At 39.5% G+C, this 72,089-nt stretch overlaps 2 protein-coding genes across 4 annotated transcripts; both read left to right on the top strand.

Annotated features, from left to right (window-relative positions):
- The first annotated feature begins 15,655 nt into the window (after window positions 1–15,655).
- LOC143846923 (uncharacterized) lies at window positions 15,656–16,093 on the top strand. Its single transcript, XM_077355537.1, has one exon. It carries the CDS (start codon window positions 15,656–15,658, stop codon window positions 16,091–16,093), a length of 438 nt encoding a protein of 145 aa, XP_077211652.1.
- An 11,006-nt stretch (window positions 16,094–27,099) lies between these two features.
- LOC143846739 (uncharacterized) lies at window positions 27,100–65,054 on the top strand. Of its 3 annotated transcripts, none has more exons than XM_077355276.1 (9): window positions 27,100–27,404; window positions 28,529–28,829; window positions 29,162–29,491; window positions 29,614–29,672; window positions 29,836–29,913; window positions 30,036–30,126; window positions 30,230–30,301; window positions 30,401–30,511; window positions 64,411–65,054. In XM_077355276.1, the coding sequence occupies exons 2-9, from the start codon at window positions 28,587–28,589 to the stop codon at window positions 64,795–64,797; spliced, it is 1,371 nt and encodes a 456-aa protein (XP_077211391.1). In that variant the 5' UTR covers window positions 27,100–27,404; window positions 28,529–28,586; the 3' UTR covers window positions 64,798–65,054. The 3 variants fall into 3 exon arrangements, with proteins under 3 accessions (XP_077211391.1, XP_077211390.1, XP_077211389.1); XM_077355275.1 differs by having other exon boundaries at window positions 27,101–27,425; window positions 29,836–29,914; window positions 30,028–30,126; XM_077355274.1 differs by having other exon boundaries at window positions 27,102–27,404; window positions 29,836–29,914; window positions 30,028–30,126.
- Window positions 65,055–72,089: the final 7,035 nt, after the last annotated feature.

The raw sequence follows: 72,089 nt of genomic DNA, 5'->3' as shown, positions 1-72,089 counted from the left end.
TTCCCAGGAATCATCTACCTAAGCATGCATTTCCTGAGGATAAAGAAATAAGCATACAAAAAATGAAATAAAAGATGGTGTCACCTAAGCAAAGCTAGGTTACGAGTGACATGCCTAATGGGTGTCTAAATTCTGGTGGACATACACATGCAAGCTACAGCTAAAGGTATAGGTCTGTACAGGAAAGGAAATCTAAAATTAGCAGTTGATCATGAATAGTAAATGAAATAAGGAACAAACAAAAATGCCAAGCAAATAATAGAAGAATGAAATAAAACCTATGGCGTGCACATAGCGCCTATCTACAATGGGGCGAATACATAGCGCCTAATATAAAATCCTAACACATCTCATCTAGAAAGCAGTAAATGACAGATAGCAATTGCAGTAATAAAAACTTACGGCGTGCACATAGCGCCTATCTACAATGGGGCGAATACATAGCGCCTAATATAAAATCCTAACACATCCCATCTAGAAAGCAGTAAATGACAGATAGGAAATGCAGAAATAAAAACCTACGGCGTGCACATAGCGCCTATCTACAATGGGGCGAATACATAGCGCCTGATATAAAATCCTAACACATCTCATCTAGAAAGCTGTAAATGACAGATAGAAAATGCAGAAATACCATAAAGTGTTACAGCTAAGAAGATAAACCTGCGCAATGAGCAAACATCAGTAGATGATAGTAAAGGATAATAATCAGTAACCTAATAAAGATAGAGAATTACAGCTAAACATGCGAGAACTACAGCTAAGCAGGTAAGAACTATAACTAAACAACTAGGTAAAACACATAAACAGGTAAATGTTGCAGCTAAGTACGTAAGTAAGTAAGGAAATGCACACACGCTACCATGATCTTACGCTAAAATCATCAACAAAATGCAAACACAAACCCTAAAGTACTATCAACAAAACCTAAGACTCTAATGTTTCAGCCCGAGTCTTTAGATGATCTGATATTCATCCAAAGAAGCCTATGTATCCCCGCCTCCACGAGAATCAAGGCAACGTAGTTCTTCGCACATATTCTAAGCTAGGATGCCTAGGACACCTAAACCTCTATCCTATACTCGACCTAAAAGACCGGACTAGTTCTTAAAGCTTCTTGAACGATCATTTAGATTTAAATGAATTGTAGATTTTAGGACACCCTATATGCCCTAAATAAATGCATATTAGCCCTAAGCTAATGCAGGTAGTTCCTACAACCTAGGCTGTGTTTCCTAAGGAAAACAAAGGGTGGACTAGCGTATCTTATTCTAGTCATCAGTTGGCGATGTGGATCGCCAGCTGACCGGACGGAGGCGCTCCTATAACTCTAGGACAAACCCATAACTATAAAACCAACACATAACAAACAAACAACCAAACAACCTATCAAAAGAAACTCCTAACTCTAAAACTCTCTATCTAGGAGAAACTCCTAACTCTAGAGGAAGAGCTTTTCGAAAACATGTTGTATAAAAGATTTTTGTATTTTTTAAAAGGTTTGAATGATTTATTTTACAAAATTTGGCTGGACTTGGGATGTGAATCCCAAGCTGCACTACGTACCTCGTAAAAGAGGATCAAGCCAACGTATTTCAAAACAAACTCTCCTAATACGCTATAAAACTCAACACTTTAGCTGATTTAAGGTTTTTTAATGTTTTTTCAAATGTTTTTGATATTTTTAAAGATTTCAAATATTTTTGAGTTTCAAATTTCTAATGTTTTTGGATTTTAAAATATTCCAATGCTTTTGGATCTTTAGATGAATTCACTCTTACAGAGAACAAACAAGCATAACCATAAACTAGGGCAAAGCCCTAAAGCAAAAAGGGGAAACCCCAAACAAGCAACAAAGGTCTCAAAGAGACGATCCACAACAACCGAACAAGCGTCCCAAGAAGAGAGAAAATGATCCAAGATCCCAAGCAAGCAAAGATCTAATAAGACTGAGTTAGTCTCTAATCAAAGCGAAGTAATCAACAACTCTAAATGAGAAACTCCTAACTAATAACACTAAAGAAGGGTACAAATGAGTCAATGACTCTCTAATAACGCTACCAAGAATGGGATAAAAATGAGTCAAAGACTCGCTAGAAGAAAGGGTTATTCTAACATGAGACTGGGTAAACCTCGCAAAAGGAAAACTCCCTATATAAGACAAGGCTTGTCTCTGAGACACAAATGACGTAAACAAAGGTCCTGATGAGACTGGGCAAGTCTCCTATATACAAAGGAGGGCTCAAAGCATCCTGAAACTAAGGAAATAGACTATCCCTCAGTAGAACAGAAGAACTTATAACGAAATCAAGAAGTCGTGGATTGAGCAAAGATGGAGAGTGGCAACTTCTCTTCCTACACGTTTGTGTCTTGACTGTCTGCTGATGATTCACAAAGGGCTAATAATTTGTCCTGCCCAATTGCTTTAGTAATATCTAGTCAATCTTGACAGACGAGAAAAGATAATGAACAAAGTAGAAAGACATGAGAAAGTCGATGGTGCCAGTGGATAACATGATAGCAAGAGCCATGACTAATGAGTAGCCAAGGTATATAAGAGCTGACACAGGACCACTCAAACTGCGGAGGTCAAACACCAAGTAGTCAATAGAATATACGAATACGTAGAGGGCAACGGAACCAGAAGCAAAGAATGCTTCCCACCACCATCGCCAGTCCTCCACACAGAGCTGCATGTATATCAAGACCACAGACTCCTCGGCACAAACGATAACAAGCAGGAGCATGACGATAAGCAAGAAACCGAACACATAGTAAAACCTCCCAAACCAGAGGCTAGAAAGGATGAAGAAGAGTTCAATGAAGAGGGTTCCAAAGGCTATCTCTTCTTCAGGGGGTGATACCGAATCTTAATCGGACTAGAAGGTATTGTATGGGAGCTGAAAGATTGGCAAAGTTTGTATGGCACTGTCACTGATGAAACATTAGGTTGGTAACTTGCTCGCCCTCTGAAGCTACTTTTCAATCCTCAATAGTTGACAACCTGTCATTCAGGAAGCAAAGCATCTAAGTCTATTTGGACAGTCAAAACCTCAACATCCTTCAAGGAAAAATGTGATCCTTGAGCAACCACATCTCCATTTACAGCAATGCAAGAACATCCATCATTCGCAAGGCTCATCTTTGGTCGAATTATAAGTATCTTTCTGTTCAGACAGAAAGCCTGGCAATTGTAACGAACACCTCCTTGTGTGACAGGCATATCGATGCTGCATAATAGAATGGCCTCAGCCCTTGACAACTAAGACGGGAAGGTCAGTTCATTCTGAGAAGAGGTTTAAAAGACCAAACAAAATACTATATGAAGAATTTCTGAAAAGAAACAATGGAGGAGAAGAAATAGGCTGAAATCATGCGGCCATTGAAAGAATCCTTGATACAAGCAAAATAATGAGGAATTGACGATCTTTATAAAGGATTAGCTTACAAAATGGATCATAGCCGGATAGATTTACTTTACGATCAAGATCAAAATTAAACCTCAACCGAGTTCAGAAATTAATCCTACCGCTATCAGAAAGGAAAAATTAACCAAAAGAAATGCGATCACAACCACAAACAAAGAGACAAGTTAAAATTATCACCTGTATCTGCCTGATTCTCTTTTGCGAATGAAATGGAATTTGTAATTTCGGCAACCTTCCATTGACGAAGATCAGAGCCGCTGTTTTCCATTTCAACCTCTTTATAATTCTACAAATCCTTCAATTCTTCTCCTCTCATTTTCTAACCAACAGATCTATGCATTTCTCCTGTTCATCACTGATCTAAAATCTTGGAATTGTGGAAGATAGATCAACCGGAATTTAGCTGGATTCCGGTCGATTCTCACCGGAGAAGATGAAGCAAGTTATGGTTTCTAGGGCTCCAGATCTGAAATTTGAGATTCAGGTTAGGGCTTCATGAGGCTGAATTTTTATGTTGATTACATCTCCTTTCACAGAAAATTGCCTCAACAACAACAGATCAAACCGAAAAAAATGGAGGTTGACCGGAGAGAAGAGAAAAAAAAAACTAGGGTTTGGTAATGAAAAAGTTCAAATCCGAACTCAAGATCATGAAAGTAACTTGGATCTGAAACTTTAAGCTTCGATCTATGACTTCACGGCACGGATCTCATCATGAACGAGCCAACATACATCACAACTTGCTCAAATCTCAGGTTTCTCAGTTGAACTAGGGTTTAAGAGTATAAAAATTTGAGAAAGAAGGTGATGATGATGATGATGATGATGGAAAAACATAGAATCAATGGAGGTCCGGTTGGATTCCGGCGAGAATCCCACCGGAGAAGATGAAAAATGAGTTAGGCTTTTAGGCTTTTCTCCTTTTCTCTCTCTCGCCCTTCCTCTGTTTTTCCAACGAAAAAAAAGAAAATGAGAACCCTCCCCCCTTTTGCCTTGCCCGACCATCTCTTCTATAAAAGTGATAAAGTTGTACCCCCAATTGCTTATTGGACAACCCCTATTGCGATGAAGCACTCCCCTTTCCGGATAATCAAAAGAAATACCATTCAACCATTAGCTTACCTTTTCTGCCTTAGCTGATTTGTGAGATGGTATGGACCCTCCCTTTTTTATGTCATTTGACTACCTTTCAAACCATAAAGAGATGGTCTTAGGTGGAAATGAGCCCTAAAAAAAAAATCTATGCATTTGCTCTCCTCTCCCTTCTTTTGGACAGCCCAAATAGTCTATTTATGACTACCCTTTTCATTGTACAGGGGCTGAATAACAATGGACCTTAAGAATGTATATTCGGGCTCCTTTCCCTCATTGGACAACCACCTTACATTGGGAAATGATATGCTTTACCCCCAATCTTTCCTATGGACAGCCATCTTGCATTGTGCATGTATAGCCACTCTTTTTACTTTACAGGGTGAACTAGGTAAAAACAAAAGTAGACAAAAAGAAAGTAATACATTTGCCAACCCTCTTTCTTTCTAGGACAGCCACCACTAGCATTTATAACTATTCTTTTTGCACAAAAGGGGTTGTATAGATTGAAATGTATCCCTCTAACAAACATGAATGCTCTCTACTTTTTGCTCCCTAGTCAGCCACCTTCTTTTTTAGCTCTAATCGGTGGGCTTTATAAGAAGCCCCAAATTAGCACCTCCTAGTTTTATTCATTACACTCTTGTTTGTCCTTTTTCCAAATCAATGTGTACTCCCCACCCTGTTAATCTACCCCACTTTTATTTATAGCTGATTAGAGCCTTTTAAAGAAAAGAAAGGAGGATTACTAATATCAACGCATCCTTCTTTTGGTGATTGCACACCCTCCCTCTCTACTACTTTCTATACCTGCTTGCCCTCTTTTTTTTTTAGAAATTAAAGACTCCCCAACCGAGAGTCCCTTTTTATATATGGGAAATGATATAATTCGTACCCCTTTTTCCCCATTGGATAGCCCCGCTAAATATTTATGGACCCTTTAACTCTACAATGGGTAACTCAAGTAAGAAATGGAGTAACATTTGACTCTTGATTTAGCTGCACACAAGATTGATATTGACACACCCTTGTTTTAATAACCCATTCCCCTATTGACACTATACTACGCTACAACACTCGATTGATGAGTGAACCGCGACGGATTCTGGCAGGACTTCAGAGGGACCTACTTAAGACTCCAACCTACGTTAGGACTACTTTTGGGACTCTAGAGCACTACTTTGATAGGATTTTATTCGCACACACCTACTTAGGGTTCGGTCAAAATGGGGTGTCTACAAAGATATAATTATTAAGGTATGACAACCTCTTCCCTAAATCCTACGGGTAAATTATAAGAATTGAATTCAATGACTAGCTTCCTTATAAAGCTGCTGTAAATGAGAATAGATATTACAACTTAAATAAAGTACAAAGGAATCAAACAAATAAGTACAATGGCAGTCGTAATAACACACTAATTACAACACTTACATATAAAGGGTACCAGCTGGAAGGGATGAATATATACTTTTAAACTACTTATCAGAACCTGATCATATTATTTTCCAAAACAGATTTCAGCCTAAATGTATTCAATTGCATGGGATTTTTATTATGGAATGATCACATATAAATTTCCATTGATTTCATATTCTTTATATTCAAATACTCGATATATGACATATAACTCTTCTTCTTTTTACTCGGGAAGAAATTGATTCTATTAAATGATCTCCATATCAAAATATAAAAGAACAAGAAATATTTTTGGTGAATCAACCCCCCCCCCCCCCCCCCCCAACAGAGTATCTATCTTGAAACATTTATCATGATACAAAAATTAATTCCATAAATGGATTCAACCCATCTTTGTCCAAAGGAACTCTTTACAGATCATAAAGGGGTTTTCAAGATGACCATATGACCGGCTAAAGTAAAAACTATAAACTCATACTCAATCAATTAGCAGAACATAACACTACCCTGTTTTGATGACCATACTAATCTTGCTATGTGTGATCTAATGATAGAATCCCAAATGGACACCAGTCAAGATTAACCTAGTCTTATAAAGCAACTATAGCATTCAGACATTCATGGAAGAATTAAACCTAAGCCAACCTGCATCCAATGCCTTAGGATCATGTCTTAGAAATGGAGTAGAGTCATAAAGCACCCACTGAATAATGAACTAAACTCATAGATTCATAATACTTCCGCAGCAATTTCAACGCTAATTGAATAGATTCTAAATAGCTTCCTGATATCTCCGTGAATAAAGAAAATGAATACTAACTTACGAAAGAATCTGAAATCTGCTACTATAAATTAAGGTTACACTTATTTCAATTGACAGGTGTAAAGCTGAGATCATGTATCTCAAAGTCACTAAATTTTACTCATACTTAGCTCATCACATAAATCATGAATATGTCTAATTATTCATCTATTTGTCTCTAAATAAATTCAGAGGTAAACATCACCTTTTCAGAACATAAATCACTCTCTCAGCAAAACTCAAGAATCAAGTTATCACAAAATTGCAACCAATTTCCTTAAAAAAGATAAATAAGAAAAACAAGATTCCAAAACATAAAACCTTGAGAAAGGAAGAAGCACATGAAGATCATACCTGTATGAATGAATTCTAAGGATGTGACTTCTTGCAAGCACTAGAATGCAAGCTCAAATGTAAGCTTTCTCAAACAGATGTTCTTCTCGGAACATGGCCGGAACCTTGGCCTGAATCAAGGCTGAAGAATGTAGGAAATGGATTAGGGTTTTGAGATGAAATTGACAGAAGATGGGTTTAAAAAGTGGGTTTCTATGTGGGTTTTGAAGGTTAGTAGCAGATATGGGTTTCAAGGGAGAGTATGAATAAGGTTAGAGTGAAAGTAGCAGGGGAAGGAGATGATGCGATGGTTTTACCGGATTCCGGCAAATCCACCGGAGAGGATGCGGTGGTGGCTGAAGAAGAAGAAGAAGAAAAGAAGAAAAGGAATAAGAAGAAAAAGAAGAAGAAGAAGAATAGTGGTGGTGACTCCCCTTTTCTTCCTCTCTGCTCTCGCTCTCTTCCTCTCCAATTTTCCCTCTCTCTCTCTCTCTGCTACCTCTTTCTCTTCTCTGGATTTTTATGAAAATGAAAATGGGAACAACCGGAGAAGATGGTGGTAGGAAGAAGAAGAGGGTGGAGGTAATAGCAGATTTGGGGGTTTTGAGGAGTGGAGGTGTTTGGAGGATGGATGTTGTGGTAGAGATGGTGGTGGTACGACGGATTATGGTGGTGGTGGTGATTGGGGAAGCTTTGATGGAGGTTGCGGTGGCTGGGAGAAGAAGAAAAAGAAGTAAAAGAAGAAGAAGAAGGAAATAGTGATGCGGAATTGGCCGGATTCCGATGGGTTGCCGGAGAAGATGGGGTTGAACCGGAGATAAGGTTGGGGAAAATGAAATTGGGGTTTGATGGGTGGTGGCTGGATTGGTGGTGTTTGGTCAAGATGGTGGTGGAATGGTACGGGTCAGTAGCAAGGGAAGGGGTGATGGTAGCTGAACTTGAAGATGGCTGGGATGGTGAGAGGGTGGTCGGATTATGGTGGTGGTGGTGGTGATTGGGGAAGAAGAAGAAGAAGATGATGGAGATGGCAGCTCTCTCTCTGCAAGCTTCTCACTCTCTTTCTCTCTATATCTCTCTCTCTCTTTATCTTTCTCTGTCTCTATTTTCTCTCCCTCTTCTCTCTATAAATCTGGTTTTCTTCTCCCTAACATGAGGCTCCCATTCTTCTTCTTTTTAACCCTAATCGATTTGGGTATTTAAAAGGGGAAAACAAAAATTCACACCCCCCCCCCCACTCATTACTTGGACAGCCCCCTCTAGTAAAATTTTCGACAATTTTTATCCTGCAAGGGTTGGTCCAAGGTGAAAAGGGAAATGACATATTTGTACCCCCATTCCTTCCAGGACAGCCCCCTTGGCAAACTTATAACAACTATTATTCTATAAGAGGCGGCCCAAGTAGAAAACAGGGGGGAAAAATTTGTGAAAATATCGTCTTTTGAAAAAAGATCTCGACCCTCCAAATCCCCTTTATGATCAATGGTGAGGATTTTGAGCTTTCTAACCACCTAGGAAGCTTCTAGCTTCCTAAGATTCTCCCCTAACTAATTTTGTTACACACTAATCCGTATACCCCCTGTATCTCCCTGGACAACCCATTACGAAAAATTTGAACTGGTTTTCCAGGTTCCAGCGCACCCCATTTTCTGGCTAAATCGCCACCCTTAATCCTACACTACACTACACTACGGACTTCATCTGTTTGCTAGGCAAACCGCGACGGATTCGAATGAAATTTTACGGGGACCTCAATGAGACCCTAACCTATTATAGGAACAAAATTTGGACATTAAAACACTAGTTTGATAGGGTTTCTATCCTAACGACTCTATTAGGGTTCGGTCAAAATGGGGTGTCTACAAGATGGAGCTTCTCCAATGCATCGCGCAACTCTAGGAACCTATCAACACGTACCTAAGTGAGTAACAGTGGTTGAAATCTTATAGCAATAAAGTTTTTGGATGAATAAAAGTTTTTTGGGTGTTATTGGAGTGCAAATATCCCATATATATAACATCATTAGAATGAAATCAAAACTGACTGATCGAGAAGACAAAGGGAAAAAAACCATTCAATAAAGTATCATGTATCCTGATGGTAGAAATTTGATACATAAATACAGGAAGAAACCACAGAGAACTAAATAAAATTTATGATCAATCTTAAGAAATTAATTCAACTCACCTGTCTCAAAAAGGGACTGTTAGCAAATTGCCACTGTCAGACAATGAAATAATTGTAGTTGATCCTTGTAGTTAGACCGGAAGAGGAAAGAGTCCCACATTGAGCTTGGATAGGACCTACATACATTCATAAAAACAATCAGATATTCATCTATTCATTCATCTAAAGACATTCTAATGTATAGACATAAACTATGGTTTTGTATCTGGGGTAGCTCACAAACAATTGAACCGAACCTCTCCAAAAATCTAGACATTTAGCTATGGTTTTATTCTGCCTTAGATACTACTGATGCTTTCTTAATATATAATCTCTTCTTGTGGTCAATGCCACAGCTGCAAGCTCGAAGCCCAAATCCATCTTCAAAATACAGATATGAAAAAGGAACAGAAAAAAGCGAAGCACATAGATTACAGAGAAGTTCAAAAACCCCTCCCGAAAATCCTCTCTCCATGATCGAAGTCTAAAAATACAAACCTAAATCTCTAAAGTCAGTCAGAAACTAAATCTCTCAAAACCCTAAGTGTCTAGAACCTAAATCTCTAAAAATCATAGATCTTTAAAATTAAATCTCTGAGCATACCAAAGAAACTATAAAACCCAAAACCTATCTTTAATATAAAAACCCTATCTCAGGGCATGGACATACTACAGAAGAAGAAAACGGTGTGGTGGGTGGTGGAGGAGGGTCTTTCCGAAAATGAGGATGTTTCCGCCTCGTTATGGCACGCCTAGAAGGTTCTGGAATCGGAAGTTCGTGGCTTTACTAGTTTTCTAGGTCTAGGATTTTACCTTCTCTTATGTTCTGAGAGAGAGAAACCTAAAATCCTAGGACAGAGAGAAACCAAAAACCTAGAACAGAGAGAGAGAGAGAGAGACCTAAAACTCTAGAATAGAGAGACCTAAAACCCTAGAACAAAGAGAGACCTAAAACCTTAGTTCTAGGAGAGATAAAGAGAGAGGGCGAGAGGGAGAGAGTACCTTGTGCGTGTAGAGAGATCGGTTGGCTCGAGGGATCTTCCGACAATGGCTGCTGGTGGAGCCGTCATTTTGTTTAATTAGCGTTGGGTCTCCTCCTTCTGCAAGAGTGAACGAGGCGACGAGATGGGTTTAGTGGTTTACCTCATCTTGGGGTTATTCTCGTCATTTCATTTAATTAGAATGGGCATAACTGGAAAACGAAGTCGGAATTTTGGATTTTTCCACTCCCGACAACGCGCATTTAGCATATCCCTGCTGATTTTAAATCCCTACAGAATTACTTTAGTTAATGGTAGGAAAAATGTAAGATATCCCTACGGAAAAATATTGATATCCATAGCTAAATGAATACCGTGGGGATATAAGCCGGGCTTTACCTACATATTACTAAAAAAGCTGTAGGTAAAAATATATGCCTATAGAAAAAATAAACAATGGAGGGATATGGTTTATTTCCCTACAGATTTAAATTCAGTAGGGAAAAGGTAAACTTCTCCCTACAGACGTACTGAAATTCGGTAGGGAAAGCCTAGTTTTGTTGTAGTGATCAACTTGCAGATATTTCACTAAACCACTAAGTGAAGAAAGATTTTGTGATTTTAGAAGTGGTTTAAATATGTGGACACTTAATCAAGTGAAAGAATTTGACTGACATTGTGCTTATATGATTATTTATATCTACTATATATACTTGATTATGTGTTTGCTATTGGATGCATGACTAGATGTCAAACCTTAACATAAAATTCACTCAATTGGTGCCCTTAGCCTTCTTAGTTCCTAAGAGGGAGACGGTACTGTTAGAGCATATGCCGTGGAAAGCCAGTAGAATGACATATTCTAATCAATAAAGATTTATTTCATGACTTGAATGGGTATTTCCATTTATGAATGTGTGTGATGTGCTTATTTTATTGACACATGTTCGTCCTTAGGTAGCATAGTAGAAATGCCATGCTCAAAGGAATCACAGATCCAAGGGAGCAATGAGATATGGCATCTCGGTTCTATGCAAGCCTTAATAGTTCCTAGTTGGAAAGAGACTGGGCATCTCTTTCTGTATACAACTAGCACCAATCTTGCCTACATGCACGTGACGGGAGGTGACTTATCTCGGTCATATGGGTAGTGGACCCTAAGCAAGAAGAGTGGGTGATACGACTGGATCGCGTAACCGAACCGGATCAAATAAAGAACAACTTGTGGACAAGAAAGTATAAAGTTGTTCTTCCAGACAGGACCCTTCACAAGTCCTTAGACCTGAGGGATCTTATTGGTCTGCCGGTCCGTTCTAGGATCTTAGTCTATCTTATAGTGATTCTATTTTTAGAGTCACATTCGGATAGAGCTATATCCTAGAGCAAACCCTCGAGACCAATGATACTCGACAAGGGATTCTTCGTCCTAAAATTGAGGAATTGACATCTACAATTTTGTCAGAGCGGTAGGCCTATTAAATACCCTGGCCAGGCGGATTTGATAAAACGTTTATCGGAATGTTTTATGAAACATTGAATTGTTTTCAAAGGATTTTAAAAATGCATTTGGAGGCCGAACACCGCTTGATCAAAATGGTATACCAAGAGTAGCCTAAGGGGGTAAATGGTATCCCTCCCGTATGACTCAACTCAGTAGATGTGGTTACAAAGAAAGGACTTGCACATACATGATGTGATTAAGGGTAAGATGATTTGACGGTCATCTTCAGGGTTACGCCTCGATGGAGGCCACTGATCTAATGCGAGTGCAGTTTAACTACAGAGCGAGATCGCAGTGGGGCCACTATAGGGTTCTGCAGGATTGACCGTCGGATCCCTGCAACGATCACACTCACAACTCGAATGACCTGGTAACATCCAAATGGATCAGGGTTCCGCATTTTATGTAATTGCACAGACGGATATGATTCGTTAGATTAATGTGGATATTAATTATATATATATATATATATATATACATGTCTTTCTTAAGAAAGTAACAAAAGACAGTAAGAGAATTTTTCGAAGACAAATTGGAGCCAAAATAACTCCCATTAGATGTGAGTTATTAATCTATTAAATTATTATTTAATTTATTATTTAATTATTTAATTATTATACATTATTATGATAATTATTAATCAAATTAGTAATTATCATAATAATGTGTAATCCAAATGAGGATAGTTATTACCAAACCGATTTTGCAAAAGTTACGGAATTGGAACAGAATTGGGAATTGGGATAGGACTACACATTTGGATAAGGTTTGTGGGGCCCACAACACTCCTAAATCAATTGGAGAGCTAGGGAAAAGAGTCCCAATTGCTCAAGGACTTTGAGTTGCACTCAAACTTCTTGATGGTTAATAATTGCTAAATTGTAGGATTTACAAAGCAAGCAATTTGTTTCCAACACCAACTCTTATGAGATAATGCCACAAGGGCTGGAGAGAGGCCTCCATACACGTTCTCCCATGTATCTTTAGTGTCCCCACATAGCCTTGGAGGTTTGGGAGAGTCTCATTCACTCGAGGAGTCTCAATTCAAGTCGGTTTCTCAATTGGATAGGAATTGGGAGAGAGAAATAAGGATTTATCAAACCAAAACTCTACTTTATATAAAAGAGAGAGGGGATAACGAAATTTCAAGTGTGGAATACTCAAAAATTCGTTCTTCCTTGCTTCCCTCTTTCGAAAATATTTTTCCATCTCTGTCTCTCCCTCTCTCTCTCTCTATCTCTCTTCCAATTGAAATAGTTTCAAAGAGAAAAGCTTCAATCAATTTCTCTATTCTCTACAACAAAAGTACTGATTAGATCAGACCTTAAATAGGTGAATAAGAGTTATTCACATCCACAATAGTCTAACCAAAGAAAAAGAATTCACCGGTTCAACTTGCAGGGTCCGCGGCATTTAGAACGATCGCAACCGTTCGAGGAGTAGATCAAGCAACGTGATTCCTTGATTTCTTCTTCAAAGAGGTATTAATTTATGTTTGATTAACTTAATTAACTAATCTAGACTCTAGGATCTTGGGCAAAAGCAAGATGAAAAGAAAAGTTTAAAATTCTATGCGATTTTTGTTCCGCTGCGCATAGCGATCTTGCCGGAAGGGGATAACCTTCCTTCAAGTGGTATCAGAGCAACTAGGGCTCAGAATAGGGGATTAAATTAACCCAAGTTAGATCATGCGGTATATCTATTGTGAGTCCGGACGTTCTATCCTGGCTATCCGAGGTTGTTAGTCGTAGTGTTAATTAATCAGCATATGGACTGTTGTGTAAAGATCTATAATTTCAATCTACTCATTGTGATTTTTGATCTGATCAACCTTGATGGTTAAAAAGTAGACTCGAATACGAGTCCAACGCATCAACTATCATCAAACTCCGATGAGCGGATTGGGCGATATGATTTTTACAAGTTAGGGCAAAAGTGCAGCCTTTTGCTGATTTTTATTTCGAAAATTGTATGTTTTATTTCGGAATGGCCCTAAAGTTGTGAGAAAAATTTATAGCCTAAGATTAAAATTTTCAAACATTATTTGGGTGTATTCTAAGCATAATCAGTAGCTACTATGGTAATCCGAATATTTTTCTCCCACTTAAAATATTAGGAAATTATACTATTCTGAAAGGGTTCCCAAAAACCACTATTTTGAGCTTTTCTCGCTCAAACGATTTTATTTTTACGCGAAATTTTTTGTGGTGACTTCTGACATCATAAGGAATGATTATATTAAGTTTCTTTAGATGTTAGTAGTTTTTATAGCTGAATTAAAAATTATTTGATTTAATTTCAGCATGAGTTGATCTCTTATGGTGAAAATTGGGCAAAAAGGATTACTCGACCTCTAACCATGCATGAGATGCATATGGATAATATTTGTGGATGTTTGTTATTTATTTTTATAGTTTGATATTACTCGATTGTAGCAATTAAAAGTCCGCAATGTAATAATTAAAGGCTTTATTGGTGTATGTACTCCCTCTGGGCAGTTGTGCGAACAACTGGTTTCCCATGGAGAATTTCTTTTGATGTACATGTTATATAGGCTAGTGTAGGACACTAGGATAGTTTATTTTCATATTATATCAGAAGTAATAAAGAAAGAAAATTGCTCTTGAGGTGGTCAATCGAAGAATTAAAGAACTTGGACATGGCGATGCTTCAAGAAGCCTATAGATGATGGCGGACCTCGATTCTATCGATTCAATGGAGGGCAGACGCATTCTTCATGATTCCTACTGGTCTAAGATACTTCATATGATGAAGTTTATCAGTACCATTACCTTTGAAAAATCACCTTGAGGTCGACGGATTTTTTCTATTGCGAATAGCTAATAGTTGTTCAAATTTCACCCTTAATTTTGTTAATATGGAATTATGGGGATTAACTAACTCTAAAATGGTTAGTTAACTATAAAAAAGGTTAGTCGGAGAATCCCTATAAATCTAAGATGCCAAAATTAAGCTTATGGATGTGGTTGGTTTAATTTTCTATGGTTTGGATGTGTGATGGATGATTGTATTTTCCTTTCCTTATGTATGTATTTTCATTGGATGATTTGTTTTAGATGCATGCATAGGAATAAGTTTTTTCCACTTAAAAGAAACCCTATTTATAAAATATTAAGTTGTAAATGAGGATTTAAATCGAAATGATTAATCTCCATGGCCTTTCATAGCCATCTATTGGTTGGCTAGTTTAGAGAACAAAACGATCATATGCCAAAGCAGAAGCCGGTCTTGATTTTCTATCTAGAGTAACTAATAAATTCCTATAAGGATAAGGAATATTTGTAAAATACATTAGTCATATGCCAAAACAGAAGCTAGTATGTTTTGTAAATTGGTTCTGAGGCAATAGGTGTTAACTTAACCAAGCAAAGAGTGTTGATGCCCAAAGGATAGATACACTGCAATGCTTGGAGGCCAAAATCAAATCGGATATCATATTAATAATATGATGAATTAGATGAATCCACTCGTACTTAACAAAATTGTTGTTAATGAGCATCCGATGCCCATTGGAGAAATCATGTTATTTCTCTTGATTTATGTGTTTGAGGGGCACATTAAAGTGACAAAAATTGGGCAGTACCATTACAGATCAAAAATCCAGATCTAATGGTTATATGTCATAATAAATCTAAAATGGTTAGTCTTGCTAATTTTATGCCACATTTCCTTTGCATTAGATAGAGCATCCTTCAATGAATTAGCTAGGATTCTTGAGGACAACAAACTTACTGGTCCAAATTATGTGGACTGGAAGAGGAACTTCACTCTAGTGCTCACAGTAACGAAAGTTCATTGGGTCTTAACTACTTAGGCACCTTAGTTGCCTGGTCCCGATGCTCCCTAGGATGTCAGGGACAGAGCCACGAAATAGCATGAAGATGACCAAATGGCTAAGTGTTATATCCTTGGATCGATGTCGAACGTGTTGCAACAACATGTCAGAATGGCTTCATCCATGGATATTATTCACAATCTTAGGGAAATGTTTGGACAACAAGATCGCAGTGCTAGACAAATAGCAATTAAGGGCATGGTTTCCACAAAAATGGTGGAAGGAACCCCAGTTAGAGATCATATGTTGAAGATGATGGGCTATCTAAATGAGCTTGAAGTTTTAGGAGCCATGTTAGATGCTGAGTCGCAAGTCGACATGGTGTTAGCATCCCTACCACCATCATTCAATGACTTTGTCATGAATTACCATATGAACAAACTGCCCATGACGTTGACAGAATTGTTGAATCATCTTCAATATATTGAGGATCTTCAGAAAAAGAATAAAAAATCATCTTTCTTAGTTGAAGCTAATGTAGTTTCAACTCCCAAACCGAAAGGCAAAGAAAAAAAATAAAGGGTAAAGGCCAAGGTTTTAAGAAAAACATTTCCAAAGTCAAGAACAAGAAAACTTTCAAGAAGTCAACCAAGACATCTCTATGAGTTCAGGAGAAGCAGAAGGTTAACTAAGGACGAACTCTACCTACAGGTTGGAACAGATGCAACGGTTGCAGTCCAAGCTATTGGTGATCACTACTAGCATTTCCATAAGGATATTTACGTTTAAATAATTGTCATTATGTACCTTCCATTCGAAGGAATTTGATTTCAGTTTCTAAACTATTGATTGATGAGTATTCTACAAGTTTTATTAAAAGTAGTATTTTTATCAAACATGGTAATTCCTTGATCACAGAAGGTACATTAGTTGATGGATTATTTATAATAAATGCTTTAGAAAATGTAAGTAACATTGAGGATATTCCTATTTAGAATATTTCAAACCTCAAAAGGGCAAGGAATACGACCAATCTCACACATCTATGGCATCTTCGATTAGGCCATATTAACTTAGATAGGATTAGAAGATTGGTAAAAGACGGTCCATTGGATTCTATCCAAGTGGAACCTTTTCCAACTTGTGAACCATGTCTTCAAGGTAAAATGACCAAAATTCCCTTCAAGGGCAAGAGTGGAAGATCCCAAGATTTGTTGGAGATTATACATAGTGATATATGCGGTCCCATTTCTCATCCGGAAAGAGGAGGGCTGATATACTTCGTAACTTTTACGGATGACCATTCAAGGTACGGATATTTGTACCTTATGCGAAGTAAGTCTGAGACCTTTGAAAAGTTCAAAGAGTTCAAGAATGAAGTAGAGAATCAGTTAAATAAAAGAATAAAGACTCTCCGCTCTAATAGAGGTGGAGAGCATCTCTCAGATGAATTTAGGGATTACTTAAAGAAAAATGGGATCATCTCTCAATGGACCCCACCTGTAACACCAGAATTGAATGGTGTTTCAGAACGTATAAATAGGACTTTATTGGACATGGTCCGGTCTATGATGAGTTTCGCAGAAGCACATCTGTTTCTCTGGGGATATGCCTTAGAAATGGCGCTCTATGTCTTAAATTGTGTCCAACTAAATCAGTACCATCTACTCCATATGAGATATGGATAGGCAGAAAACCCTCATTAAATCATATGAGGATATGGTGGTGTTCCTCACATGTTAAAAAGATAAGTGCTGATAAGTTAGAGACAAGAACCGAAAGGTGTATTTTCATTGGATATCCTAAGGAAACAAAGGGTTATATATTCTATAACCCAAGCGAGTAAAACTGTTTTGTAAGCAGGAAGGCGGTATTTTTTGGAAGAAGAGTTCATCCATGATACTGTCAAGAGGGACAAGATTGCCTTGGAAGAGCAACCTGAAACTCCAATGAAAAAAAAGACACTGAGCAAGAGCCCACTATACCTATACAAACACTCCGACGTAGTAGAAGGGTGATCACACAACCTGATAGATTAGTCTACTTGGGTGAAAAATATGATATGAATTTAGATAAGAATGATAATGATCCCCTTAACTACAAAGAAGTGTGGGACCCGATCCCGGCGAGGGGTGGGGCGCGAGCCGCTACGCTCTCTCTTGGTCTCTCGTCGTACCCACGCGAATGGTGTGTACTTTTTATTATTAATTTTAATTACCCAACCAAGCAGGCAGCAACCAAGCCATATGGTGCAAACAAACGTGCAACCCAGTACCCATAAGGGCAGGGGTAAGCCGCCGAGCCTAGCAAGGTGTGATTTAATTCATCTTTTCCGTGAACTTGGGATCACTAAGGCAATCCGAATTCCACGCAAAAAAGAGTGACAGAGTCGCCACATAGATGAGGGATCTAGGACCCATAATTGACCAGAAATCTAGACTCGTTACCTGGTTACGAGAATGGAAGGTATGGGGAGTTACCACCTGAAAATCCAAAGGTGGTCCCGAATTGGCAACTATTGAGGAGGTGAAATTTAGGTTGCTAACAAGTTTTAACCTTTTTAAAACTCAAACCCAAATTTAGAAGATTAAGAGATCAAGATGAAATTCAAGCACACAAGTTAAATCTAAAGGTGCAATGCAAAATAAAGAGCTAGAGTTCAAGAGAGAGTGCACCCGGGATTTAAAGTGGTTCGGTCCTCAAAACACGAGGCCTACTCCACTCCACCAACCAAACCCGTTGATGGCTTCACTAGTGATCTTCTTAACTTCGGCGAAGATCAATGCCGATTACAATTCCAACCGCCTTTAACCTTGGTGGCGATCTTCACCACGGAGAGTGGGCTACGCTTCTCCGAACACTCACCCAATACAAAGTTCTTGAATAAGAATGAAAGAACAAAAAAATCTCTCACAAGGGTTTACAAGAAGTAGAAGATGTACAAATTTAGCCTATGATCCAAATCCTTATCTTAGAAGATGAGAGGCATAAATAAGCTTTTATTCACTCTTTGAATGTTCAAGTAAAGTTTAAGAGTGTTAGGATTGATGTTTGGTATGTTAGGAATACCCATATTTATAGGAAAACCAAAATATGACCGTTCAGTAGCATTGTTGTAATTCTTGGAAAATTCCCAGCGGCTAAAAATCCGACCGTTATAGTGTTCTCGGAGTTCTGAGAATATTTCTAGGAGTTCTGAGAAATTCTCGGAGTTCCGAGAAAAAATCTCGGAGTTCCGCGAATACAAACAGAAGTTGGAAAATGTCTACTGGACCATTTCTCGGAGCTCCGATGAATGTCTCGGAGTTCCGAGAAGCCTATGTTGAGCAGATTTTCACTTTTTTGGGCTTCCAATTCTCAATCAAGTTGGGATTGCTATGAGGGCTCCAAGGTGTTAGAACACCACAAGGACAATCTCTTATACATTTAGGGTGTGTGAGATTAACTTAATTATGCCTTTAAAATCTAAATTAAGATTGGATCTTTTACAATCTAAATTGACTTCGATCTTCAATGCGATTCTTCAAGTCTTCAATCGTCTTGGACTTCGATGTCTTTGGCCTTCATGATGTGGTCCAATGAGAGCTTCTTTGGCCTTAATCCAAGCAATCTCGTCTTAGCACCAATGTGATCTACAACTTAGACAATCAAACACATTAGTGATCATAAATCACTTATGTATTGGAATCATCAAAATAAGATGGGAATGCCAAAGTGGAAACCATTGGGCTTACAATCTCCCCATTTTTTATGATGACAAGCACAAGAGATTTTCCAATAAAAAGCACATATATTTTTCCTAATACTAAATTCTCTCCCCCTTTGGCATCTATCAAAAAGATGGGGTAAAAATTTAAAGGGATAAAATTTACAATTTTAAGCTCCCCCTTTTTCAAGGAAAAAGATAAACATTGAACTCCCCCTATTGGAAAAACAATTTCAATACAAGAGGGGATATTTAATTAACCATAAAAGATATTCAAAATTAGGCAAAAGCCCCTAATCTAAGCACATATAAAGATGATCATATGGGGGCTTTGGGAACCCAAGATTTTTTGGTTCCCCCATAATCCCTAATCTTAGATGCACATTGGAATTGGTAATGACCATTAATTCCACAATAATGGCATCTAACATGAGAGTTAGATAAACTAGTCCTATCATAATGTGCATGATTAGGTCTTTGACTAGCTTTCTTTAAGATTATGTCAATTATTCTATCTCCATTTAGGAATCCATGGAGACATAATCTTAATCTTTCATTTTCATTATGAAGATGTGTTATTTGATTTAAAGAATCATTAAATTCATCTTCATAAGATTTGGAAGAGCTTCCCATATTTTGGAGTTTTGCAATTTGGCAAGTTTTCTCATCCAAATAACCCTTAAGGGTTTCAATCTCAAGTTTAAAATTTTCAAGTTGAGCTTGAGATTTGGAAGAAACTTCATTTATCAAAAAATTAAGTTCATTTTCTAATTTTGAAATAGATTTCTTTTGAACTTTATTTTTAGAAATTTGAGAGTGCAAGGTTGAGCACAATTCATCATATGATATTTTTTCACTGTCACTACTAGATGAATAACAAGAGGGGTTATAATTTACCTCAACTTCATGGGAGAGTGCCATGAGGCAAAGATCATCCTTCTTTTCTTCCCCTTCACTTGAGCATTGTCCCGAGGTGCTCAAAGCATCCCAAGCGGCGGCAAGAGCCTTGTGCTTCTTCCAATCCTTCTTTCCCTTGTACTTTGAGGAAGACGACTTGAGAAGTGGACAATCCGGTCTTTTGTGTCCAATCTTCTTGCAATTGTAGCATCTTAAAGCTCCATCAACTTTACTTTCTTCTTTCTTATTCTTTTTATCATTTTTATGTTTCTTTCCCCATAAGCTTTTAAATTTTCTTAAAGCTTCTTCTTCATCGCTATCCGCCTCGCTAGAGGATGATGAGTTCGCTTTGGAGGCTTTTAGAGTTAGAGATCAACTCTCTTTTTCTTTCTTTTTCGGCTTCTTCTCCTCTTGTCGGCTAGTGAGGAGCATCTCATGGGTGATGAGAGATCCTACAAGCTCCTCCATGGTTAGCGTCTTGAGATTCTTTGATTCTTGTATGGCGGTTACCTTTGGATCCCAATATGGAGGAAGAGACCTAAGCAACTTACTCACAAGCTCATAAGTAGGATAAGATTTACCAAGATTAGCTAGCTCATTCGAAATTTTAGAAAAGCGGGTATACATTTCGGAAATGCTTTCATTTTGACTCATTCTAAACATTTCATATTTGCTCTTTAACAAGTTTATTTTGGAATCCTTGACTTGTGATGTTCCCTCATGGGTAACGGCAAGTGTATCCCAAATAACCTTGGCGGAATAAAAAAGAGCTACTCGATTAAACTCCTCTGTAGATAGGGCGCAAAACAAAGAATTTATAGCTTTGTAATTTAAATTTGCATGCATTTTCTCTACCACATTCCATTCTTCAAATGGTTTGGAAGGCAACATGTATCCATTTTCAACAATGTGCCAAAGTTCCACATCTATCGAAAGAAGATAGATGCGCATCCTTGTCTTCTAATGTCCATAGTTGGACCCATCAAAGAAGGGAGGTCTAGTTGTGGAATGGCCCTCCAGAAGTCCGGTTCCATTTCTATCCGTCATTTCACAATTAGAAAGTTGCCGAAGATCTTATGATCTTTCCCTTGTTGAAATTTTTAAAGAAAATTTACCAAAGATTTTAAGAAATGAAAATCTTTTAAGAGCCAAGGCTCTGATACCAAGTGAAAATCCAAGGGTGGTCCCGAATTGGCAACTATTAAGGAGGTGAAATTTAGGTTGCTAACAAGTTTTAACCTTTTTAAAACTCAAACCCAAATTTAGAAGATTAAGAGATCAAGATGAAATTCAAGCACACAAGTTAAATCTAAAGGTGCAATGCAAAATAAAGAGCTAGAGTTCAAGAGAGAGTGCACCCAAGATTTAAAGTGGTTCGGTCCTCAAAACGCGAGGCCTACTCCACTCCACCAACCAAACCCGTTGATGGCTTCACTAGTGATCTTCTTAACTTCGGCGAAGATCAATGCCGATTACAATTCCAACCTCCTTTAACCTTGGTGGCGATCTTCACCACGGAGAGTGGGCTACACTTCTCTTAACACTCGCCCAATACAAAGTTCTTGAATAAGAATGAAAGAACAAAAAAATCCCTCACAAGGGTTTACAAGAAGTAGAAGATGTACAAATTTAGCCTATGATCCAAATCCTAATCTTAGAAGATGAGAGGCATAAATAAGCTTTGATTCACTCTTTGAATGTTCAAGTAAAGTTTAAGAGTGTTAGGATTGATGTTTGGTATGTTAGGAATACCCATATTTATAGGAAAACCAAAATATGACCGTTCAGTGGCATTGTTGTAATTCCTGGAAAATTCCCAACGGCTAAAAATCTGACCGTTATAGTGTTCTCAGAGTTCCGAGAATATTTCTCGGAGTTCTGGGAATACAAACAGAAGTTGGAAAATGTCTACTGGACCATTTCTCAGAGCTCCGAGGAATGTCTCGGAGTTTCGAGCTCAGAGCTCCGAGAATTCTCTTGGAGTTCCGAGAAGCCTATGTTGAGCAGATTTTCACTTCTTGTTTTTGGGCTTCCAATTCTCAACCAAGTTGGGATTGCTATGAGGGTTCCAAGGTGTTGGAACACCACAAGGACAATCTCTTATACATTTAGGATGTGTGAGATTAACTTAATTATGCCTCTAAAATCTAAATTAAGATTGGATCTTTTACAATCTAAATTGACTTCGATCTTCAATGCGATTCTTCAAGTCTTCAATCGTCTTGGACTTCGATGTCTTTGGACTTCGATGTCTTTGGCTTTCATGATGTGGTCTAATGAGAGCTTCTTTAGCCTTAATCCAAGCAATCTTGTCTTAGCACCAATGTGATCTACAACTTAGACAATCAAACACATTAGTGATCATAAATCACTTGTGTATTGGAATCATCAAAATAAGATGGGAATGCCAAGGTGGAAACCATTGGGCTTACACCACCACATGCACCATTCCTGCCCGATAATCGGTCTTCAATTCCAAAAGTTAACTCTTTTGAATTTCTTTTAAATGGCACATTTAATTCTATATTAATGTGCGAACTACATGACATGTATCCTAAGATCTAATTTCAGTATAATTCCTAAATGTGTATCTTGACTTTCTTAATTTGTTTGAATTCAATCTAAGTGAAAGTTCTCCTAAAATTCTAATTTCATGGAAAGTCCTAAGTGATTTAATTATTTTTAATTTAAGGATTAATGTACAAAACCCCACCACTTACGTGTGAAGCCGACTCGGGCTTGGTATACCACTCAAGTATCCAAGTTGCCTACGTACCCAGCCTCACTGGAATCCGAGTCGATCGTAGTTCGATGCACCTAAACTAAGCTACTTATGCCTAACTCATCTAAGACACAGATCTAGACTGGATTGACTGTTTCAACAGTTTTAAGAGAAAAAGTATTTAGTTTAAGTTGAAGATTTTATTATCCGAGGACTTCATCTAAGATGCTACATGGTCCTAGCTAAGTGCAAGACATCCCTTAGACTAATGCAGGTTAACCTACATCCTAGGTAACTAGGCTTGTCCTATGGAAAAAAGGGATAAGTAGTGTAACTAGATCTATGACTCAATTGGTAATAATAGCAATCGGTCGTGATGAGGCTGAACTCCCTAACTCTAGGACATCCTAAAACCTAGAACACAATATGACACAAGTGTTTCTAAATGGGGCTCTAATGGTTCTTACGATGGAGACCGCAATCCAACGGTTCCGAAAGAGATGAGGTAAATTGATTCAATTTGTTGAAGTTAATGATTTTCAGTTCCTTAAAGGTTTCTGAATCCTAAAATCTAAAGAATACCAATGGCTCTAATATTGGCAAGTTTCAACCTTGAGTTGCGTCCATGGAAGGGAATCGTGCGCTCTTCCCTTGCTCAATTTAATACTTAAGTTATAGCACGTTATTGCCTGGCATGTTTCTCAGGATTTCCGTGGACAGTGGACCTCGGAGCCAATACAAGACTATAATTTAAATACTCAAATTGTCAAGGATCAATTGCAAATGGGATACGATTATGGATACAGTCTCGGCATCTAAATTATCCTAGCATGCTAATTTTAGAAAGGAAATCTATGACTCTTAAGATTACTGTTTTAGATGGCTTAACGATTGAATATATGATGAAAAGCTAGAGTTCTCTAAAACTTTTCAAGGTGTTTTGAATTAATTCGGATTTTTAGATGAATTTATCACAATTGGACCAGATTAATTATTTTACAAAGAACCCTATAGGTAATTAAGTTATCTGTTCTAGAAACTTTAGGATATAATGTGTTCATTCAAAATATATTCTTCTTGAATTTTTCATGATTTTAGATATTGAAATTCAATTTTTAATTGATTTTCCACTTTCGGGTCAGATTGATGACATTACACTAACAAATATAGTAAATTAATTCCAAATCCAACCAAACTGTTACTAGAACATTTTCGGACAAATAGACAATTATGAGAAAACTTTCCAACATTATTCAGATAATTTTCTATTTTTAACAGATATATTCATGTTCTGGTCAGCGCAATTAAAAATCAATCAAAAATATTAAAATATGCCCAAAATTTCTGCAAAATTCACAATATGATTATGACTGGTCAGTTTCTCTTGCTGCAAATTTTCGCTTTTAAGGAGTTCGTTTAATGATATGTCCTTCATATACATGAAAATCAGTGATTTTATCAAAATAATTCCAGTAAAAATAATAAATAAACTCCAAATCTTTTGAAAATTTTTGTATGATATTTAAACATGAAAAATCTACTGAGGACCAAATTTCAATCAATTTTGAATGGTTTTGTTATATGAACGATTTTTAGAACCATCAAAATCCTATTTCTGGGTATTATTTAAACAATTTTTTGAGCCATCAAAACAAATGAAATCTACCAGATTTTTTAGATTTTTGGTGCTATTTTAACCACATCAAGACTCAAAAAATATAGCTTCGCGAAAAACTTTTTGTTTTAAAACACTCACTTTGTAAAACGATTCAAAAGCCACTAGATATCCCAATCGGTTAAACACCCAATTTTCTCATATAACGATTCATTTTCTTACCAAAATTTATAATTAAATAAACTGACCCATCAAAATCATGCATGGTAGGTTTTACGAAAATCATGAAGAAAACAAAGAAGAAATGGCCCTAAGCATGCTTTTTTACTTTTGATCTTACAAAGATGAAGGAACCTACCGTTGATCGCGCTCCTTGTCTCTAGGGTGCGTCAATCCGAGGTATACGCTTTGTCGCACCCTTTTATACGCAAGAGAAAACCCTTCTGATAACGCTTCGATACGAAGCCGAGAGTACGTTGATCCGAGAATGCGATTTGATGTCGAAATTCCGAGAGCTTGAATTGTGAATATTGAGAGAGAGGATGACCAAAAAAACGTTTATTGTGGTCACCAATAAATCGATCCACCCAAGAGATTCGATTCCGAATTTGCGCCTACTAAAAATCGGTACCAAATTTGTACCAAAGAGGTTTCGGATATACTTGGGAGAAGGTAGGAAAGAGATGAGAAACAAGTGAGATAAGATGTGACAAACACTTGAAAGGAATCCAAGCATGCAATTCTCCAACAGAGAGAGAGAGAGAGACCCAAAAAATCCGAGATTTGGGAGAGCCCCAAGAAATTGAACGTTCTCTTCTTTTTTTTCTTTTTTTTTTTTTTTTCAATAACGTGATTCTCCTCCTAATATATGGCAGAGAAAGACTTCGGCCATTTCCTCTTGGCAAAATTTGCAACTTCTATTCCTAAAATGGGTTTCCTCAATTATCACTTTCTATGTATATCACAATTGTTTGAACAAAATTTAGCAATAGTAGCTATACGTGGGATTTACCTTTTCAAAATATCAACATACTTGCCCAAATGAGTCACTACCTATGCAAATTAGCCATGATGTCACGCCTATGCTCTAGTGGACCCCACAAATGTTAAATGAATATACTAGATTATCCCCCCTGTATATAAAGAAACTACTATTTCGGCTTTTCTTATTCCCACATTTCACAAGAAAAATAGCAAGTGGCTAATTTTTAGTGTGTACATGCCATTCATCCCATCTATATATAAAAAGCTACTATTATTGTTTCCGCACACGTTTCATGGTTGCATTGGAATAATCAATCCATGCAATGGAAATAATAATAAAAAAATGGCAATAGTATTTTGTTTCAAGTCAAGATGGTTGGATGAGCATGCATGCATGTGGATGTGTCATGTGTATCAATCATCTCATCTAGAATCAACCGAACATGCTTCCATTCTATATAGTATGCAGGTTGTGTATAAAACCAAAGTGAAATGGATGGGGCCTTCATGTGTTACACTCAAGTGGCCGAAACCCATGGGCAATTAATTTCTAAACTTGGTGAGCCCCATTCATTGTAGCCAAAATTCCAACTGATCCAAATCATCCAATTGATTGGTCACAACATAAATTAATTGCGCCTCGCAAATTATTTCGGTAGAACGATCCGAACCATTGATTAATGGGCTCAACGGATATTGGCCGAAACATATATGGACCCACAATGCAAAGCGATTTTATTTGTCGGATCCAAATAAGTGCAAAAGTCATATTTCCCGTTAATAATAAAGCAGGGCACACTTGCTTGATCTAAATCTAATAAAAAATGTTCAATGCGGGCCCACCAAACGGGTTGAAATCTCTCTTGTTCGGATTCTTGTAACTAACCCTCTTCAACACTTGGCGGTAAAATGCAAGACATGGCGAAAATGACCGAAGAAGATTTGAGAAAACGTATGAGACGGACGCAGAAATGAGAGACACTAGAAAAGCGATAGAAAAGCACTAAATTCTTTCTTGATTAAAGCGGAACAAAATGGGGGTGTCTACAGATGCCCCTCTTTGGCAGAGGTGACGTAGTAACCATATGCCAAAGCAAAAGAAACAACATCATTTTGAGTAGCTTTAGCTCACAAATGACTCAAAATGCAAAAATGCAACCTAAATGCAAATGCATACTAAATGCTTCCTAATGCAAGACCCTAGATTTTGGGGACACGTGTCACATTCTGGTTGGACAATCAATTTTGGGTCCCTATCAATGGTAAAATTGGAGAGTTGGCCAAAAAAATGTGTTTAAAATGAGTTTACAATGCGTCTTAAACATTTTCCTCAAAAATTGGAGTTCTTCAAGCAAACAGGTAAATAGTGTTCTTGAAAAAACAAAAAATAAAAAATTAAGTTTTGCTATTTATGCTTTTTAGAGCTTTTTAGAAATTATAATAAACCTTCGACAGCTGGTTAATTAATCCAATTCTTTATTATTCGGAAAAAATAAAGACAGCTAGTTACTTAATAAAAAACAAGTTGTGTAAGAGCAATTATCAAAACCTGCTAGTAGTGAGAATATCAATAGCCAAAAAGTAATTAAGTATTTCTAATATAACAGTAATAGGAGAAAAAATAACAAAACCAACAGAGACAGACAGAGAAGGGAGGGAAAAACCGTATTTCCCTGATTTTACTAATTTATTTAACTGTCTAACCGTCTCTCTCTCTGGCACCGGATTCAAAGGGTTTACAGGAAAAGGAGGTTCGTGGGATTTTCCCACGTTTGAAAAGAAAAGCAAAGAAAAGATAAATTGAAAAGAGAATCTTTTTTACCCAACCCCGATCTCTGCTTCGAGAATCCGTACGACCATGGCGTTCGAGATACCTGACTCGGCCATCTCGTAAACCTTTTGTAGAAATCAAATCTCAGATCCTTTTCTCTAAAAAGTTGAAGCGTGAATGCGTGGAGTTTGATTCGTGAGTTTCGAATCGATCTACGTAAATCTACTTTCTTTGTGTCAACTAATCATTTTTTTTTTTTTTGAGATTTTTCGTCTGTTTGAATCGGATGTCCTAGGAGAATCCGATGAGTGTGATCCTTGTACTCGATTGATTTCCTCACTCTCTTACCGATTTTTGCGTTTTTCTTTTATGCCCTGGAATAGTATTTCTTTTATGGATAGTCTTAAACGGATAGGCATTTTACTTAGCCGTTGAGATAGATCCTCTTTGGTGCCCTAGCACCTAGGGGGCCCTTTGGATACAAGGATTTTACAATCTAAACCTCTTAGAATCAGTTTTCCTTTTTTCCTATTCTGCTAATTTAGATTGTTTTCTTTATTTAAGTTATTCAATATTTAGGGTTTCCTTATTTCCCTTTCCATATTCTGCTTATTTATGTTTCCTTATTTTGCATCCCTTAATTTCTATATAATGTAGATGCCGTATGGCTATTCAGAAAAGGAATAATCAAATTTAGTGCAATTTGCATATTGGAGGTCGAGTTTCCTCGAATTAACTCATTCTATCCCTTTTTCTATCATCTTCTTCCTTATTTTCTTTCCTGATAGAACGCTGTTCTATCAAAAACCCTGATTTTATAAGCTAAAACCTGGATTTTACAATCCTTAAAATGTACAATCAGGTTTAGATTATAAAATCTGGGTTTTAACTTATAAAATTCAGGTTTTAGCTTGTAAAATCCAGGATTTTACAACCCTAGATTATAAAATCCATGTATTCAAACTGCCCTTAAGTGTTTTCTCTGTAAAATGTCATATCTGTGCTGATTGACGGAAATTTTGCAGAGTCGTTGGGACAGATTCTCATTAGCATTTGCATCAGTTTTCTTCTTTAACCTTTTTAGTAGGTAAATTGGACCGATCCAAGAAAATTTCTTATTGTTGTGGAAGGGATTTTCTGCCTAACAAAATGTTTAATTCAGTGTTTTACTGAAATACTTCATGCTGATGCCTGAGAAAGAACATCCCTGCTTGATTGTAGCTTTCGGATTCCTTTTATATTTTCTCTCTGTTTTTTGTGAGGAGTATACATATAATGGTGAAGCTGCTAATTTGTAGTTGGTATGTGCTGTTTTCTAGAAAGTTGATTGGAAACCAAAAAGATATACACTTTGTAGCTGTTGTATTATAGCGTGCAATGGATGCTGATAAACTTGTAACTGATAACGGGAATACAACGAATCTTGCAAATGGTGTTGGGGAAGGTTTGGCTATTCAGAAAGTATATGAGGCTCTTGATAGTTGTATAGAGACAGTGCAACAGGATAGTTCAGAAAGCACATACCAGTTGGAGGAGAGTGAAGCAGCTAAATCTTCCAGGGGGGAGGTTGAAGGTGGTCCATTTGTCCACATGGAAAACCAAAGTTCAACCATTTCTATGGTGAGCTGTTTCTGAATCTGTTTGATTGCATCACTTATGGATTGTTTTGATATATGGATTTTATAATCCAATATTGTAAAATCTTGGATTTGACAAGCTACAACCTAGATTTTAAATCCTAAAACCTGGATTTTGAATGCATAAATAAGGTGTGTTGCCACCCAGTCTGGTAGAATCTACCCCAGATTTTAGGTTAAAAATCTAGGTTTTACCTTGTTTACGTGGAAAACCTAGGATTTAAAAATCATGAATAATCCAAGTATCCAAACGGCCCCTTAGATTTCATGTATTTGATTGAATTGCAACTCAGAACCCTTGTTGTTTTTTTCTAGGTGAAAGAGCCTGTTCATGCAAACCATTCCAAATCACAGAAGGGTCAAGTGAAGAGCAAGAACTTATCTTGTGTGACTGAAATGTCTTCAAGCCCCAAATGTGTTGTAACTACTTGGGTGAAAAAGACCAATGATGGGAAACAAACAGAGGTGACTTCTCCTGTTTCAAATGGTTCACTCACTTCGACTTCCCGCTCAAAGCAATCTTTTGCCCTTGCAACCAACAGGGGTTCATTTAACGGCAGGCAAACTATTGAGAGAAATGCCAGTGTTGACTCAATCACGCATACAAGATCGACATCTGCACCAAGTTCTACTCAGCATTCCAAGGTAAAGTTGCTGGAACTCTAGTAATGTGGCAGCGCCAATGTCATTTTTTCATTACCTGTCTTTGTAATGTCATCACCTCTCGTATGTCATTCTAATCACTTCATATTTACTTTGAACTGCAGTCTGGAAAGTCTGTATCGGCATCCTCCACCACCAATGCCTCACAATCCAAAGGCCCAAAGTATGTTTTCTTTCTAGATGTTATTGTATACAATTCACTATTACCTGCAATGTAGGAACACACGCAACGTTCTTTTGTCATAAATTTTGTAAACCTTGGACGCTATTCCACTTGATTGCATAAACTGCTCATCCTATTTGATAAGTTAGATATCCTTCTGCAGGGAGCAGATACAAAATCTGAAGCCTCTGAAACAAGGAACTCCCAACAAAATTCAAGAACACTCCCGTTCTGCTTCTTCATATCCTTTACAGCTATAAACTTTTTTTTTAGTTGTTATGCTTCTTTGATATCTATGCCATGCAATTATTGTCAATTCATTGAAGGCTTTGTTTGTCCTTAATGAATTTTCAGAAGTCCCACTGCCGCAGGTTCCAAACCCCGAAGAATCGGTACTACTCCTAGCTATAACTTCAGTTTTAAATGTGATGAACGAGCTGAGAAAAGAAGAGAGGTTAGGACAGTCTGATTCATTCTTCTATGAATATGTTTATTTGCATCCGTATTTTCAGTGCATCAACTTAAAGTCTTAAACTCGTTTCTATTATTTTGTTTAGTACTTCTCTAAGCTTGAAGAAAAGATCCATGCAAAGGAAGTGGAGAAAACTACTATGCAGGCCAAGTCTAAGGTACTAATCTTATACTTCTAACCTTATGAAGTGAAAAGAATTTGTTGATTTTGATGGGTCTATCCATTTTTTATGTTTTGTCCTCTTGTCTTTGAATAGGAAACTCAAGAGGCAGAGATTAAACTGCTTAGGAAGAGTTTAACATTTAAAGCCACACCCATGCCCAGTTTCTACCAGGAACCTGCACCTCCTAAGGTGGAGTTAAAGAAGGTCAGTTTTGTGGTGTTTTCATTAATTGTCTGGCATAATTCACTTGATAGATAAGATCAATTAATCAATGACTATTTTCTTTTTTATTTTCATTTCTAATTTTTAGTGGTTTGTGTTGCATATTCATTTATGATATACTGTTTGTAGTTTTTACATTATGCAATGTGTGATATATATTCATGCCATATTGTATTGTGTACTCCAAATATACAGATGCATGTTGCAATATAATACGGCACATAATGCAGTTTTTCTTTGATTTGATCTTGATGTGTAATGATACGAAACCATTATGCTTCCCGTTTAGAGGGGTTGCACCTAATATCAGTCTATGACATTGCAACAGTCTTTTCAGCACCTCATCAGGTGAATTTTGCTGTTGAAAGTTCCATGTGATATAATTGTATAGAAATAATAGAGGAATGATAGATGCAAGTGTGCCCTTGCATAAAGAGCCGGATAAAGGCCTTTGATTGGATCCATGTCATTTCGATACCTTTTAAAATCGATAGAGAAAGTAAATACGGTTGCCCTTAATGACGTGGATCCAATCAGGGTCCCTTTTCTCGCTCTTTATGCAAGGGCACCTTTACATCTATCATTGCTCAAAATTAATATATAAGAAACATGTATCTTGTTATTACAGGAAGTGTAGGAAACCTGGAAGCAGGGTGTATAACATAATATGTTTTGGAACCTGTTGAATGAGCAGGATAATTAGAGTACCTGATTGGGGGTATTCTTGTCTTCTCACATGTAACCCTAGACTCTGTAGTATATAATACATATTATGAGAGGGAGATAATGAATCTCTCTTTTCTCTCTTTCTTCTCTTTTCTTCTTCTTCCATGGATGCTAAACACCATTGACATGGTATCAGAGCCTAAGGTTGTGATTCCGAAGTAGTGCTTTCCTCCCTTCCTTCTTCCCTTTGTTTCTCTTTTTTTCTTTTGTTTCCCCCCAACACAAGCTGCCGCCCACCTCTCACCTTGGCTTTGCGACACCCCTCTTAAACCCATCCTCGAAAACCAAAACCCTAACCGCTTCTCCCCATAACCCGAAAACCCAAACCCCCATAACCCGGAAACCCAAACCCTAACTGCACTGCGCTCCCAATCCTCGAAACTCCACCCACCATTGTCGCACCCCTCCCTATACCCTGAAAACCCATATTCCCCTAACCGCCCTCCTCTCTAAACCCCCAAAATCCATCCCCTCTGCCGCCAATCTCTTTAACCTCCACACTTCCCAACCCCACCCTAATCTAGTTGAAACCCACCCTTTTTGACTTTTCTCACTTATTTCTATTCCCTTATGATGATCTAAACTCTCCTTCTTGCTTTAGTGGTTGTCGGCTCCGGACAGATGTCATTGCTGATTTTTCCTTCGTCGATGGTGGTGGCTTGTACCCTTGGATTGTTTTTATGACCCGGAGCCGCGTGATGATATGCTGGGCTGAGTTCTTATCGCCTTTGTGATGGTTCTTTGCTCTTCCCGTTGTTGTGGTGTGCCATCTCTTAGTCGTTGTTGGTTGTGATTTGATCTTCTGTCATTCGTATTTTTCATGGCTACACCTACTTCTATTGCATCCTCTAATTCCTCTTCGATGGAGGTCCATATGGTCTGGATGACATCCATCAAGCTTGATAGATTTAAGTATCCCCATGTGGCGTGGGGCTGTTAAGACTCTTCTCCGGGCCAAACCTGTATCTGTGATCATTTTTCCGATTGGTTTAGTCTTGAGCGAGGAGACAAACCTGTAGGATCTTACTATAGTGATTACCTTGCACTCTGTCGGGAGCTTGACTTATTGTTGCCCTTTATTGTTGATCCTGAGGTTCTCAAAAAACGTCAGGAAGAGATGCGGGTGGTTCAGTTTCTTGATTCTTTGGGCTTGACTATCTCCAACTTCGTCAGCAGCTGGTTAATTCTGGTTCGCTTTCCACCCTCGCAGAGGCCTTTTCCCGTGTCCAGCGTATGCAGGTACCTCAGTCTGATGAACCTCTAGTGGATGGATCTGCTCATATTTCATATGGCGGGGGTGATCATGGCCGTGGTGGTGGTCGCTTTGGGCGTGGTCTATATGGTGGTTGGCGTGGTCGTGGACGTAGCTGTGGTAGTGGTCGTGAGTCAGGGGTAGGCAAAGATAGTGGCGGTCGTGGCCGTTTGGATGGTCATACTGTTGATTATTGCGACGATTTACATCCTGAGCTTCGTCCATACAGGGCTGTGAATGCTTTTGCTGCTGCTTCTGATCGTATTCCTTCTTCTATGACTCCACCTACATCTGAGTCCCTTGTTATCCCTCGTGTAGAATATGAAGAGCTTCTCCGTATTCGGGACAAGGGAAAAGAGCCAGTTGCCATGTTTGCCCATGAAGGTAGTCCCTCATGTTTTCTCTCTGGCACTTCTTCTGGGACATGGCTTATTGATTCAGGAGTCTCCCACCATATGACTGGTAATCCTACAATCCTTTCTTCTCTCGAACATCTCCCTTCTATGGGACCTCGTACAGTTACATTGGCAGATGGGACTACATCCACTGTCTCTGGCATGGGTGCAGTCTCCATCTCGACGGGACTTCAATTGTCTTCAGTTCTTTATGTTCCGTCCTTTCCTTTTAACTTCTTATCTGTTCGCCAATTAACGAAACTATTGAACTGTACTGTTTCCTTTTTTTCTTCCTATTGTGTTTTTCAGGACATGAAGACTGGGACGAGGATTGGAGTGGGCCATGAGATTGATGGTCTTTACTACCTTGACTAGGCCGGTGCTGGTGTAGCTCTTCGTTCCTCTGTGGGTGCCCATCAATGGCACTGTCGTTTGGGACATCCACCTGCGGATACGCTTATGAAGTCTTCTTTTATTTCGGAGCCTGTTCCGTCTTTTCATTGCGAGTCGTGTGAGTTAGGGAAACACCATCGTGTGTCCTTCCCATCTCGTATTAGTAGTAGAGTGTCTCGTCCATTTGAGCTTATTCATTCTGATGTTGGGTTCCAGCTAGAACCACTTCATTAAATGGACATAAATATTTGATTATATTTGTTGATGACTATTCGAGGGCCATGTGGTTGTTTTTACTTAAAGATAGATCTCAAGTGTTTAATGCATGTCGTCATTTCTACTTTTAAGTAGTTAACCAATTTAAATGTTCTAATAATTGTTTACGTACTGATAATGGTAAGGAATATTTCTCTGTATTCTGATGTTGGGTTCCAGCTAGAACCACTTCATTAAATGGACATAAATATTTCATTATATTTGTTGATGACGATTCGAGGGCCACGTGGTTGTTTTTACTTAAAGATAGATCTCAAGTATTTAATGCATGTCGTCATTTCTACTTTTAAGTAGTTAACCAATTTAAATGTTCTATTAATTGTTTACGTACTGATAATGGTAAGGAATCTTTCTCTGTATCTAATGGGTTTCATGATTTTCTTTCCTCTCGTGGTATTATTCATCAGTCGTCCTGTGCTCACACATCACAATAGAATGGTGTGGCTGAAAGAAAGCTTTATTATTTACTGGATATGACTCGTACACTCACGTTTCAGATGAATGTTCCTAAAATTCATTAGGGTGATGCCGCCCTCACAGCATGTATCCTCTTGGTGATCCATTTCCATTACTACCACATGTCTTTGGATGTGCGTGCTTTGTCCATAAACTATGTCTAGGACTTCACAAGTTGGAACCAAGGGCAGAAAAGTGCCTCTTCTTAGGTTACTCTCGTACCCAAAAAGGCTATAAATGTTGTAGTCATCGTCTTAGAAAGACATGTCTCTGCAGATGTCACGTTCTTTGAGGACCAGCCTTATTTGCCTACCCCAGGTTCTCCATTACCTGCTGACATCACTAGCCTACCTGTCCCTATTCTGATGGCTCCTCTATCAGCCCCTGTGGCAGTTCCTGATCATCCAAAGGATCCTCCTATGGCTTCTAAGGGTTCTGAACTGCAAACTTATACTCGAGGACCTCGTCAGGTTGTTCGTTCTACTACTGAAGATGCGCCATCTTCGCCCACTGATCCTCTTCCGCAGTCGGATTGTCAGCCTTGAGGTACTTGTTCTCCTACTCATGATTTACCAATTGCATCCCGTACTCGATCTCGTAGCGTAGCTCATCCTATATCTAATTTTGTTTCTTATGACCATCTCTCACCTTCATTTCGGTCCTTTGTTTCTAGCATGTCTTCGATTAGGTTCCCTAAGTCTGTTACAGATGCTTTGAATCATACGGGATGGAGAGTCGCTATGGATGTTGAGATGGGTGCACTTCACTCAAATAAAACGTGGCGGCTGGTTCCTCTTCATTCTGGTGCACAAACTATTGGGTGTTGTTGGGTCTTTGCCATTAAGTACCTTCGAGATGGGTCTATTGAGCGTCTCAAAGCTCGCCTTGTCGCTAAAGGGTACACTCAGACGTTTGGTGTTGATTATCAGGAGACGTTTTCGCTAGTTGCTGTGATTTCGTCGGTTCGTGTATTAATTTCTCTTGCAGTTAATCATGGTTGGCCTCTTTATTAACTTGATGTCAAAAATGCCTTTCTTCATGGTGAGTTGTCTGACGAAGTTTATATGGAGCAACCTCCTGAGTATGTTGCTCAAGGGGAGATGTGCTCATCAGTATGCCGTCTTCAGAAGGCGATTTATGGACTCAAGCAATCGCCCAGGGCTTGGTTTGGACGATTTAGTGCTGCGGTTTTGCGTTTTGGGTTGAAGCAGTGTGCTTGTTGATCATTCATTGTTCAGTCACAAATCTTGTTCTAGATATATTCTCCTAATAGTGTATGTTGATGACATTGTAATTACAGGAGATGACAAGTTTGGTGTACACAATCTGAAGTCTTTTCTCTAAGGTGAATTTTTTACTAAAGATCTGGGTCAGCTCAGATACTTTCTTGGTATTGAGGTTGCTCGCTCTCGTCATGGTCTCTCATTATCACAAAGGAAATACGTGTTGGATATTTTACAAGAGACAAGCTCAATGGGGGTGAAACCTGTGGCTATCCCTATGGATCCAAATGTTAAACCTCTTCCTGATCAAGGAGAGTTGCTGAATGATTCTAGTAGATATAGAAGATTGGTTGGGAAACTAATCTATTTGACTGTCACCCGTCCAGACATATTTGCCGTCGGTATGGTTAGTTGCTTTATGAGTGCTCCACATACTTCCCATTGGGGCCGTTGTCATCGAAATCATCAAATATTTAAAGGGTATGCGAGGTAAAGGTCTATGCTTCAGAAAATATGGACATGAAAAGGTAGAAGGATTCAGTGATGTGGATTGGGCAGGATCTCCTGCTGACAGGAGATCAACGACAGGATATTGCACATTTGTCGGAGGTAATCTAGTGTCGTGGAGAAGTAAAAAGCAAGATGTTATGTCCAAGTCAAGTGCAGAAGCCGAGTATAGAGCTATGTCATATATGAGTGGGGTTCACATAGATGTCTTCAACACAGTTGTATTGTGACAATAGAGCAACAATTCATAGCGAATCCAGTGGTCCAAGAACGAACCAAGCATATTGAAGTTGATTGTCACTTCATTCGTCATGGAATTCAGAGTGGTGAAATTTGCTCAGTGTTTACCCGATCTGCAGATCAACTTGCAGATATGTTTACCAAACCATTGGGATGAGCAAAATTGAAAGATTCTTGTAACAAGGTTGGAATGTATGATACATACATTCCAGCTTGAGGGGGAGTGTTAAACTGTTAAATGTACTGACGCCCACTTAGGGGCTTTTTTGTCTTTCAAAAATATATATACGTATGGGGGGAGATGCTTAGGGCATTCACTCTCTCCTACATACAATTTGTCAAAGCCTCATGTTCCAATCTTCTTTTTTCTTCTAAATCTAACATCTAACAGATTCCTTAGGACTGGAGTTTTTGCCTATTCATCAGCAGATTGTGGGTCTGGGCTCTCTTTCGTCCCTGATGAGGTCTTCTCCCATGTACATCGCTCTATGCGTGTTGTTGGACCCGGTGACCACCTTATTGATCTGGTGCAAGCTCGTAAGGGTTCGCGACGACAACCAATACCTAAATGGAGCTTGTGGGGAATAATATTTCAAGTTTCTATTGCCATGATTAAGCAAACATAAGCAACTAATTTCAGCCTAGAAAACCGATGTAACGTTAGCTGTTGAGATCGAAATCAATGCGAAAAGATGCTAAGTCAAACAGTAATCGAATATAAATGTTCCATAGCATTAACAAGGCATGTAAGGGTCCACAAAACCGAAAAATCAAATTTATTATGCTTGCTCTCCAGAAATGTAAGTCATTGAAACTAAGGCCCAAGGGTCTTATTTAGGATGGAAAATAACCTAGATCTCTACTAAGGGATAAAGAAAAAAACCTAACAAGAAATAAGGGTCTAACTAGTCAAGAAAGATGGTTTTGAGGATGCTAAAACGATCTTACCCGACAAACGCAGCAATACGTAAACCCAAAAGCTTGAAAGAGGCCAAAAGAGAGCGGTGGAGATACCCGTCGGCGTATTCTTCAAGTAGGGCAGCAGCTACCTCCAAGTAATAGACCAAAAAAGGGCAAGAAGAGAAGTGAAAAGGTTAGGGGATAGAAGAAGACAAAAGATGATGATATAAGACTAGAAGAGAGAGGGTTGGAGGCCTAAATAGAGAAAAGAGAGATTAAGAAAAGATGGCTAGGTAAGGAGATTAAAGGAATAGGGAGAAAATAAGGGGCGAGAGAAAGATCAAGAAAAGATGGCTAGGTAGGGAGAGAGAGGGAGAACAAAAGAAAAGATGGCTAGGTAGGGAGAGGGAAAGAGAACAAACGAAGGTGAGAGGAGAAGAAGAGAGATATGAGGGGAGAACTCACCTTGCCATGAGTTGGAGAGGAGGAAGAGGAGACTCCCTAAGCCATGAAGGGAGAGAAGAGGGTTGATGGCTCCTTTGCTTGGTCTTTTCACAAATCTTTCAAAATTAGGGTTGTTCTCTCCCACCGCTCTCTTATATATCATGTTATGTGGGCCCAATATCAACCAATAATAATAAATCATAACTTAAGTGACTTAAGTCATGCAAAAATACTAATTTACCCCTCCTACAACACACGGGAAAATATGCACTAAGGGTAAAAGGGTCAATCCTAATGAAACTAATAAAATAAAAGGCTAAAATGCATGCAATGGGTGGGCCCAGGTGTTGTGAACATCCCTTCACATCTAGGAAATCCAAATAGCGAAAATAAGTCCAATAACCAAAAAAAAATAATAAAATAGTGGTCCAAATGATCCTACGGAAAGGATCACATCAGGTTCTCCCCGTGTGGAAAGAACTTGACTTTGTCGAGTAAACATCTATAAGGCGCTGAAATAAATCCTCGCGAAGCCTGCATAACTCTGCCTCATCAATCCAAGTGCAATCTGTCAACGGATGGTCCCTCCATCGAATAAGGTATCGTCGATGTGATCTGTAGTGGGAAGCTGTCGTCCGCACATCAACAATGTCCTCAATTTGCTCATCAGTTGAAGTGCTCGCTTGAAATGGGAGGGTCTTGATGTCGTCTGATTGGTGCTCTTGTGGGTCTCCGTGAAACTGGTACAGGTCGGCAATGTTGAAGACGGGAGAAGTCGCAACATCTCCAGGGAGGTCCAATAAATAGGCATTGGGACCCAACCTCTTGAGGATTCTGTAAGCTCTATACTTCTTTCGCTTCAACTTGCCGTATGCTCCAACTGGGAAATGCTCTCGTCGAAGTATGCCATCACCCAATCACCCTCGCTGAATATCTGCTCTCTGCGGTGTCGATCTGCTACTGCCTTATATTTCTCAGTGCTCTCACGCAACCGCTCCAACACCTCTTACTGTACATCTTTTATGTGCTGAGTGAGATCCTTGGCTTTAGCACTGCTACGTCCGGGCTATGGTATGGGGGTACGGTCAAGTAAATTATGAACATGATAGCCATAAATAATCTCAAAGGGTGATTTGCCAGTGGATCTGCAAGTTGAACTATTATTTGCAAATTCTGCTTGATGTAGAATCAAGTCCCACTGATGTGGTCTCTCACTAGCTAAACATCTTAATAAATTTCCCAAGCTGCGATTAACCACCTCCGTTTGCCCATCTGCTTGGGGATGATATGCGCTACTGAACTGAAGTTTAGTCCCCATTTTGCTCCATAGAGTCCTCCAAAAATGACTCAGAAACCTAGTATCCCTATCTGAAGTGAACGACCTAGGGACTCCATGCAGACGAATAACCTCCCTAAAGAATAAATCAGCTACGCGATTGGCATTGGAAGTTTTCTGACACGGTATGAAATGCGACATTTTAGAGAACCTATAGACAACCACAAAAACTGAATCGAACTTCCTAGTAGTTCGGGGTAAACCAGTGACAAAGTCCATGCTAACATCCTCCCCAGGTCTCCTATGAATGGGTAAGGGAGAGTACAAACCTGTATTCTGGGCCTGATCTTTAAATGACTGACATGTCCGGCACCGACGCCCATAATGAATCACGTCCCGTTTTTACATAGCCCAAAAGTACCTTTGCTCGACCTGAGCAAGAGTCTTTGCTTGGCCAAAATGACCCGCATAAGCGAGTGCCATGGAACAGGAATCCCTCATGGACAACATATGTCGAACTAGGATCCGCTCCTGTCGACTGACATGACTCCCAATAGAAAAAAAAATGGATCAGTCGGATAATGGTTCTTAAGGGAATCAAGCGAGACAACTACTGGTCTCAACGTGATAAGCAGATATGTCCTACTCAAGGCATTTGCAACACGATTTTGAATCCCTGCTTTGTGCCTATAATTGAATGTGTACTCCTGCAGAAAAGTAACCCACTTGGCATGACGCTTATTTAAGGTACGCTGTGAATATATGTAGCGCAACGCTTCATGGTCAGAGTTAAGCACAAACTCTCGCTGGATCAGATAGTGCCTCCAATTTTTGAGAGCTTGAACGATGGCATAAAATTCGACGTCATGCATCGAGTACCTCAACCTCGCATCACGATGCTTCTCGCTAAAGAAAGCAAGTGGGCATCCTTCCTGACTAAGAACAACACCAATGCCTACTTGAGAGGCATCACAATCAACCTCAAAAACCTTGTTGAAGTCTGGGAGTGCTAAGATGGGAGCACTTGTTATTTTGGTCTTAATGAGGCTAAAACTCCGCTCAGCCTTAGGAGTCCAATGGAATACACCATGCTTTAGGCACTCAGTGACCGGCGCAATCACAGAACTAGAGTTGTGAATAAATCTTCAATAGAAAGAGGCAAGTATGTGGAAGCGTCGCACATCACTGATCGATATCGGCACCGGCCAACTCCTAATGGCCTCGATTTTAATGAGTTCAACTTGAATGCCCTATGCCGACACGATATATCCTAAGAAGGTTAAACTATCACTCGGGAAAACACACTTCTTGAGATTTGCGGACAACTTGTTTTCCCTTAAAACACTGGAACTTAACGCACATGGGAAACATGCTCGCTGGGGTCCCTACTATAAATGAGGATAACATCGAAATAAAAGACGACGAATTTCCCTATAAAGGGTCGTAACATTTGGTTCATCACACGCATGAAGGTACTGGTTGCGTTAGATAAACCAAATGGTATGACCAACCACTCATATAGACCCTCATGAGTCTTAAAGGCGGTCTTCCATTCTTCGCCAGGCGGTATGCGAATCTGATGATATCCGCTCTTAACATCGATCTTAGAGAATGTACGTGCACCACTCAACATGTCTAACATGTCCTCGAGTCTAGGTATGGGAAACATATACTTGACAGTTATCTTGTTGATGGCACGACTATCTACTCACATCCTCCACGTCTCATCTTTCTTAGGAGTTAGAAGGGCGAGGACCGCGTATGGACTCATGCTCTCTTTAATATAACCCTTCTTCAAAAGGTTTAGACCTGTCGATGCAACTCTTCATGCTCAGTAGGGCTCATACGGTAATGAGGTAAATGAGGTAAACTTGAGCACGGGACAAGATCGATACAATGCTGAATGTGTCGCGCAATGGAGGGAGTCCATTGGGTAAATCTTCAGGAACTAAATCACGAAACTCCTCCAATAATGGCAACATCTTAGGAGGGATAGGTGAACTATCCGACTCTTCTTTTGCTACGAGGACAAAGACCATGTTCGCTTCTTTACAAGTGTCCTCGAAGCTAGATCGTGATAGGAATAATGCCAACTCTTTTCCTTTGGGTGGAGCACTCTCTCTGAGTGGCTCACGTGGTACTGGCGCATTCCTAGACGGCTTGGGTGGATCCCTTACAGGATTCAATGTAATGTGAGTGCCGTCTTTCACGAAGGAGTACGTATTTCGCTCTCCGTCATGGATGATCCTACGGTCATACTGCTAAGGGCGACCTAGCAGAATATGACACCTCTAAAGGAGCCACATCGCACCAAACTGCGTCTTTGTAAGCGTTTCCAATGGAAAAGTCCACAAGACATCGAGATGTGCTGGGCACTTCGGCTCCGCCCTTAAACCATGCGATGTTGTATGGTCGTTGGAGTTTTTCTGTCTGCAATTTAAGCCTATCGACCATCAACTGGGAGATTAGGTTCTCCATACTTCCACTATCAACAATGATGGTGCAAAGTTTTCCTCTTGATGTACATGTAGTGTGGAAAATGTTACTTCGCAACCATCGCTCTAGACTTGGCGCACTAGGAGACATCATGACCCTATGGATAATGAGTGTATCGTGGCTCTGGTCTCCATCTAGAGTAGCCTCATGCTCTCTTATATCATCCTCGAGAGGGACATCATCGAGGGGTGCCTTATCGTACTCAGGATCCTTATCATCCTCAACGTGTACTGGCTCTGGTAAGGTGTTCTGAGGATTGAATGCTCTATGCGGGCACTCTGCTGAGCAATGACCTGGCTCACCACATTTAAAGCATCTACCTGATAGTCTGTGGGCTGGGTCTAAGAAGTCCACGACTTGCTCCCATATCACCCTGAGGGTGCCTCGCAGCCATACTCTGAGGTGGAAGAGTAGGTGGTGGTCGACTGGTTGTGGTCCCTCGACCAGAAGAGCTAGGCTGGGCTCCGGATGCGTCTTGCTTCTGAGAGCGTTGGGCCATTCTCTTAGCTTTGAAGGCTAGAAGGGAGGCCTCGTCCACCGTAAGGATAGTATGAAAGGAAATGGTATCCTGAATCTGATACCTCAACCCACGAATATATCGAGCAGTGTTCTGCTCATCATCGTTTACCAAGGAAGCATGATTCTTCCCTGGGAATGGGGAACCTCGATTCCCAGGTTTTCGAATCCGAAACGGGAATCTTATCGAATCTCCAAAAACTGGGAATCCAGGTTCGGATTCGCCGGAAACCCGATTCCCACTTTTAGGAATCACGGTTTATGATTCTCCGGAAATCCGATTCCTACTTTTGGGAACCGCGGTTTAATGTTATGTGAAACTCGATTTCCTGGAAATTCCCCGGAGATTCCCTGGTGATGCCCGACAATTCTCCGGTGATTCCCCGACAATTCTCTGGCGATTCCCCGGTGACTTCCCAGCGACTCTCCGGCAACTTCACGATTCTAGCTTCCAACCATCCCGGGAGCATTCGATTCCCGCTTTCGATTCCCATTTCGATTCCCGCTCTGGCAACCTTGTCGTTTACTATACTGTTGCGAGCAGTCAAAAGGTGGAACTCCTCCGTGTATTCCCCCACGGATCTCGCACCTTGCCGAAGTTCTAACAATCTTTGGTAGGGATCGGATCTGAAATCAGCTGGGAGGTATTTACTTTTCATTTTTCCTTTCATCTTTTCCCAAGTCTCACCTTTGCACTTACCTTGTTGAACTCTATTGACTTGTATTTGTTTCCACCAAACAAGGGCAAAACCCCTCAATTTTGTGGTCACAAATTTAACCCTTTTGTCCCCAAGGAGCTCCTTCCATTCGAAGAAATTTTTGACGCTCTCAATCCAATCTAGGAATTCATCGGGATCGATATGACCCTGGAAATCTCCGATATCTACCTTGACGCCATAATCTCGCGAACACTCTAAGGCTCTAACCAATCTCTTCTCAAAACGTGCGTGGGACCCATCCTGGGATCGACCCCGCTCCTCATCTGGATCGTAGGTATCATCATGATCTGATAGTCTGTTTGAGAATCCCTCCTGATCTGGATCTCGACGACCATGCTCACCACCTGTGGTAGTGGGAGACAATGGAAGCTATGGTCGAAGAGGTGCGGCTGGCCCTGTAGGTAATATCCCTAGATGGGTACCGATGCTCTCTAAGGTCGCGCTCATTGCAGCCATCATCTGAGCCTGCTGGTCTAGTGTATCCGTGGTTTGTTGTTGCCAGGCTCCTCTAGGCTGCAACTGACCCCGGCCCCGTGCGTGAGCGTTGGCCCTATGTGCCATGGGAGAACGCGTCGGAAATGCAAGAACTAGTGAAACTCAACTAACACGAAATGAAACTCTACACTAAGAAACTGACCTAGATTGACACTATGACCTAAAGATTCCCTACATGACAAGACTGACTAATCTAGACTCTATCAGGAATTTAATCGAACACTTGGTGTGCACTAGACAAGCTAAACCCTATATGGATGCAAGGAACATTGAGATGGCGTGTGACCACGGACACGAATAAGACTGCGTGTGACTACGGACACGAATAAGACTACGAGCTTTAGGCGCTGATACCACTTTGGTGCAAGCCCGTAAGGGTTTGCGACGACAGCCAAGACCTAAAGGGAGCTCGTGGGAAATAATATTTCAAGTTTCCATAGCCATGTTATGCCCAAATAATTAAGTAAACAGAAGCAACTAATTTCAGCCTAGAAAACCCATGTAAAGTTAGTCGTTGAGATAGAAATCAATGTGAAAAGATGCTAAATCATATTGTAATCGAATATAAAAGTTCCATAGCATTAACAAGGCATGTAAGGGTCCGTACTGAAAAATCAAATTTATATGCTTGCTGTCCAGAAACGTAAATCATTGAAACTAGGGCCCAAGGGTCTTATTTAGGATGGAAAATAGCCTAGATCACTACGAAGGGATAAAGACATAAACCTAGCATGAAATAAGGGTCTAACTAGTCAAGAGAGAGGGTTTTAAGGATGCTAAAATGATGTAAGGGTCTAACTAGTCAAGAGAGAGGGTTTTAAGGATGCTAAAATGATCTAACCCAACAAACGCAGCAATACCTCAATCCAAAAGCTTGAAAGAGGCGAAGTGAAATTGGAAGGCGGTTTTCTTCTCTGGCGGCTTTAGGGCCGAAGCCCTTCTCGTCCTGTTGAAGTCGAGGGCCCAAACCCTTCTTGTCCCTTTCCCAATATTCTCTATAGAAATCCTTAGGGGGATCAATGGCGGAGAGAGCCTCTCGGCGAAAGGACTGGGGTTGTTTGAGATGCCACTACCAGAACTTTAAATGGCGACAAACTTGCAGGATTTGCTTTGGTGGCAGGGACGGCAAGCCAGTGGTGATACGTTTGCCTCAAACCAAATCTCAATGACAGATAAATCCAAGAGAGGAGAAGGTCTGGCCAGACTCCGGTATTACCCGTGTCATGAAGATGAATGATATACCAAAAGTCTTAATCTCTGGGCAAGAGATTGAGCAGAGACAACAGATCCTAAAATCATGCCTAATTGATCGTCTTAAAAACCCTGGAGTAGTGCTGGACGATTTATGGATATGGGCGAAAGGGTTGTGGAATCTTCCTAGTTTACCAAAACCCTCTGCTCTTTCACCTCAAGAAGTTCTCTTCATGTTTCAAGAGGAGCATATGGTAGCCACTTTAAGAAGCAAGGGGGACAAGGCGCTCGGTGACTTTCTATCATCTCTCACGGAATGGAACCCTAGTATTGTGCAAGGCATCGAAACTATGTGGGTTAGATTTACAGGTATCTCCCTCCATGTCTAGGCTACTGCCGCAGTCGAGCAAACTAGCCGTTGGGGCGTTTTCTATTTGACTTTTTCAAGCCATTTATTTACAGTTTTACCCCAAACGGTCATATTTTCATATGCACTATATATACATGATTAAAACCTATCTCCCCATGCTTTTGAACATTTGAGAAAGATCAAATCCCATTTCTCTTTGAGCTTCAACATTTTTATTTCAAAAGCTAAAAACCTCTTTGATCTTCCATTTCTACATTCTTTCAAGAGGCACTCCATAGGGCTTTTATCTTTGCTATCTTTAGAAGTGATTGTGAGCTTTCAACTTTGTAATCCGGCTATTAAGAGGCATTGAGAGTTTTACATTTGATTTGTTCTTCATAAGAGGCTCTTCGGCCCGTAAAGAAAGGTGAAGAAAAGGGTTTCCGATTCGGCTCGTGAAGAAAGGTGAATCATGTGTGAGGGTTTGATTCCCTTGCCAAGGCTTCGTGCGACGGGCTTCGGTTTGGCTCTTGAGAATGGAAAAGCTTATTGTAAGAGCTTCAAGATCAGGCTTGAAATCTCACCATAGTGGAGTACCCAAGGAGCCAAACTTGGAAGAGTGGAGTACGTCAAGTTCTGACCGAACCACTGTAAAATCTTGGTGTCCTTATTGTGGTGTGCATTGTCTTTCTCTCTCTCTCTTCCTTTCCTTCTCTTGCACCCGTGGTGATCGGTAATCTCTAACCTTACTTGTGTCTATGCCTTAATTGAACAAGGGTTAATAAATGCACTTGTGTTAAATGTTATAACTCTAATTGCATTATGATATCCATTTGAACAAGGGTTAGTAAATGTGCATGATTAGAAAGTTTAAATCCTAGCTTTTACTGATATACATATTTTAACAAGGGTTAGACTAATTAGTGCTTAATTAGAAGATTAATTTTTAATCTTCCTTAATTAAGCCTAAAATTTCTAATTGACCAATTCACCCCCCTCTTGGATTGTCACACCTGTATTTCATTTGGTATCAGAGCTTAGGCTTTTAAAGAGATTTTTAATTTTAAAAATCTACAAGAGAAAAGATCTGTGATAATCCCTATAGATTTTGAGAAGGGCCGATCCACCCTAATTCTTCCATTCTTTGATGGAACGAATTACAGAGCTTGGAAAGCACAAATGCAAACCTATCTCAAATCCATAGATAATGACATTTTAGATGTCATTAAAGAGGGAATTTTTTTTTCAAGGAAATGCACTGAAGGTGATATGAAATTGTTTTCCTTGAACTTAAAGGCTATGATTTTATTGTGTTGTGGTTTAACTCCAAACATTTTTAACAATATTTCAAATTGCATCAATGCAAAAGATCTTTGGACTTCATTAGAAAACACTTTTGAGAAAAATGTTTGTCTCTTTTCAAATGATACAATTTCTAGACAAAAAGAGATTTCAGAAAAATCTTTTGTAAATGAAGTTTCTTTCAAACATTTAATTTCTGATGTGGAAATTCAAATTGAAAATTTGAAATTGGAAATAACTGAATGTTTGAAAAGAAATGAAAAATTAAGTCAATTGAGCATATTTTTAATAAATAAAAATGTTGACTTATTTCAAAGATGCAATGCCTTTGAAAAAGAAATTAAAAGCCTTGAAATCACAAACATTGAACTTGTTGAAAAATATAAACATATTTGTGAAAATGAAGAACTCTCCATTAAGAATCAAAGACTTTATGAAGAAAAAGATAAACAACCTTCAAAGTCTTATGATTCTAATTGCTCCTCATCTACCAATCATAATTATTGTGGTAGAGTTGAGCATCACAATTTTGAGTGCAAGCTTGGAATTGTGAAATCTAACAAGTTTGTTTGGATAAGAAAATGTACACTCCCACAAACAAACTTGGATGGAACCAAAGGGATTTGGGTTCCAAAAGAGTCCCTCTAATCTAATTAGTGAATGAGTTAGTTTAGGGGCTATGCTAAATTGTTTTATCATTCACATTCATGCTAGATACTTTAAATTCATTGAATATATTTTGTATGTAGTTTTCTTGAGCTTAATGATATATCTTTTTAATTTTGAGCTTAAATGATCACATCTTTTTTTTATTTTTTGTGCTTATTGAATATCTTTTAGAAAAGCCTATCTAAGTGCAAATCACATCACTTGTGCACTTAGTATCCACATAGCAAATCCACAATAGAAAATTTAATGTGAAAACCATATATGTGCTTTCATGAAAATTAACCACCTTTTTGCCCTCGAGTTCAAATTGATCTTTTAAGTTCATTCCTTTCATCCTTGAACTCTATTTAGGACAATCTTGGCATTTTCTAGATCTCAGTATATTCAACTTAGGTAGAATATCATTTCTAGCAAAATTGAGTATTAAAAGTCATGTTTAAGGAAATCCACTCAAATCCTTTCTTAGATATCTCATTCGCCCTAGGTGAGTAAGTATGTTTATCACTATGCACCTAGTTGTCCTTCTAACGCACTCTTATGTGCTTGATGATTATCATTAAATGCATAAGAAATCTTGATGGGTTAAATTGATGTATTCCAAAAATGCTTAATATGAATATCCTCTCATGACTAAGATAAAATTATCTAGTCGTAGTAGTTCTTTTTGGAATGCATGTCTCCAAGGTGTTCATCACTTGACATTCTCTAGAAGTCTTTGGATTATTCTCTACAGTCCTTCATGAATATCTTTGTTTGTGGAGAGAATTGAAAATGAGTCTAGATTCAATGTATGAAACTCAATTGAGTAAAATTGAAAATGTCATAGGAATCTAGTACCATTGTTGGGTAGTTTCTCATTGTTGTGGTTATCATGTAACACATTGTGATAGGAACACTTGTTTCCCACACATCTTAGTTTTCCATAGGTCTTTTGCACTTTATGCTTAAATGCCCTATCTTTATATGGTGGTTTGTGTATGTAGGCATAGATGTTTTGGACCATGATCCTTGTGTCCAAACATGGTAGACTATCTATGAATGCTTTAACTTGCATGAGCCATGGATGTCTCTCTTAGACATGGGATTCTATTGATCCCTCTTAAAATGTCTAAGTTCTATAGATTTAAGCTTAATTGATAAGCTATATAATCTATAGTTATTTCTCCTTGTATGCTATTAGGTACATGGTAAAGATGATAAACTTAAATTTAAAAGCTACTCAATTGGTACTCTTAGTCCTCTTACCTAGTAAGTTGGAGAGTGTATACTCATCCTTAATTAAAACATCTAATTACTTTGGCTTTTAGCCAGCATCTTAACCATAATAAGCCATATGTGCCTTCTGTGTTATATATACATATATATTATTTGCACATATTTAGGGGGAGCATGGTTTGCTAGGTTGTCACCTCTTTTGTTATCATATGACTACCTATAGCAATCATGCTTTAGTGGCCCAAGGGTGGTTTGAAAATCATTCACCTTTAAATCCCTTGGTGTCTATGTGGTTGGACAGCCCTTTGGATTCATACATTGTATGAGTCACTTACAAAGGGAGAGCTATACATGCTCAATGTTTGTCCATCCACCTTATCATATGATGTGTGATGTGCATCACATATGATAAGCACACTCATGTGGAGCCACATTGCTCCATGTGTGTTGTAGTTGGGTTTTGTCCTATTATTTAAATTTGAGATCATCTCTCATCTTTTGACAGGATCCTCTTGCCTGTGCCTCAGTGCCATATCTTCTCAGGCCTTATTCTTATCTTGGATAGACTTGTACGTTTCTATCTCTGCCAATGATAAGTATCTTTTTCTAGAGTTTGACAAATCTCTAGAATTCTTCTTTATAGAATAGTGATTGAGATGATCATCCTATCTCCTATGAAGTAATTCTTATCATGTGCTCTTAAAGATAAGAACATCTTTAATCATGATAAGTTCCAATGGCTGTGCTTTTACATTCTTATCTATAGCCATTGTGTATTATCAGGCCTTGCATTATAAGAATTATCAAAGGCCAATGACAATCTCTTGGAAGAGGGATAATTTAAAAATATTCTTGAGTTTGTTATGTCCCATCATCTCTTCCAAGATTTTAGCTTCGGAGGACCTCACTTAGATCATATGTCCTTCGTAGCTTGTCTATGGTACTCGTCTCCTTCCGTCGTGCCAGATGTAATAAGATGGTAGATGTACTCAATTTTCCTCTGTCCATCTCTACATTCTTCCACAGTGAAGGATGAACAGAGACTAAGGAAATTGAAGACTCTGTCTAAAGGCTGGCATGTGCACTTCATGATCATCCTCTCAAGGATGACCCTTTGATGAAGGAGAAGAGTTAAAACAAATACCAAATCTTTCATCCGGAATGATTTGTCAAAAGATGCTCCCTTACATGGCAGAAAGGGTCAAGCATTGATCTAAGCTCTTCTAAACATTTATCAGTAGAAAAATCCCGGATAGAAGAAAAGAAGTTTAGTTTTACTTCTTTCGAAAGATTCCAAATACCACTTTTATCACTTCTTAAAGTAATAAAAGAAATGTGGTATTAATCTTCCATCTTGATCATGTATATTGAGCTTTATGGTCCTCATCTATGTATACATGGTCTTTTAGTTGCCATGGATATGTACCTCATTGATTTCATTCTCCTATCCATGTGCTTATTAGACCATCTGCCTTAAACTCATATTCTATGTCTAATAATCATCTATTCATATTCAAAGTGTGATTGGTTTATGAATGGAGCAATCCGAATGGTTAAAGGTGATTAATTAAATCATGGGCTCTATGTGCCTTGATCTATTACATTTAAATTAGATGCACTCAGTCAAGGGGAGCTTTCACTTTGATATGTGTAAATCTCTATTAGCAAGAAACAAGTCATCTCAAAAATGTTATATTATAGTTCAGATGCTCTGGAAGAGACTTGTCTGCTTATTGTCAAGAGATCCCCTACACAATGCAACTTGTGAACTTGAAAGTCATGTCTAATACTTGAGTATATCCTTGCTAAGGTAGAGACTTATCTTCTTACAAGTTGCAAATGAAGCCCAAGTGTTTAAATTACTCACCTTTTAAACCATTATGCATGGTCATGCCCTATCACCTAAGAAGCACGGGTACGGGTGCGGGGTACGGGTACGACACGACACGGGTACGCGGGTACGTGATTTTCCAAAAAACCCGGGTGCGGGTACGTTCAGGTACGTTAAATATTTATAAAAATTAAAAACAATTAAAGAACAATCAAATTACAATTAACATCAGCAAAATAGCAAAATCTAATATTACTCCATATTTCATGAGTTCCAACTTTAAGTACAAAATGTTACGATCACATCATTCATTAGATACAATGTCCGTCGCCTCATCTCCAATATCATCATCTACATCATCGGTAAAAACAACGGCTTCCAAATCCGGCTCATCGAGTGAAAGGCTAGCAACTTCAAGCACCCCAACATCCTCAAAAGAGTCAAATGAATCTCCACCTATGTCCCACATCCTCGTCTCTCCCTGTGCATACTGTGGAGATCGTCTTGATAGAAGACGGAGATTACTATGAACAAAAACCAAGTCCTGAGCCCGTTGTGGAGTTATCTTGTTCCTTCTCAAAGAATGCACAAAGGAGTAAGTGCTCCAATTCCTCTCGGCACAAGATGAAGACGAAGGCTGCATAAGAAGCTTCAAAGCTAAGCTTTGAAGCATAGGAGCACACGTACCGTGGACAGCCCACCAATCATGAGGCTCTAAAGTAGCTCGGTCATTGATAGAATCAACGTCATTGAATAATCTAGACTTCATAGAGAAGTGGGCAAACTCCACATTAGCCTTCGTGCGATCTGCTGAATTGGGAAAGTACCTTTTGAGGCACTTTACCCTCTCTGCATAAATCTCTGTATCCTTATGTGGAGGAACACGATTTGAACCGGCACTAAGCCATTCTTCGCTGTAATACCTTCAAGAATAGAAAAAATAATTTAGTTTCATGTTAAAAGTAGGAAATAAAGTTCACAATGAACATAACTATTAATCTAAATAAAATTTGAAGTCACCTAACCTTGGATTCAATGAATAAGCCAAGCAATGAAGCGAAGTGTTGCTCTTGTTCCAACGATCAAAAAGAATTTCTTGCACCACTTCATAAAAGCTAGATTCTTCTTCTTTTCTCTTTGCTTCCTTCCTATAGATTGCCGTCTTCACTTTCTCAATCATCGTGTCCCACATATCATAAACCAAATGAAGACAAGGCTTATCCGTGTCACACTCTCTTAGCATGTCATACATAGGAGATGTAAAAGAGAGTATGTAATCGATAGAATCCCACCAAATGTCATCTAACACCTTCTCTTTCACAAACTTTGCTTTTCCTACATCATCATCTCGATAGCAATTCCATTTGTCACTAATCACCATTGATTGTAGACCTTGCTTTAAGAGTTTAAATCGCTTAAGCATCACAATAACACTCGCAAAGCGAGTCTCGGCAACGGAAAGCAACTTCAAACTATTGAAGTCGTTGAATATGGCCAATCTCATCGAATGATTCATGATGAAATTCTTCACTAGCATGACATCTCCCGCAATATCCGAGATCCAACTACATTCTCTATAGACAATTTGATTTACTTCCACATTCTTTGCCGCACAAATGTTCTTCAAAGCAAGATTGAGTGTGTGCACCACACACGGGGTCCAAAATATGGAAGGAAATTGAGCTTCAACAAGTTGTCCGGCCGCCTTGCAATTTGGAGCATTATCGGTAACTACTTGGACAACCTTATCATGTCCAACCTCATTAATGACTTCCTTCAATAAGTTAGCAATGAAATGCTTGTCTTTTGTCTCCCCCGAACAATCTATCGCCTTAAGAAACATAGCTCTACCTTCCGATACCGCCATGAAGTTAATGAGAGGCCTCCTCTGTGAGTCGCTCCATCCATCACTAACAATGCTCACGCCTTTCTCCCTCCACGTGTCTCTAATAGGTTGCAACAACCTATCAATATTAGCCCTCTCTCTTTGAAGTAGAGTTGTCCTAAGCAAGTTGTACCCCGGAGGCAAATACCCCGAAAGTGCATTGTTGGCGGCAAAAGTGTAGGAACTAGCATAGTATGGGTTTCTTGCTAGGTGAAAGGGCAAGCCACCGGAGTAAAACATCCTAGCAATCTCGGCATGTAGTTGATCACGGGCCGCCATGTTGAAAGCTTTTTCAAGTGCACTCACATTTCCACTTGTCTTTCTCTTCTTCAAATCATAACTTGGAGCCACAAACATACTTGTGCAACCCAATGATCCAATACTCGACGATGGCGGCAATGACACTTTCTTGGGAGCATTTTGCTTCATAATCTCTTTGCATTCTTCCTCAAACCTTTGCATTGCAAGTAGATCACTTGCTTTCACTTTAGGACATGGTCCGATTCCTTGTCCCGCTATCTTCAACAAGTGCGCCCTAACCCTTGTGTAGGAGCTACTGAAACTCTTACTGCAAAAATTGCATTGCCACCTCACATTCCCTCCACCCTTAGGATCTTTATCAAATCTAGAGACATGCTTCCATAAAGGCTTCGACAAATCTTCATCAGTAGAAGACGTATGTGCGGTTTGGGCGGCGCTACTAGCACCGGATGAAGACATTCTAAAATCTATTAAACAACAAAAACAATTTTAGTACACAACGTTGCAACCCAACAAAACAAGGGACTCTAATTCTCAATTACACAAATTGAAACAAACAAGGTTACAACTTACAAGGCAACACCAATTGTAAATTTGTATACACAACCAAACATACCCATGTAAATTAAACAATTGTATACACAACCAAACATACCCATATAAATTTAAAAGGCAAGTGGCAAATGGCAAATGGCAAATGGCAATCCAATGCAATGCAATTATAAATTTATAATGAAGCAATTTTAGACTCTCAAGTCTCAAGTCTCAAGTCTCAACAGGTATTGGCGTATTGCATCCAAAAATCAGTTTTGGACTCTCAAGTCTCAACAGAGTAACAGACAACAGGTATTTGCACCTAAAAATAAGTTTTGTACTCTCAACAGTCAACAGCCAACAGGTATTGCACCCAAAAATTTAGTTTTGGACTCTCAACAGCCAACATGTATTGCACCCAAAAATCAGATTTGGATTTTGAGAACAGATTGTGAGTCCGAAGCTGATTCTTGGACTCAAAATTAGATTCAACAGATTGTGAGTCCAAAAATCTGCTTTGGATTCACAATCTGTTCTCAAAATCCAAAAGTCAAAACACACAGGGCCCAATAATCATTAATCTGTTTTTATTTTTGGACTCAAAATCGATTGACAAAATCCAAAACAACCAGGGCCCAATAATCTGTTTTGGACTCAAAATCGATTGACAAAATCCAAAAAATGTTCTCAAAATCCAAAACCAAAACAGATTAATGATTATTGGGCCCTGTTTGTTTTTACTTTTGGATTTTGAGAACAGATTGTGAATCCAAAGCAGATTTTTGGACTCAATAATTTGTTTTGGAATCAAAATCGATTTACAAAATCCAAAAAAAAAAAAACAGAGAGAGAAAGAGATACAGACAGAGAGAGAGAAACACAGAGAGGGAGAGAGAGACAGAGGCACAGAGAGATAGAGTCACAGAGAGAGACGGAAACAGAGAGAGAGAGAGAGAGTAATAGAGAGAGAGAGAGATAGAGCCTGAGAGAGAGAGAGGAGAGAGAGAGAGCACGGGGAGAGAGAGAATCACAGAGAGAGAGAGAGAGTAACAGAGAGAGAGAGAGCACGGGGAGAGAGAGAGAGAATCACACAGAGAGAGAGAGAGAGCACGGGGAGAGAGAGAGAGAATCACAGAGAGAGAGAGAGAGAGAGAGAGAGAGAGAGAGAGAGAGGGTTACCTTTAATGGCCGTCGGAGGGGAGGGATTCGCCGGAGTGGAGAGACCTCGTCGGATCACCAGAGAAGATGGGTTAGCTAGGGTTTCGAGAGAGGAAGAGAGGATTTGGGTATTTCAGAAAATCGATCGTTTTTTTTTCTTTTATTTGTTTTCAAAACAAACCCCCCAATATGTTATAAAGCCACCCCCCCTGTTTAATTCAAAACCCACCTTTTTAATTCAAACACCCCCCTTTTTATTTAAAAACCCACCCAAACGTGTCGGGCACGCGTGGGTGTGCACCCACGACGCACCCGACACGCACCCACAACAGAAAATTTTGGTTTTTTTAAAAAAAAAAGAGGGGTGCGCACCCGGGACGTACCCGGGGCGTACCCGAACGTACCCGCACCCCATACGTGTGGGGTACGGGTACGGACCCCCCGGGAGAGTACCCGTGCTTCGGAGCCTATCACATGTTTCACCTAGGGCCAATGACAAATAAATAGGGGGAGAGCCAAATGGTTGCTTTTTCATGATTATATAGACCATTGTGATATGCTCACATAGTCTATTGCCCCCATAATTGTGCTCAACTTACATATTTAAAAAAAAAATAAATATTAATTCTGCTTATCATGCATTTCACTTTGTTTTCATTTTGATAAGCATCATATGAGCTTCATTGACACATCATATACTCTTTGAATAACTCTTATGAGTTGTTCTTCATCTTGACACCTCACTTGCACTCACACTTGCATATCCCTACCTTTTTGCTGTTGCCAAAATGGGGAGAATTTTGGGAATTTATTACGTAGTCCAATTGTATATGCACCACATGGTTTATATTCATTTATTATACTTGTGCATATAGTGAGGGGGAGCATTGCTTCGTTGTTTATAGTGTTTAAATGCTCATTCATATATTTGTCTAAGATCTCCTGCCTCCCTAATCAATTTGTATGCTATCATAAAAAAGGGGGAGAATGTAAGCCCAAGGGTTCCTGAAAATCCAAGGGTGGTCCCGAAATGGCAACTAATGAGGAGTGCAAATTTAGGTTCCTAACAAGTTTTAATCTTTTGAAAACCTCAAACCTAATTTTGTAGATGAAGGGATCAAGGAATGAATATTAAGCACACAAGTTAAATCCTAAGTGCAATGCAAATGTAGAGCAAAAGATAAGAGAGAGTGCACCCGAGATTTAAGGTGGTTCGGTCCTCAAAACGCGAGGCGTACTCCACTCCACCAACCAAACCCGTTGATGGCTTCACTAAGGATTCCTTTAATGGCGAGGAATCAACCCAATTACAATTTGGTTCGGCTCCGCCTCGCAAGACTTGCCACGAACCGGAGAAAGCTCCGCGTCTCCTCGCACTCGCTCTTGGGATGGCTCCGCGTCCCCTTCGCACTGGCCCTCTAGGGATGGCTCCGCGTCCCTTCGCACTGCCCAAATACAATCTTAGAATAAGAAAGAAAGAACTAAAAAATCCCTCACAAGGGTTTACAACTTTGAATAAGATGTACAAATTGAGCCTAATGATCCAAATCCTAATCTTAGAGGATGAGAGGCATAAACAAGCTTTGATTCACTCTTGGGATATTCAAATAGAGTTTAAGAGTGTTAGGATTGATAATTTGGAAGTTTAGAATACCCATATATATAGGGAAACCCAATATGACCATTTGAGGGGCATTGTCGTAAATCTGGCAAAGTCCCAACGGTCACATTTTTCTTCCCGTTATAGTGGTCTCGTAGTTCCGAGAAAAAATCTCGAAGTTCCGGGAATACAAACAGAATTGAGAAAATGTTACTGGACCATTTCTCGGAGCTCCGAGGAATCTCTCGGAGTTCCGAGAAGCCTATGTCAAGCACATTTTCAATTTGTGTTTTTGGGCTTCCATCTTTACACCAAGTTGGGATTGTTATGAGGGTTCCAAAGTGTTGGAACACCACAAAGACAATCTCTTAGACATTTAGGGTGTGTGAGATTAACTTAATTTATGCCTCTTAAAATCTAATACTAAGATTGGATCTTATACATTCTATTAGACTTCGGTCTTCAATAGATTCTTCAAGTCTTCAATTGTCTTGGATCTCTGATGTCTTCGGCCTTCATAATGTGGTCCAATGAGAGCTTCTTGGCCTCAATCCAAGCAATCTTGTCTTGACACCATTATGATGTACAACTTAGACATTCAAACACATTAGTGATCTTAAATCACTTGTGTATTGGAATCATCAAAATAAGATGGGAATGCCAAGGTGGAAACCATTGGGCTTACAATCTCCCCCTTTTTGATGATGACAAGCACAAGAGATTTTCCATTAAAAGCATGCATATATTTCCTTAACCTAGATTTCTCTCCCCCTTTCGCATCTATAAAAAAGATGGGGTAGAAGAAAAACAAAGGCATAAAATTTACAAATTTAAGCTCCCCCGTTTTCAAGGAAAAAGACAAACATAGAACCCCCTATTTAGAATTTTTATTCAACATAAGAGGGGATATTTAATTAACCATAAAAAGATATTCAATTTTAAGCATAAGCCCCTAATCTAAGAACATATGAAGAGAATCATATGGGGGCTTTGGGAACCCAAGATTTCTTGGTTGCACCATAATCCCTAATCTTAGATGCACATTGGAATTGGTAATGACCATTAATTCCACAATAATGGCATCTAACATGAGGGTTAGATAAACTAGTCATATCATAATGTGCATGATTAGGTCTTTGACTAGTCTTCTTCAAGATTATGTCTATAATCTTACCACCATTTAAAAAACCATGGAGACATAATCTTAACCTTTCATTTTCATTATGAAGATGGGTTATTTGGCATCTTCATAAGTTTTGGAAGAGCTTACCATATCTTGAATTTGGCAAGTTTTCTCATCCAAACAACCCTTAAGGATTTTAATCTCAAGTTTAACATTTTCAAGTTGTGCTTGAGATTTGGATATGGAAGAGGATGACTCATTTTTCAAAAAATCAAGTTCATTTTCTAATTTTGAAATAGATTTTTTAAGAACCTTATTTTTAGAAATTTGAGAATCCAAGGTTGAGCATAATTCATCATAAGATATGTTTTCACTATCACTACTTGATGAATAGCAAGAGGGGTTAGAATTTACCTCAACATCATGGGAGAGAGCCATGAGGCAAAGATCATCTTTTTTATCTTCCCCTTTGCTTGAACTCTTGTCCGACGTGCTTTCCCCATCCCAACCGGCTGCAAGAGCCTTGTGTTTCTTCCAATCCTTCTTTCCCTTGTATCTTGAGGAAGATGACTTGAGAAGTGGACACTCCGGTTTTATGTGTCCCGTCTTCTTACAATTATAGCACTTAATTCCTCCTTCTACTTTACTTTCTTCTTCTTTTTATCCTTTTTGTGTTGCTTTCTCCATAAGCTTTTAAATTTCCTTAAAGCTTCTTCCTCATCGCTATCCGCATCACTTGATGATGAGTCCGTCTTGGAGGCCTTTAGAGCTAGAGATCAGTTTTCTCTTTCTTTCTCTTTCGGCTTCTTCTCTTCTTGACGGCTAGTGAGGAGCATCTCATGAGTGATTAGAGATCCTACAAGCTACTCCATAGATAGCGTCTTGAGATCTTTTGATTCTTGGATGGCGGTGACTTTTGGGTCCCAATAAGGAGGAAGTGACCTAAGCAACTTACTCACAAGCTCATCAGTAGGATAAGATTTACCAAGATTAGCTAATTCATTAGAAATTTTAGAGAATCGGGTATACATATCGGAAATACTTTCATTTTGACCCATTCTAAACATTTCATATTTGTTCTTTAACAAGTTTATTTTGGAATCCTTAACTTGTGATGTTCCCTAATGGGTAACGGCAAGTGTATCCCAAATAACCTTGGCGGAATAAAAAAGAGCAACTCGATTAAACTCCTCCGTAGATAAGGCGCAAAACAAAGAATTTATAGCTTTGTAATTTAAATTTGCGTGCCTTTTCTCTACGACACTCCATTCTTCAAATGGTTTGGAAGGCAAAATGTATCAATTTTCAACAATGTGCCAAAGTTCCACATCTATCGAAAGAAGATAGATGCGCATCATTGTCTTCCAATGTCCATAGTTGGACCCATCAAAGAAAGGAGGTCTAGTTGTGGAATGGCCTTCCGGAAGTCCAGTTCCATTTTTATCCGCCATTTCACAATTAGAAAGTTGCCAAAGATGATGATCTTTCCCTTGTTGGAAACAAAAAATTTCTAAAGATTTTTAGAAAAGAAAATCTTTTAAGAGCCAAGGCTCTGATACCAAGTGAAAATCCAAGGGTGGTCCCGAAATGGCAACTAATGAGGAGTGAAAATTTAGGTTCCTAACAAGTTTTAATCTTTTGAAAACCTCTAACCTAATTTTGTAGATTAAGGGATCAAGGAATGAATATTAAGCACACGTTAAATCCTAAATGCAATGCAAATGTAGAGCAAAAGATAAGAGAGAGTGCACCCGAGATTTAAAGTGGTTCGGTCCTCAAAACGCGAGGCGTACTCCACTCCACCAACCAAACCCGTTGATGGCTTCACTAAGGATTCCTTTAATGGCGAGGAATCAACCCAATTACAATTTGGTTCGGCTCCGCCTCGCAAGACTTGCCACGAACCAGAGAAAGCTCCGCGTCTCCTCGCACTCGCTCTTGGGATGGCTCCGTGTGCCCTTCGCACTGACCCTCTAGGGATGGCTCTGCTTCCCTTCGCACTCGCCCAAATATAATCTTAGAATAAGAAAGAAAGAACTAAAAAATCCCTCACAAGGGTTTACAACTTTGAATAAGATGTACAAATTGAGCCTAATGATCCAAATCCTAATCTTAGAGGATGAGAGGCATAAACAAGCTTTGATTCACTCTTGAGATATTCAAATAGAGTTTAAGAATGTTAGGATTGATAATTTGGAAGTTTAGAATACCCATATATATAGGAAAACCCAATATGACCGTTTGAGCGGCATTGTCGTAAATCTGGCAAAGTCCCAACGGTCACATTTTTCTTCCCGTTATAGTGGTCTCGGAGTTCCGAGAAAATATCTCGGAGTTCCGGGAATACAAACAGAATTGAGAAAATGTTACTGGACCATTTCTCGGAGCTCCGAGGAATCTCTCGGAGTTCCGAGAAGCCTATTTCAAGCAGATTTTCAATTTTTGTTTTTGGGCTTCCACCTTTACACCAAGTTGGGATTGTTATGAGGGTTCCAAAGTGTTGGAACACCACAAAGACAATCTCTTAGACATTTAGGGTGTGTGAGATTAACCTAATTTATGCCTCTTAAAATCTAATACTAAGATTGAATCTTATACATTCTATTAGACTTTGATCTTCAATAGATTCTTCAAGTCTTCAATTGTCTTGGATCTTTGATGTCTTCGGCCTTCATAATGTGGTCCAATGAGAGCTTCTTGGCCTCAATCCAAGCAATCTTGTCTTGACACCATTATGATGTACAACTTAGACATTCAAACACATTAGTGATCTTAAATCACTTGTGTATTGGAATCATCAAAATAAGATGGGAATGCCAAGGTGGAAACCATTGGGCTTACAGTTCCCATGGGCTAATCATTCACCTTACCTTCGTGTTTTAATGCTAGCAAACCAAATTGATTAGCATTTATGGACTGATGTGTTGCTTTGAGGTGTTGTATTGTATACATGATTTTCATGTCATAATCGCCATTACACAACTCTTCACAACACATGACTTGTGGATCAAGGATCAAAGGAACCAAGAGCTCGCACCTACATTGGAGTCATCCTCATTTGAAGATGCTCAAGTAGCTCATCATGAAGATCCCACAAGTTCGTAAGCAAGTGTCAAGAAGGAGCTTCGAGTTGAACATGTCATGGTGACACCTCATATACCTCAACATGCATTGAAGATTGGAATCCAAGTCATCTCAAATTTTATTGGGCCGGTCGACCGGGTTAATCCGGGCGACCACGGATATGTGTCTGTTTCAAAACAAAACAATCCTACATGGTTTGGGCGGGCGACCGCCGTGGGTCGGTCGACCGGGATAGGTTTTATGAGCCAAATTTTTGAGCAAACAGTTAGCCCTCGCCGGGCGACCGCCATGTGGCCGGTCGACCGTGACGGTAAAAAATTTGAAAATAGAATAGGGCGACCGATAGGGGCGGGCTACCGTTGCGGTCGAGCAAACTAGCCGTTGAGGCGTTTTCTGCTTGACTTTTTCAAGCCATTTTTTACAGTTTTACCCTAAACGGTCATATTTTCAAATATACTATATATACATGATTAAAACCTATCTCCACATGCCTTTGAACATTTGAGAAAGATCAAATCCCATTTCTCTTTGAGCTTCAATATTTTTATTTCAAAAGCTAAAAACCTCTTTGATCTTCCATTTCTACATTCTTTCAAGAGGCACTCCGTAGGGCTTTTATCTTTGCTAGCTTTAGGAGTGATTGTGAGCTTTCAACTTTGTAATCCGCCTATTAAGAGGCATTGAGAGTTTTACATTTGATTTGTTCTTCGTGAGAGGGTCTTCTCTTCGGTCCGTAAAGAAAGGTGAAGAAAAGGGTCTCCGATTCGGCCCGTGAAGAAAGGTGAATCATGTGTGAGGGTTTGATTCCTTTGCCAAGGCTTCGTGCGACGGGCTTCGCTTTGGCCCTTGAGAATGGAAAAGCTTATTGTAAGCGCTTCGAGATCAGGCTTGAAATCTCACCATAGTGGAGTACCCAAGGAGCCAAACTTGGAAGAGTGGAGTAGGTTAAGTTGTGACCGAACCTCTATGAAATCTTGGTGTCCTCATTGTGGTGTGCAATGTCTCTCTCTCTCTTCCTTTCCTTCTCTTGCACGTGTGGTGATTGGTAATCTCTAACCTTACTTGTGTTTATGCCTTAATTGAACTAGGGTTAGTAAATGCACTTGTGTTAAATGTTATAAACCCTAATTGCATTATGATATCCATTTGAACAAGGGTTAGTAAATGTGCATGATTAGAAAGTCTAAATCCTAGCTTTTATTGATATACATATTTTAACGAGGGTTAGACTAATTAGTGCTTAATTAGAAGATTAATTTTTAATCTCCCTTAATTAATCCTAAAATTTCTAATTGACCAATTCATCGCTTCTCTTGGATTGTTACACCTGTATTTCAACAACGATTCTAGTAAACATGTTTTCTTGAGCAAAAGGACATTGAAAGGGTCCATGGGGCATAGCTCTGATTATTCTTGAGATGGCCAGTCTTTGTTCTGTGATTAAGCTTATGCAAAATCATCATCTACTAGTGGAAAATGAAACTGCTGGTGTTTTGGCTAGGGTAGGCATTGATCGACAACATAGTATACACATCATATTGGGGCTTGCATGCTAGTATCTAAATCTCCATCTCTGTTGCTACTTACTGGTCTTTATTGACTTGTTAGTTTTTGTTCTGTGATGGTGATTAAATTAGCTTGCTTCGTTGTAAATGTTTCTAGAAATCAAACCCAATCTGTCATGGTGCACATTCCAAGGAAATTCACATCTATCACTCAGTTTTACCATCTTTTTGTATCTTTGTCATGTGTTTGCATACTTCTACTCATGATGCAGCTCTGCGCCAAACTCAAAAGGATTTATTACATTTGAAGTCGGAATTCATCTAATTTCACAGAAATCTTCTATTATATTGGTTGTAAAGGTCAAATCAGTGTTCAAAAATCTGGGCTTGATCCTTTTAGGATTCTTCTTATGTCTATGTCTGTTCTTGCTTAGTAAATGACCCCAAGGCTGATTTTTTTCATAATATTGGAGTTCTGATACAAAAAATAGTGTCCAGACCGTGGTCAGCCACCGAATTCTGAGTCAAGTTTCTTAACATTTGTTTCAGATAGGTTTTTTTTAGAAGAAAATGGTAAAAGGCAAACAGAATGCTGAGGAAATTTGGGTGGCTACCAGATAGGTTTCGAGGAAAAAAAAGAAAAAATTGGGTTAGAAGAAGATGAAGATGGGATTGAACACTACCGAGAGTGCAAGCTATGATGTTAAAATCTTATGATTTAGCTAGAAAATGAATCTAACTACTCGGGAACGGAAAGTGCTGGGCATATGGAAGAAAAGAGAGCGTGAAAAGCTTGGGGGTTGGAAATGCTGCAAATGTGGAATCCACAATTTTAGAAGGCAGGTAGAGTGCTGGGGATATGGTAAGATATGGTCATCTCTGGATGTGAACTATGAAAGAGTGAGGATTGAACCAATTTCTTATGAAACAAAAAAGAAGGCAAGAAGGGCTTCAGATGATGTAACTGAAGGAAACTCTCCGAAGGTTCCTGAAGTCTCATGCCAGAATATTGTGTTGGGAGATCCTGAAAAATGGAGATATTGTGCCGATGGCGTCTATTAAAGGTACCAACCGGAGTCAGCAAGAAACTCTCCGTTTGTGGAGCTCTGTTCATGGACGAAAAATTTTGACCGTATGGAAGAGGTGGATTGGTGGAGCATTTCTGGTATACCTCCTCATGCTTGGTGTTTAGAAAATTTTCTCAAAATCGGTAGAAAGATTGATAGGGTGATCGAATCGGACACTTCATGTAAATCGGGAAGGGGCTCCTTGAGGGCTAAGATTCAAATTGTAACTAGCTGTGAATGCCCGGTGGTGGTAGCTATTCCGGTCTGTATTGAGGGGATAACGGTGTGGGCAAAATGTACAAAATCTTCCCTGAGCCATGAAAATGCTGAGAGGGTGAGCTTGTTGGACAATAGTGATTCGGTGGCCTTGGATGATGAATATGGTGTTGATGGCTTGTCTCGGAGATCAGACGGGCTGCCGGAGGAGAGGAATGTGCCGTTGGGGGTGCACGATAGAGAAGGGCTGGAGGGCGCACCTTTACAGGCGCAAGTTAGATCCAGGGTGCAGGTTAGAAATGGTTTTGAATTTCAAAATCAAGTGGCACGTGTTAAAAGGCCAGAAGCGAATGATGGGCGGGAGGTCAGTTTAGGAGATTCGTGTCGTATGGAATACATCTGTCGAGGTTTTAATGAGAATTTCTCGGATTTTCCAATGATCGGTATTCAAGAATTGCCGGGAGTCCCACGTGAAAGCATACCTTGTGTAGGTGAGATTGAGAATACAAGAGTGGACTCTTTTGCTAAAGGACCCGTGGATGACTCGTTGGGCCATGGGTGTGGGCCATTTAGTGGGCTGACAGAACATCTGATTCAGTTAGTCAATAATATTGTCGGATTGTTGGAAAATTCTACTAGTTGCAATGTTGGGCCCTGTACGCCAACGAAATCTTTGCGGAGAAGAATCCCATCTGGGGTTCTGTCGGACGTAATTAGAAGTGGTTGTCGTCAGGGCATGCCCTCAGACATACCAGCCGATGCTGTATATCAGAGAATTGATGATGCACTCTCAGACACGATTACAAAGAATGCTCCGATCCCTGACCACTCGGTTGGACTGGATAGAACAATTGCCTGGAGATGTCTCAGTTCCTATGTTCTGGGTAGAGGGGTCGATACTATATGGGGCAATTGCAACAGAACACAGCTGGAGTTGGGGGCTTATAACCCTTACGATGTGTCCAAAGAAGCACTGGACTTCCAGGAGATTCCTGTTGAGGTCTATGATACAGAGGAAAATAGGTGCTCTGACCTAGGGAAATCCATCAAGTTGGCTACGGAGTTGCAGGAAGAGATTCAGATTGAGGAGTCTCGGGGGGCAGAATTACATCAGGTGGAGCGGAATGAAGTCAAAGGAAGCATCGGAGGAATTGTTGAAAATTGTGGCGAGCCACCAGATGGCAAACATGTGGAGGCATGTGGTGGAATCTTGGAAGCATCACGGCATGCCTCAATTGTTGCAAATATAACTATTGCACATGGGCACCTCGCTAATGATCAAGCACTTATATTCATGGAAGATAGGGGGGCTGAGGCAAATGAATCTCCATTGCTGCATCCAATATATAAACCAACGCAGGGTGGAGTAAGATTGGAGGGATCTGACCTAGGGATGTTGTATAAGGAGAATGTGAAGTTTACACGTAAGTTGCTTAAGGAGACAGAAAAAAAGGGATCGTTTGGGTTGTCAAAAACAGAAAATTTCGGGAAGGGGGAAAAAGAAATATAAAACCTTGCAGTGGGCGAGGTCGAAAGGTTTCTTTGGGCGATGCCATCATATTCGAAAATAAAGACTCTGGAACACTAGGGGGCTGGGGATGGAGAGGAAGCTATAAGCGGCAAAGGAGATCTGCCGTAGGAGAAAACCGGATAACTCTGATATTATTGAATCAACATCATTAATCATTAACGGTATTTGGGGTCGGAATAATCGTCAACGGCTTGGATTATTTCAAGCCGCATGGGAATTGGTAGAATCTTCCGGGATTTAGAGGGCCAAACTCTAATCTCATTGTGTTTCTTAGATACTTCTGACTGGGAAAAAGTTGTGAGTTCGATACGAAGGTTTCTGTACTGGAGTTGAGGAGTGGGGAGTGGGTATTGATGGTTTAAGAATGGAAATATCTGCACTATCAAAGGAGGCTTGTGGGACCTGGGTCTGTTGATGTGTGGGGGTTAGTTTTGTCCCCTTTCAAATTAGTAGATGAACAATTTGAAAGGGAAGTGAAATAGTTATTCGGCATGGTGGCAGTGTATGGAAATGTGGACCTACCTGTAGTGGTTGACCCAGAAGATCTTTTCTTTTGGTTTCTACTGGCCTAGGAGCATGCTCCTGGCCACCCTTAATTTATTCTATGTAATGCAAGTAGGGACCCCTGGTCACCAATGTAATCTTCATAGTATCAATGAAATTGTCAATTTTCAAAAAAAGAATAGGTTTTTTTTAGAGGGTAATCACATTAAGAAAAAACAGATTACGTAAGGATGAATTTTCCCATCAGTCTATAGTTAACATAAAATCTGAGCTATTGTTACACTATTGAAAAGTCATCCCTAATGATTAAACCGCCGCGATCGGTTCCTTGCTTGGCTAACGTGTCTGCTTCCGAGTTAGACGAACTCCATTAATGTTGCAGCTTCATTTTGATTAAACTACGTAGGTCCTATTTGTCTTGGAGAGTTGATCAAGGTTACATTTTGATTAAACTACTTAGGTCCTATTTGTCTTGGAGAGTTGATCAAGAACCTGATGTCTTCTTGTACCTCTTATTATTGATATAAATATTTGTGATGCAGATACCAACGACAAGGGCTAAATCTCCGAAGCTTGGCCGCCAGAAGGGTTCACCAACAGCCAATGGGGAAGGAAACAACAGCCGTACCCGTCCGACAGCCCGGCTGAGCCTCGACGAGAGAGCCTCCCGGAACAGCCCCACCAAAGAATCCACCCCACAAATTAAGAAGCAGCATAGAAAGTCTCTCCCCAAATTGCCATCTGAAAAATCCACATTGTCAAATCCAGTAAACGAAACTCCTAAACAACAGGCTGAAGAACACAAATTTGATTCCTGGGTGGATCCAGATGCTGAACTAGATGAGCCCTCGGCAATTGAAGAGCAACCAAAGCCTGCCGAGCAGGACACTGTAAATGAAGAAACTTCATCTTGCGAGCCTTCCACATAGCAGCAATGAAAGAGGGTGTGGTGTATTCAAAGAGCTCTAATAAAAGATGAAGTCGCCGTTATGACTAGAATCACTACTGATGGACTGACGAAGTCGAGTAGGGGATTTGTCTTATGGGTGGTTGTTGATGTTTCCTGTTTATAATCCTGCAAGTGAGGTAGCCTGGCTCTTGTGTTTGTATTTGCAATTAGAACTCATCCTTGTATTTGCAGTACTGTATTTTTATTTTATTTTTTCAAATATGTATTTCCTTTTCATTGACTGATTTTTTCATGGGATGTAGCTCTTCGACACCAATTAGTGCAGTTGTAAGTGTAGTAGGGAAAGGGACGCACCAAAAGCTAGTTGCCGATAGTTTAAAAATGCTTCACATTATTGAAACTGCCTTGTTGCCTACACGGTTAATAAAATTTGCCTGTTCTGGCGTCGCATTCAAAGAAATCCCATGATAAGACATAATTCTTACAAACTTAGTTTCAAGCGCTTGAAATAAGAAAAGATCTCATCAGACTCATTTTTGTTGAACAAGCATATGTTGCATATGTGCTTGGGGATGGGGATGGGGATCGGTGATACGATGGGTCACCACACGGCGGCTTGGTGGGTTAAGGTCACATGTCTTGGGGAGATCTCATTATAAAGATGATGGCGAGCAAATGATGGCTTGCGAACATTTTGGGAAGTATTTTTCATCATGCATTCATGCTTGATCAAGGCTCTAGAAACATCGGCGCTTGCGATCCAACAGTATTCGTAAGACCTATTGCAGTACACGTGACAGAGGATCCTTGCTATACAATGTCGTTTACCTTTCAACATAAACGATGCTGGCCTTAAGAGATACTTCTGTAAGAAAATATACCGTTGATTTTGTTCCTAGTCATTTTCTAATATTGCGGCTAAAATTCACCAACCAATGAGGAGCCGACATGTAGCACTTGATCATTTAAAGGTGGTAGGGACAAAAGGGTAATTTCACATCCCAAACTTCCAGAAACCGCGAATCACATTAGCAAGAATTCCAGCGAGCCCCCCTTTCAGAGAATCACCTCAAATATAAACGGGTCTACTCTGGAAAAGGCCCCAGAAAGGCAAGATCCGTTAAAGGCTCTATACTCTAGTCTATCAAAGAGGGATAGACTTTGAGGTGCACATATCTTATAATCACACCATTAGAGTGTATGCCCTGACAGCCAGTTGTTGTAGTATTGAAACCATTATTTTAATTAGAATATATTGTTTCATGACATCTATTGGGTACTTGACAAGAGTGTGTGTTGTGCTTCTTGACATAACATTTGTCCTTAGGTAGCAGCATAGGATTGGTCATGCACATAGAGAATGTTTGGCAGGGAGATATGACCTTCCAGTTCTTTGCAGACCTAGAAGTTCCTGGTTGGGGTCGAGATTGGACATCTTGTGCCTGTACATAACCAGCATCAGACATGCGTCCATACAGTCATTGGGGTGGCCTATCTCGGTCGCTGGGATAGTGGACCCTAAGCAAGTTAGAATGCATGCAATGAATGGTTCACGCACTGAATGAATCACTTTGCAGAATAGCCTATGCACGAGGATATGGATAAGGTGTCAATCAGGACCTTCATATGTTTGTAGACCCAAGGTGTCGTTTTAGTCTGTGGGCGCGCCTTAAGACTTTAGTCTATCTCAGAGTAGTCCTCGGTCTGGGATTGCAAGGGGTAGTGCTAGGTCATCGAGTAACCCATGTGATCAATAGTGATTCCCAATTAGGAATCCTCCACCTCCCTTACAGAGAAAAGTCATTTACAGCGTCGATCTCAACGAAAGCTATTAAGTACTGGTGGCCAGTCGGTTTGATAAATTGTTTATCAAAGGTTTTCAAAAAACAATGGTTGTTTTCAATGGTGTTTGCAAATGCATTTGCGGGCCCAAGTTAAAAGATTGAAATGTATACCGTTAGGTAGGCTCAGGGGCTAATTGATGTCCACCCCCGTAGGACCCAACTCAGTAAATGAGGATTGGAGGAAGGATGTACACATTGGAAGTGATTAGGGGTAAGTTGATCTGATGGTCATCTTCAGGGTAATGTCCTCCCGTAGGGTCCACTTGCCTGATGCGATCGCAATTGAACTACATTGCCTGAGATCACAGTGGGACCCGTTTGTGGGTCCTGCATCCCTGTATCGATCCACTCATGACTCACTTGATCTCATGGGTCGTTGGAGGATCTGGATATCGGATTTGATCGTTTGCATGGATGGATTAGATCTACTATATGTGATAGAGGGACGAGGTGCACCATTTATAAGGTGTGTACATATTTTTTTTAGTGAGGAAATGCACCATACTTATGGTGTGTGCATAATTATTAAACATGTGCTTACTAAATTCTTAAATCCTATTGGTTAGAGATTAATTAAAATCCTCTTGGTTGATGCATATTTTGATTCCTATTGATTGATCGTAAGAGAGAGATCCATTAGAAAGTGTTTCTAATTTGTAGGTGGCTAAAAGGAGTTTTATTCACACAAGGAAACCAATATACTAATTTGTAGGTGGCTAAGTGTTAGAATCCAAGTTTGGCAACCCAGGTCCAATACAAGAAAGCTTAACTTGGATAAGGAATTCAACTTGAGTTTTATTGGAAGGGAATTTGTTTGCAAAAGGAATTTCAAATTGAAATAGTTCTAATTTGGAAAACTTCTAATGGAATTCAAGTTGGGAAAGGAATCAAAGTGGAAATCTTATAAAAGGGGGAGGGGTCTGGGGGTGCAAAGTTTTTTCTCTTGGACGTCCCACCCTCATCTCTCCCATATTCTCTCTCTCTCTCTCTCTCTCTCTCTCTCTCTCTCTCTCTCTCTCTCTCTCTCTCTCTCTGTTCTAGTTTGAGAAACCAAACTGGCCGAAGGATTTCTGCACTTCTCATTGAGATTGGATCTCATGTTTGCTTCTCCTCATCTTCCTCCTTCAATCCAAGTAAAGTGTGGAGCCACTACTTAAACTTCCGGAGCATTCATGTTTGAGAAACTTCGAACATGAAGCAGGGAGTGGATCAAGCAGCGATTATCTTACAATGATATGTGCTAATGTCTTTTAAAGCCCCTAAATTTCAATTAATTACCAACATATTCTAGTAACCAGGATCTTGGTTCAAGTCGTTTGGGAAGAATATTTTTTTGTTTTTACGTGCCTTGATGCTTCCGCCACACATAGTTCTTCCCACGTCAGCATTCAGAGGTATCATAGCCAATAGTTGCTTAGATTGGATGATTTCCCAATCAATAATAGAGCATGGTTTTTACATGTGCACTCGGAGCTTGATGGGGTATAAAAACAACAGCCTATTAGCTGTCGACATATGGCCGATGATGGCCCACCGCAGATCCCGCGTCAGCAGGGGTAGTTTGGTAATTACAACAGAGTACGTGAGCTCGAACCTATAGCTGGCCGACACCTGTTCTGGAGTAATAACTCCCCAACTACCCCAGTTTTCCCTCTATAAAAGGGCTTCCAAAGCTCATAAAAAGGGTAATAACTTCTCACCCACCACTCTTAAACTCGCTCTGCACTCCTGCTCATACTGACTTGAGTGTCGAAGGGCCTGTCCGGAGTAACACTTCGGGTTGGTCATTCTGACCTCGTTTGCTCTTTACGCAGGGCTCAGCTACTTAGCTCCCTCACCTCGGTTTCTCAGGTCTTCCAGCTCGGCTCTTACGTCACTGTCATCTGTTACCGATTTTAGGCCTAACAGAGCCCATTCCTGGCTTCCGAGATTGAGAATCATCGAAGTTTCTTAATTTGAATTGAATTCCTGCTGTACGATTTTAATCCTTGGTTGATCGAATTTAGAGCGATCCGTTGGGATTATTAAATTCCTCACGTTGAGAGAAATCCAGTGAGCCCAAGATATCAAAAATATAATCGTTTGATAAAAAGACATGGAGAAAACAAGAAAACCCCATGAAAATAGTAATTTCTCAAAATCGCACCATGGTCGACTACAGGCTAGCTAGTCGACCGCGGGTGGTCCTCAGTTGACTGCATAGGTCAATTCAACCACCGGAGGCTCAAGGTATTTTTTTTATATAATTTATGGAGTTCAAGCGGTCGTCAACAGGTCCCACGTGGTGGACCGCTCCCGAACTATTTCTGTTTTCTCATATGGGATTTTCCTGGAGTTTCGTGCCACTGATTGATTTTCATTCAATGCTAAAATAAGTGGTCTTCGTAGCCCCATGATCAACGGTTGATCTCGGTTCGCAGTGCTTATGTGTGAATGATTATATATATATTTTTTGATGGATGGTTGTGCATGGCGATGATTGGGCATGAAAGGACCTCTTAAACTCAGTCCATGGATTATATGGACTTTAATTTTTGGCCTGTAATAATCATTTTAAATCCATAATGTGTAATTTTTCCGTTTCTTCCTATTTTACCGGATGACCGGTTTCCGAGATTCATATTGATGTAGATCATATAGGTTAGATTTAGGAATTTTAATTTTTTGTTGGGTCAAGGCATTAGGTGTGGAACCTAAACTAATAGAGGATAAATTGTGGGTTATCGGCCATGGGCATTGGCTGCTCCATGATCAGATCGACGGACACCGTGATTCATGGCATATTTTGTACCACTTGATTAGATTAGGTTGCTTCGTCGGGTAAAGTTGGTAGTCCTCTGAAAGTTCACCATGTGGTCGGGTGAATTTTCCTAAGAAGATTGGTTGCCCATAATCACCACCTAGTTTGGACGTATGAAGTTATGAGGTTGCTGATTTTTCATTATTTATAGTGGGAGGACCCTCCTAATCCATGATGCCAAAAGTAGGTTGCACTTTATATTGTGTTGGATTTATGGACGATGTTTATGCTGGGATGCATGGGATGAATGCAAGCATGCTATGTTTGTTTAAACTGTTTTATCTCACAGAAAAACCCTCCTTACAAATATTAAGTTGATCAATGTGACCCGATCATAAGGAAGGACCTCACGACCTTCCATAGCCATTTGGTCATTGGCTAGTCTAAAAGAAGAGATGGTCACATGTCAAAGCAGAAGCCGATCTCCAATTTTGCTTAGAGTAGTCACCAAATTCCCTTTGGGATAAGGAATACTGTAGAGGGTATAAATTGTCACATTTAGGAGTAGAACCCATTAGTGTGCTCTACATGTTTCCGAGGCAAGTGGGTCTGACTTAATCGAGTAAAGGGTGTTGAGGCTGTAGGATAGATACACGTCGATGCTCGGAGGCTGAGTCAAAATGGAAATCATGTTGTACATGATGGATTAGATGAATTCGCTCGTTCAGGGAAATCATGTTGTACACGAGGTTGAAAACCCAGACCCATTGCCTATATGTCATGAAATAAAAATCATGGTTTATTGCCTATGCCTCATTCTTTCCTTTGCTTATAGATTAATAAAACGGCAGCACTCAATCAATTGGCTAGAAATTTAGATAGTAATAACTTTTTTGTCCCAACTACATGGATTGGAAAAGGAAACTCATCATAGTACTAACGGCAACTAAAGTCAACTATGTTTTTAACTATTGAGGCATCCAAGGTGTCAGGTTCCGACACCTCTTAGTGAGGAAATGGACAGGTGAATAAAATGGCACGATGATGATGATATGGCCAAATGCTATATACTAGCGTGTATGATAAACACGTTGCAACAGCCGCACCATTGTCTGCCGACAGCTACAGATATGATGGCCAACAACAAAGAGATGTTTGGAGAGCAGAGCCGGACTTCTAGGTAGTTAGCTATGAAGGGCTTGATATCCACCAAAATGGTGGAGGGCACTTGGTAATGTAGCAAATCTTCAAGATGATGGGTTACCTGAATGAGTTGGATGTGCTAGGTGCCACCCTTAATGCATAGTCTCATATTGATATTGTTCTGACATCTCTCCACGAGTCCCTTTAGCACGTTTGTGATGAACTACAACATGAACAAGCTAGAGGCAATGATGCCAGAGCTGCTGAACATGATTTAGTTAGCCGAAGACCTTCCTAGAAAGAATCACAGATCTACCTTCATTACAGAGGATAGTATACCATATGCGCCCAAGCCAAAAAGCTAAGGTAATAAGAGGAAAGGCAGAGGCTCAAGGAAAAACGTCTAGGGAGTGGTTAAAATGGGTGGCTTCAAGAAGTCACAGGAGGGAATCGATTCTATCACGGCAAACTCGGGAATTGGAAGAGAAATTGCAAAGCCTATCTAGCAAGCCTAAGGGGGGCAAGCTTCAAGCTTCATGATGGTATGCCACAAGATTTTATTGCTAAGACCAATATAAAAGGTTCCGTTTTTTTTCTTAGTGTGTGGATATTGGTGCGACACCACACGTCTGTAATTTCTTCCAGGGGTTCAAGAAAAGCCGAAAGTTGACTGATGGGGAGCCCTACCTACAGGTGGCAAAGTATACAACAGTTGCACTCCAAGCTGTAGGTGATGTAGAGCTAGCATTCTTGGTATACGTGATTGCTTATTTGTACCTTCAATAAGAAGGAATTTAATTTTTGTTTCAAAACTCTACTTAGATGGATATTTAGTGATTTTTAATAAAAATATTTTTATTAAACATGGGAATTCAATTATTGTTGAAGGTACATGTGTGAATGGTTTATACTTAATAAATGCCACAAACCAATGCCAATGACTAATGTGCCATTAATTGATAAATTCCATGAACCAATCACAACACCTAACTACATGGCAATGTGTGGGAGCCAATTTTTTCCCGTGTTTGCATAGGACGACAGGGGATCACCACAAACGGGTTTTCAAAAAGGGGGGTTATTTGATCTACGCTACTTGCGGACTCGGGACCGTAGTCCTAATTAGAGAAACTCAGAGTCGCCACCTAGGTTAGGGCCTAGGACCCGTGTCTATTTTTCCAAGGAAATGAGTAACGACTCGAATTTTGTTGGAAGAATAGTAATCAGGGGTTCCTTTGCTCTGGGCCTAGAACCTTATATTTTACTCTGTTTGCTTAAGGCACGGTCCTTACAGATATCCAGGTAAGGGTTGTGGTTACAATTGGGGAAGGTATTAAGCACCCCTCTCGCCCGGCTTAATCCGGTCTCTTAACTTAGATTGGCATTTTGAAAGGATTTAAAATAAAAGGATTTGATCTTATTTCCCTTGTTAGGTTATGCTTAATTCCGAATGTAAATTGAGTGAATTTACAAAAGAAAATAAAAATAAGCGATAATTAACCTGATCGGTGTTGTAAGTTGTTTACGGCTTGAATGGAACTCGCAACTACTCACAACCAGGTTAACTTGAATCAAACTGAAAAT

The sequence above is a fragment of the Tasmannia lanceolata genome, unplaced genomic scaffold (genome assembly GCF_043159265.1).
Source record: "Tasmannia lanceolata isolate RefF3 unplaced genomic scaffold, GAP_Taslan_0.1 ptg000015l, whole genome shotgun sequence".
Taxonomy (NCBI): Eukaryota; Viridiplantae; Streptophyta; class Magnoliopsida; order Canellales; family Winteraceae; genus Tasmannia; species Tasmannia lanceolata.
This window is presented reverse-complemented; position numbering and strand designations above follow the sequence as displayed.

What these genes read in the sequence shown, in the direction of transcription:
- LOC143846923 (XM_077355537.1), top strand. Translation starts at nt 15,656, where the DNA reads ATGTCGAACGTGTTGCAACAACATGTCAGAATGGCTTCATCCATGGAT.
- LOC143846739 (XM_077355275.1), top strand. Translation starts at nt 28,587, where the DNA reads ATGGATGCTGATAAACTTGTAACTGATAACGGGAATACAACGAATCTT. An exon ending in TCACAATCCAAAGGCCCAAA is followed by an intron (nt 29,673 to 29,835) that starts GTATGTTTTCTT and finishes ATCCTTCTGCAG; the next exon opens with GGAGCAGATACAAAATCTGA. An exon ending in ACTCCCGTTCTGCTTCTTCA is followed by an intron (nt 29,915 to 30,027) that starts TATCCTTTACAG and finishes TGAATTTTCAGA; the next exon opens with AGTCCCACTGCCGCAGGTTC.